Genomic DNA, 65,593 nt, shown 5'->3' with positions numbered 1-65,593 from the left:
GTACTCAGACTTATCCTGCCAAATCAAAGCGAAGAGGACTAGCCCTGGCTAACCGACTACTTCCTCTCTCACCTGCAGATAGGCTTTGGATCCCCTAAGTCTACCTGTTTGCTGCTGAGAAGTTTAGGGAAGCGTTACGCCAGAATTTTTACAGGAACAAGTCAGGGGGAATCCCGGCTTACTGTAGCGGGGACCTAGAAAGGTACACATGAGGGGAGCTCCCTGAGCATAGAGAATCCTGAGTTCTGAAAGCGGTGATTAAAATCTTAAGATGGTTTGGATATTTTTTCATTGGATTTAGTGATTGAGCCTACACTTACTCAGTATATGGTCAATTAAAGATCAGGGAACTTGTGCAGCCTTATGTATAGCCAGCCAGCTTGTGATTTGGGCATGTGCAAAGTAACTGTATATGTAAATTGCAAGATCAGTTACAGCATCGCACTCTGTGATGAATACACACGCGGCTTTCAAAGGCAAATGGCAAAATTTTTTCCAGAAATTAAAAGTAATATGGCGGCATTTTCTGGCGCAATCCGAAGGAAATGTTAGCCACTGTTTCCTCATACCGGCTGTCATTTTTATTCACGTTAATTTTTGTTATTATTGAGAGGAAATAGCGCCTTTATGCAAATATTCATCCTGGCGATGGCTCTCCAGCAATGTTGGATGGCATCTGGATGTTAAACTTGCAAAGGTATTTCCAATTTTTAATAGTTCCTAAGGAAAACGAAAAGAAAAAGGAATTTACATCGTGACCAGGTATGACTGCACATCCTGCAGAAAGAAGTGAAGCTGCGGGCTCTTTGGGAAAGGTGTCGTAGCCCCCCCTGGTGTCAAATGCAGTACAGATCATAAACCCGCCCTCTCTCCATGCAAGCAGATGGGACTTGAGTCAAAACCATAAAAAATATACTTTACACTTTCAATACAATTTTTTGAGAAAGGTGGTTTGGTGTTGAAAAGATGCAGTCGCCATATGTCCAGTTATGAAATTATATTACAATGGTGCGTTTTTTTAACTATAGGGCCACTGGATCCGCGTTCAATCTCTTGTATGTCGCGTGTGCACTGAGTCTTGCGAAACGCGAGCAAATAAGTTGTTGGCTGCAGTTCCGCCGCGGCCACCAGCGAGTACCGCTAATATATTACCAAAGGTTTTCGAATTGTACGCCAAGCCTTTAATTACACCGAGCTCAGGGTTTGAAAAAATACCCAAAACTACATAGAGTTGCTTTAAAGTGAAAGAGCTGTGGAAATTTCCTACAAGTGACTGTTAAATATCAGTCAGTTGCGAGCACGTGGGCCGAGGACTAAAAACTGCATCAAGGCTCAAGAAGGCCTAAACTGTGTATAAGACTGTGTTGCCTTTTAAAAATTAATGTTGTGTTTTTATTAGCATATTACACATTTTGCTAATGACGTGCTTTTGATATATATTTTGCAAGCACTTCCTTCTTCATGAAATCAATTAATAAAACTAATGGTTTCATACTTGGGTAATAAAACTGCATATAATCATGTTTTATATGGTCCCCAGGGGAGTTTTCTGGTTATAACTGCATAAGCTGTGGTAAGAATGTGTGAGTTAACAAACCAGTGAGTGATGAAATGAATACTACTTTCTTTTTACATTCCTTGATGGCTTTTTAATAATATTTGTTAATTAAGACTATTTAGATGCATGTGTACTTAACACTATATAGTCAATTAATATCATTAATTATACCTCTTATAGTTTAAGGTATACAAGTAAAGATTTTTAGTGGCATATAATACTGGTTTAGTTTTCACTTGTTGTAATGAAGTTGTATCATTATTTATATTGTTAATTTTAATTACTGTAACCAAATGGTATAAATATATTTTTTAAGTGTTATCATGCTTATTTAATTATTTTTTTTCTGTATTTCCTCAACTAAAATCCATCTATGGAGTCAATTTGTAAATGCATTTAAATCAGTGACTAAAGTGTTTAACTCAACGTTTCTTAATTATTTATTTTTTAATAAAGTATGTAATGCTTAGGGACATCAGATGCATTTTGGTAGTTTGCACTTGCAAATCTCCCCCAATTCTCCTAATACCCAACGTGACAAAGAAACTTTGTCAAATCTCCTCAGATTCCATTGTATTCATAACACTTGACTTGGAGTACATCTTATGGATATCTGCTAGTGACAATATGCAGATCTTGTGAAAAATCTTCAGATGCATCACCGCACTCTGTCCAACCACACTGTGGCCTCACGACGAGCTCTTACGACAGTAGAACATAACCGCTTTCTTTATGGCGGTGCATGCCACCCCCAGAACGCAAAGCACGCGACACCCCCAGATGAGGAAAACCACCAGGCGAACGATGTGGCACTATTCAGGTTCTTTCACATCATGTGACTCCAAAAAACTGTGAGGTGTCAGCAGATTATGTTTCTCTCTCTCTCTCTCGGGACTCACCCCCCTCTCTCCGTCTTTGCTTCTTCTTTCCTCATATATTTGTGCAAGGCTTCATGTCCATTAACATAACAGGGCATCTTCACTGAGAGTGAGGGGGAGGGACTGTAATGTGTGTTGCATTTACTTAAGAGTACTTGGCATTACTAAATCACAAAAGAAAAACAAAAACATTAGAATAGATGAAAACATCTGATTTGAGTTTGAAATGATGACGGCGCCACTACCTTGAACCTTCTTTTTTGTTTTTTTCAAAACAAAGTGTAGAAAGCAAGTTTTAATACCTTAAAAGGTAATCTCAAAAATGAAACAAGACTAACATTAAGCACTTCATTTCAGTATTTTCTTTCAAAACAAGCTAGTCAGAAGTTTACACTGGCCTATTTACAGCGCAATGTGACAGTGGATGAAAACCAGGGGTTATCAAGCTCCAAAAATGACAAAATATACCAGAAAAAGTAGGACATATGAAAGTGGGGTCTTCTGAGGCTAGTATGCCAATAAATTTGCAAGAGCCAAAACCCAAAAATTAAGATGCGATTCACTGATAATATTTTCCCCTTACGCAATTCTCAAACCTCATGCATGTTTATGTACTGTACTATATTCAAAACGATGGCACATCAAACGGTTTAAGTTATACTATGAGTGGTGGTACATCTGTTAACTATTTTGTATTTGACTAAGATGGATGATAGAATTTTCATTCGAGGAAAATGTTCATTTAAATATATTAGAATTACTGTACAAGGTCAGAAAAAAATTATTGATTCTGGGGACAGCTAATGTACAAAGTATAACTTTATACCTTAACTACCCTTAAAAGGTGCAAATAAGTACCTTAGAGTAGTAATATGTACCCTAAAGGGACTACTGTTAAGGCCTGTCCACACCAGGGATGATAACTATAAAGATAATGATATAGTTCTAAAAATAATTTTTATTATTAAAGAATAGCAAAGTCCACACCACAGCTATAACACTAAAGGCACAGAGACACGATACTGTTGGAATCACTACAGACCGATTTTTTTTCCAGCTGATGAATGATAAAAACATTGACACCCAATCAGAATCAATCCTGCTATCATGACCTTGAGAATTTAAAGTTGAAGTAAAGTGTATGCTTAGAATAAACAGACAATATCATCCGCTGGTGTGGACGCTGTTATAGTTATCTTTATAGTTATCATTCTTGGTGTGAACGGGCCTTTAACCTTTCAGGGTACTGCCTAAATGACAAGCTGTTTTACCCCTAAAGGTAAGGTTTTCTGAGAAATTATTACTGTTTTCATTGTACATCTGCAATAAAAGGGAACTTGCTCCATCACGTTATGTTTAATGAACTTTCATATTCTTGTACCATCAATGTACATCTAATATACACCCAAATGCTGACACATAACTGAAGAAGAAGTGTGCTCCACAAGTCACTTTCCTTTCAGGATCAGTGGTTTGGTCAAAAAGATAAATTCATAATCTACCTCTCAATAGAGCCTTTCACACTGTAAATGTTTATCTACATTTCTTTGCATATAGTTGACACTTGCATCCATTGTCCTCTTCATAGTTTTGGTTAGCGGGGTTAATCATTGATGTTATATGAAAGAATGCACTGAAAACTCCTACAATACCTCATACACCTTTTTCATCTCTTTTGTGGTAAAAAATAAGAGGTGTTGGAGCCGTGTGAACAAGCCTGCTGTTCGGCCTCCTCTCTTGCTCACACTCTCTGAATTTTTAATGTGCACAGAATGAGGAAGTTCACTCTTGTGCTTGTGGCAGCTTCCTTTTTGCAGCTTTCGCCCCTATACAGGAAGAGCGAGAAACAGCGAGCATAGGCAGAGAGAGCAGGAGCGGCTATTCAGTTCTAACAACGCCATGAAACAAAACATAAGATTTTAAAGGTGGCCTCTGTTGATCTGCTCTTGAAAAACTTGCGGGGCCAAAATAACCTGGGTTGTCTTCAGACTGAAGAGGAAAAATTGTTTGGAAAATTATGCTTTCTAACCCAGCCATGTACCCTGGCAACATCACTCGTTCTACAGCAGGGACCTCTCTCCAAAGAGGCAAGGATGGGAGCTTCTCCGCGGGACGCGAATCCATACAGGGGCTTATGCCCTAGTGTTCGTGAGTATTGTTGCTGTTCATCTCAGGTGAAGGGGGCACATATATGCTGGCACTAATATTAAAGATTAAAGATTTTTGATCTTTAAGTGTGTTCGAGTAGGTATGACAGTTTAAATTCTGCAAGTGTGTTTGGATGCTTGCTGAGATGACAATTGAGTCAGCCCTGGCACGCATCATATAAAACATGCTTGGTTTTGTAGCGTTGGGCTATATATAATCTTATTTTTGGATCAAATATATATAAAAACATGATGGCATTTGAAACTCAATGTATTTAGAAATGGCTTCCTTCTTCCTACTTTGGGTGCATGTTGTCAAAATGACTTACCAGGTAAAATGTCACTACACAAACTCTTTCAAAACTCTATTATTGTTGTTGGGCATGAAATAAACAAAAACAGGGTCGGTTTGTTTGCAAACTGACCTCAGTTTCTTGTACGTGAGTTCAGGTGAAGTTTGCAACTGGTTCTTTTAAATTATGCAAAAATAATATATATATATATATATATAAAAACATTGCATTTATGTCCAATGTGATTCCTCCTGTGAAAATAGTGAAATATTAACAAACCGTGTTGACTGAGACTGAGAGGAAGTTGGTAAGGGTTTCCCTATAATTGCTGCTTTCTGCAAAAATGGCTCTGTTTCACTGTTTATATCAACTTTGCGATATATATATGATATGTTATTCTTGTGTACTCTATGTTGCAGTTATGCACAACTTAATGTTTTGACCTTATCTATTCCCTTTGCAGCTACAAAAAACTGTGTGTATACCTACAGAATATTACCAAACGAGGATAAAAAAACTATCAGTCCAGGTAAGAAATTCTCCATTTTGTACCTGGTAGAAGTTGCTGAACATCTTGTGTTTTATTGGTTTGGAAACTTCCTGCAAGTTGCTCTTGCTTTCATACTCGTGCAGAAAGGTGTTTTGCGTGCGCTGGAAGACTATTCTGAGTTGTCACTGAGGAATTTGCTTGTTTTTTGACGTTCAAGTGTTCGAAAGTTGCCAGAATTATGTGCTCTGTTGTTGTAGTGAATATAGAGCTTTTATGGGGCTTAAAGTATTGGGACTTCTGGAAGGCATAATACACAGTTTAAAATGAGTAATTTCATTCATAGGTACAAAATATCATATCATTAAGCAATTAGAGATTTTATCAATTCTAACTTCACTTTTAATCCAGCGTTCCACTAAATTTTTACAAGTAAACCACAGGTGTGATTCATAACCTCTATGTTCTTCTAATTCGACAACTGAAAAATGAACGAGAATGATATTAATAGTAATATTAATTAGTAATGAAAACTTCTTTGTGAAATGTTACGCTGGCTTTTTTTGGTTTCAAAAGTGCATTACGTTATTTACAATGAATATATTAAACACTTTTTGTGACACAGTGTTCAGTATTTTTTTTTTTGGTCTCAATATTATTTATTAGGTATTTTAATTATTGCAGCTTCTACAACAGCATTCATTTCCTGGTTGCACTAAAATAGTGTACAAATCATACAATAAAATCTCAATGCGACAAAAAGTCAAGGCAAATATAATAAACCCTTTCATAATGATGTAAGTTATTATTATAGTCTGTTGGTAACTTGACAAAACACGTCCATATTGTGACTAGCTGAAGAACAATCTGGGCATCCTACAAGCCATTACTATTTGTGCTGGGTAAGAATGAGTGACCTTGTGACAGTTGGATCTTCAGCTGTCGAAGAATACCTGAGAACGTGGTAGTGCGTCTTGTCTGGTCAGGCTAGGTATATATTATGTCCAATGCATTAAAGCAAGCATTGGAGACAGTGCAACTACAGAACCAATTGGTGACTTTATTCGAACTGTGCTCTACTTGTGTCCAAATGGAAATAATGAAAGCAAAATGGGGTGACCTTTGACTATAATAATTTTGCATTGTTTCTCTCTCAGCGTTACATTTCAAAGTAAACCTTGCACACTCAAAGGGACAGGGCTAAACCAAATCTGTAGAGTTGTACAATGCCCTTCCCCCCCGCCCCCCCCATGTCTTTCCCTCTACCACAGTTCTTCCTCTTTCAAGCCTGCATTGCAGCAAGCCTCAGTTTTAAATTATCCATCAGCGTGGGTGGTAAGCAAGCCACAGGGTTCCTCTTGCACTCTGCCTTGAATGGAAAGTTTCAAAAAAGGTTTATATTATTGAATTAGATTTGATCAATTCAATTTTAATACACCATTGTCTGACTTTAAACCAAAGTAGGAGAATGGGAAGTTTTATGTAAGATTGCGCTTTGTCGCCTTTGTCAGTCGGACATATTGTGATGGCCGTGCTAAGAGGAAGTCGTGGTTTAAATATTTTGTGGCAATGCTAAAACCGCTGCCATTTGTCATTTGTATTTTGCAGCCAAATGTATGAAGAGACTTTCATATTACAATTAGGGACTATAAGTTTTATATAATGTCAGGGCAATTTCGGTTGGGTATGGACGGTTGGTATAAATTTTATTGCAAATTTGATAATCATCTCAAAGCTAAATAAATAAGCTTTTCCATTGTAGGATATGACAATATTTGGCCAAGATAAAACTATTTGAAAATCTGGAATCTGAGGGTGCAAAAAAAATCTAAATATTGAGGAAATCGCATTTAAAGTTGTCCAAATGAATTTCTTAGCAATGCATAGTACTTATACTACATTTTGATATATTTACAGTAGGAAATTTACAAAATATATTCAAGGAACATGATCTTTACTTAATATCTTAATGTTTTTTGCATAAAAGAAAAATCGATAATTTTGACCCATACAATGTATTGTTGGATATTGCTACAAATATACAAAGACTGGTTTTGTGGTCCAGGGTCACATATATATCCTGAATTTTGATACTGTGTGATTTTCCACATCAAATACCAGTAATTAGATCACTGTTTTTGGTAGTTGTTGTTACTTCGTATTAGTTTGCATATAATTGGGTCAAAATATTTGCTGAGCATCAAGACGTACTGTAAGTCAAATCAGGTGACTAAGAGCTTACACTCCAAAGTCCTTTGAAAACAGTGGCTTATAAAACCTACTCGGCTCCAACTGAGCCCAGAGAAACCATGCAAAATGAAGAAATGCAATGTACTGCTATTTCTTTTTAACAATGGAAGAGAGGAAGAAAGTCACTGGAAGTATTACTGGGGGTGTTGTGCATGTTTAAGCAATTGAGGATTTTGTATATCATAAAAGCGCCATAAATCTGCTCGACAGCGCCTCTTCAAAATAGCAGATAGCGCCTCTTCTTGTGCTCTTTAGTCTTGTAGCAGGCAGCAAGAGGTCGGTGCCATTCGGCTTTTCCTCTCTGCTGTCCGAGACCTAGTGTAGGCATATTATCAAGGAGAACAGGGCCCTCTGGTCCTACCACCCCTTCAGGTTGCTGTGCAGAAGATGAGGAGCCTTTGACGGGGAACCGACATGTACGTGAATCATTTCAATATAAGCTATTCAGCACTATGCTTAAAGAGGTGTCATTCCGTGTTTTGAATTTATTTTTATTTTCATTGTAATTATTTCATTATATTTTAGTTGAAATTAGTATTACAGACATATATTAGCAATCAACAATTTGAATGAAAAAGTTTATTAAATAATTATTTTATTTTTTATTATTATTTATCAGAACATATTTTTTATAATAATATTAATTTTTTTTGACCCCATTGGGTGTTAAGTTTACTATTTCCCAGTTATGTAAGCTTTGATTGAACCTGAGTATAATCACTATGGTTCAATGTCGATTTCCACAGAGCCATTTAGTTTGCCGCCTCAGTTGCCACCCAGAAGATCACATGTAATGAATGTAAAGACGGCCATAGTGACTCATCCAGAGGAACCGATAGGGGAACAGAGCTTTCCCGCCCCTCCATCTCAGACACCTATATCCAGCGTTTGCAGCAAATCGACATATCAAAGTACAATGAGATTTATCTTTATTCAGTACAATCCCTTGTTAAATACAATATGATTAAATGATTTTTGGCTGATTCAGACTGTCAATTTAGAGTCACTGTAGTGAGTAACATTGTTCTGGCGTGCTAATGATTTTGATGTTTGATATCCAGTTTACCTGAGGACCATCAGAAGTCCATCCAGGAATATTTCCGCTCATCTGTTTGTCTAGATGCAGAGCATGTGCAGAATGGGAACCCGACTCTTCCCCACTTGAAAAAGCTCACACAAAGTATCTGCAAAAACCTAAACAGTTACAAATAGTCTATAAAATGTACCGTGTGAATCCTGGATGCCTTCATGAGTTGTATCCAATGTGCATTTGATTGATATTCCTACTTTTCTATAGTGAAATTGCCCGCACGCTTCCGAGTCTTGAGGTACTGCAGAAAGTTTTGGATCAACCGTTGTCTCCTGGAGTGGGGAGACTAAGGAGCCAGGTGAGTAAGAATGAATCAAAACAGGAAATTTTATTCCTGATTTCAAATGTCCACCTTCCTGAGGTGGCAATATGCTTGTAAGTCTCTGTGTAAAAATATAAAGAATTTACAGGACAAAAAAAAAATGATTGGAGGTAAGAAAATAACATTTATTTGATATAAAACAAGTAGATCTGTGATTTAATGAACAACTTTGTGTGTGTGTGTGTGTGTGTGTGTGTGTGTGTGTGTGTGTGTGTGTGTGTGTGTGTGTGTGTCAAAACTCTCTTTAGTAGTGGGATAGCTTGTAAATACTATTTGTAATTGACCTTTTGGAGATTTACACAATTTAGGGGTAAATAGTAGATTTCAAAATATGTTTTATTTGTAGGTGATAAATATTTGAACCCTAAAACACTGTCATTACCCCTAAATAAAATAAGTAATTGTAATACCCCCCAAAAAACTTCCTAAAATATATCTGTTGGTTTTACGTCTTTTTCAGCTTTCTGCAGATGCATCTCTGTCTGTGGCTTTCAGACTGGAACAAGTGACTAAGCTTATATATTCAATAGAAGACAAGGTGTCGTTGTTCTTTGTTTATGGATCACAACATGACAAAATATATATAAATGAATTTCCTTTTATTGTAGACTAACACCACCTCTTATTTACAGACCAAGAATGCTGTGTTTGATTCTGTGGGATATGATGGAGGACACAGAAAGTCACTTATTCCTCCTGTGACATTCGAAGTAGGAAAGTCAATTCAACAATATATAAAAAAAAAATGATTGGAGAATAAGAAAATAACATTTATTTGATGATATAAAACAAGTAGATCTGTGATTTAAGTATTGGTGTGGTGTGTGTGTGTGTGTGTGTGTGTGTGTGTGTGTGTGTGTGTGTGTGTCAAAACTCTCTTTAGTAGTGGGATAGCTTGTAAATACTATTTATGATGACCTTTTGAATTTACACACAATTTAAGGAATTAAATGTTAGATTTCAAAATATGTTTTTGTTGTAGGTGATAAATGTTTGAACCCTAAAAAAACACTGTCATTACCTAAATAAAATAAATTAATTATAATACCCCCAAAAACTTCCTAAAATATATCTGTTGGTTTTCACGTCTTTTTCAGCTTTCTGCAGATGCATCTCTGTGTGGCTTTCAGACTGGAACAAGTGACTAAGCTTATATATTCAATAGAAGACAAAGATTAATGGTTGTTCTTTGTTTGCAGGATCACAACATGACAAAATATATATATAAATGAATTTCCTTTTGGCCCAGCATAGACTAACACCTCCTCTGACCCCACAGACCAAGAATGCTGTGTTTGATTCTGTGGGATATGATGGAGGGACACCTGAAAGTCCACTTATTCCTCCTGTGACATTGATAGGAAAGTCAATTCTAACCCAATATATATATAAAATATAAAGGATTTAATTACTTGAAGTAGATTAATACAAGTATATAAGTATATGCGAGAGTATATATATATATATATATATATATATATATATATATATATATATATATATATATATATATATATATATATATATATATATATAGTATGTGGTTGTAGTTTGATCACTGTTCATATTCAAAGTGAAAGTCATAATGGTTGCACCTCCTTCCTGCTCCTCGTAATGATGTCATAATAGCTTGAAAGCATGGACGTTTTTCACTGCTACTGCTTTGCTCTTCAAAACCACATGCAAATTGGAAAGAGTTCAGTTTGCCTATGTACTAGATAAACTGCGATGACATTTGGCTTGGACTTTGCCTTTGCACAGTCATCATAGAGAACCTTTGTGAAAACTATTTTGGAGGCACAGTACAACAAAAAAATGCTGCACTTCATTTTACTGATGTGTGTTTTATTGTCCTTTTTTCTGTGCTAACAAGGTAAATCAGGACTCCTTGGTATTTCAAACAAAAAATGTACCTCAAAGTAGATGTGGAAGGGAGGGAAGGTTTTCTTCAAAGAAGTCCAAAGATGGACCTGAGGATAAATATTTTGTGCACAATAAAGTATGAGACTGAACCATTTCATCACTAATATAACCACACACAAATGAAATTACTGACAGTGTTTTTAATATTAATAAGTCGAGCCAGGCCTTTATTGAAAAATTAAGGGGAAACTATGGCTTCAAGAGACATTGGTTGTCAGAGCACAGTGGTCAAATATAAAGTTTGAGTGATGATGCGTTATACATATTATTTAAAAGAGGTCGTGGCGTTGCTAAAAAGAACATTATTTTGTGTATTTGGTGTAATCCAATCGTTTATGTGGTTTAAGGTTCAAAAAACACATTATTTTCCCAAGTACTGGCGCATTATTGTTTCTCCTCTATGCCCGCCTTCTGAAGCGATGTCGATTTTACAAAGCTCATCGTTGCTGGCTGAAGTGTGCTCTGATTGGCCAGCTATCCAGTGTGTTGTGATTGGCCAAATGCCTCAAAGCGTGTGATGGAAATATTACATGCCTTAAAACTGTGATGCCGTGTGTCCTGGTGCTATGAGACAAAACCAATAAAACCCATTATAAACAAGGCATTTGTTGCATACAGTGGGGGGCATAATTACTGGTATAATGACTTTTATTGTCTTTTTACCCTTTGCGTTGTGTATCGCGCTGCGTAAAACTTAAAACCATGTCTGCATTTGTGATCGGAGAAACTACAAACAATAAGCTCTACTCTACACTACTCAAAACTCACGTTTGAATCATCAGTGGCAAATTCTTTACATATAAAAACATACTTACAGGCTGTGAGTCAGAAGCACCAGACTGTCCTTGCAAAGTTGGAACTACCCAACTTTATAGAAACGAACACCGGCATTTGTAAAATCTACTCTCTCTCAGGAAAAAAGTCTAGCGTCCTCCGCCAAAATCACTTTGCATCCTATCTGTATATTTGTTATCGAACTGTTCTGGAACAGTGTTGTAAATAGAGATATAATGATTCACTGAACTCACGATTCGATTTGATTCACAATTTTGATTTCCACGATTAGATTTGATTTTAGATTTAATTTATTTATTTAACAAAATTATATTTAAGACAAATTATGAATTAAATGTGTCCTTTATAAATGCTGTGCATTTATTTTTTGAAATAGAATACAAGTAAAATAATATTCTAATATAGCACTTGCATATTATTGCTCTTTTTGTTGGTTTTGATTGCTTCTATTGTCCTTATTTGTAAGTAGGCTTTGGATAAAAGTGTCATAGCTAAATGACAAAATTTAAATAGAATGTAAAACATAAATAACAAAACTAAATTGAAAATTTTAAAAGCAAGCCCCAAATCAAATAAATAACACAAAATAAATGTTTCGCTTGGTTTATGCTGCTGTAAGCAGAACTTCAGCACTGCACTTATGAACTTTAATATGCATTATACAGAGGCAAGATGAAAAAGAAAAAAATACCATCTAAACTTTTCTAAAGACAGTAATTTCCCCCTCAGACATGCATTCATATATAACTGCACAGCTCAATGAATCGTGACGTGTTTAGCATCTCATGGTGGAGAAGTAATCCTGTACTGGTGAATGAATTTTTCAGCCCGACTCACGGGTTAATGCGTTTACATCCCTGGTTGTAAATACAACTTAACCATTGATTTCTAGTTGTGTCTATCTTTTGGAAAGGCCAAACAAAGGCCAGCGCAGCTTCCACAGCAAGGAAACATAGCATCTCCACAACATGGTGGCGACAACAACAATACTACGGTGAAAGTTACACCTTCTTTTCTTGCCTGCTGAACATTTAGGCGGCGTTATGCCAAAAAAGATCTTACCACACAGTGGCGTAGAGAGATGTGGGGGCGTGGACAGAATATTAACTTTTTTATAAAGAGAATATCACTTTGGATTTGAGACTTTAGTCTTTGCAACTTTGCGGATCTTTGCTTTATGCACCAAAGAGCTTTACAACACTCCAAAGAAGAGAAAAAAAGCAAATCGCATTGTATGCATTGCTTTTAACACAGAGTTCTGTGATGGACCAATCAGTATTATTCCCCTGCCCGAGCTGTGTAACCAAATGTGTGGGAAATCACCCATTAAGCAATAAATAATGGGAACATACGAATTCTTAATTTTCAGTCTTGCGGTGGTGAGAAGTCACAGAAGATGCACAACGAACTAGTACTGATGGTAGAGACAGAGACGGGAAAAAACTTCAGGCATAAAAGACATCTTTGATAACACAAAATTAAATTCCACACTGATAATGTGTCTAATATTATTTACAGTGAGAGAAGAAAGTTTTTCGCGTGGAAGTTTTGGGGAAACCATAACTATACCAGTTCATATGTTTTGCATGTGTTTTTAATTTGTCCTTGTGTGTAACTGTGTATCTCCAAATGCATTTTTTAGAAAGAGAGAGAGAGCTTCTGTCAGCTTCTGCAGACGATGAAAAAGCAAGCACTCAGAAAAAGCCTGGGCGGATATGATCACCATCTTTGTTGGCACTTGGAACATGGGTAAGATCACGTTTAGCCTATCTTTACAAATTTAGTCAAATTCCGTGGCCATCTCCGCGTTCTCCTGAATTCAGACCTTTATTTTTGGAGCTACAAACACATTTTTTTTAGTAAAAATGCTGTACCACTTTTTTTTATCTCACTAGCTATCCTTGTGAAAAAGAAGAACACTTCAATATTTTTAAAAAGAGTGCTACTGAAATATTCTTAAATAATATATCTTTAAATTTCAGCTAAAATTTAATAAATTTTAGACATAACTGTATTTTATTAAAAGCAAAATGTGTTATAGTTAAAATTTATATTAAATGCAATGAAGCAATAAGCACTTTGCATTTTGCATAAATAAAACTTTCTCTTCCGATTCGCTTTACATGTCTTTAAAACATAGTTTTAAATTATTGCGATTGAATGCTACTGAAACGCATGTATGGTAAAGCTAAAATACGCTTAATTGCTATTTATTTCTATGTTATGTCATGTATTTATATCTGATAGTTGGTAATTATATAGTTGTGCCAATGTTAGTTTGACATTTTAAAAATATATGACACTATAATATGATAATATCAAATAAAACTCTACAGTTAAATTTACAATCCTGTGGCTGTACATGGTAGGCTTTGTCAACCCTTCAAATAATTTAAACTACTTGTGTAAAGCATAGACAAAAGAGATATCAATTATTATTATGACAGTGATGATTGAGATGACAGTTAACTTACCAACTTTTAAGTTTTACGCAATGACACTTAAAGTAGACTTTTTAAAAGATAACACACAAAATTGTGTCCGCACAACAGTGCATTAATGAGGAGTGTGTCCCTCTCACTTGGAATTTGTAATCTCGTAAGCAACTAGTGGCCTTTTATTTCATAAGTCCTAGTATAGTATCTGCATTTTATTTTTTATATATATATATATATATATATATATATAATACAGATATATCTATATATATATATACACACTAAAGAGTTTGAAACTCACTTACTAATAAAAATTTTTATGCCTTGCATCTTCACCATTATTTTCAAGTGCCTGATCTTTGTGTAAGCGTAGAAAATATGAAGTTTACCGCTACTTCAAAGTAGAAGTGAAGTAGAGTAGACTGAAGTAGAAGTGAACTGTCCACCCCCCCCCCCCCCGCCCCCCCCCCCCCCCTCCTCCTTTCAGAGGAAATGCGAATCCACGCACCGAACATCACTTCTGCTGGTTCCAGTCAAAAGGGTCAGGGAAAAACCCACGATGACACACGCCAGTCAAATCCCACACGATATCTATGTTATTGGGACACAGGAGGAGGACCCACTGGGAGAGAAGGAGTGGATAGAAACAGTTAGGGGGGCGAGCCTTAGAGATATAACCAAATTAGTTTCAAACAAGTAAGTGGCACAAAATCCCACAGGAAGGACTTCAAGTGCCTTATGTTGTTTGCATACTACTGTCCTTTACAGATCATTCTTTATTCTCTTGGGAGTAATGACACTTGTTATGACACTTGACAAAATGTTTGATCTGTGTTGAATGACCTAGCATAAAAGCGATGTGTGGTTTTTGACAGATAGCCACTTGTAGACCAATGTGGAGTATAAGGATTGTGGTTATAGCCCAACCGCCGGAATCACGCAGAAACCGCTTCTCTCAGGCGTCTTCTGTGACAGTGTTTAAGACTGGCATAGTAATGCTTTGGGTTTGTTTAAAGCCTTTTTTTTTTTTCCATTACAAAAATCATTAGCAATTGCTAAAGCAAGCCGTTTACCGCTCTTCCTTGTAAGCATAGAAAGCTGATTGTGTGTGTATGTGTGTGTTTTAAGGGAATAAAGGAGCAGTGGGAGGTGTCTTTTATGTTTAATAGAACCTCCTTGGGGAGTTGTCAACAGTCACCTGACCTCAGGAAGCGAAAAGAAACTGAGGTAAGACCAAGCAACCCAAAAAACTTGTTATTGTGACAAATGAGACATTTGCATATAGGCTAGATACACATGAATAATAAGTAATCAAAAACGTATTATTGTGCCTTTTTTTGTGACGAAACCAGAAACTATGTTAGTATTCCTCGTTTTTCTGAATTTGGGAGATAAGAAACTTAATCCTTTTGACATCACACATCGCTTCACACACACCCTCTTCTGGCTGGGGGATCTGAATTGATAGGGGTTGACTTACCAGCACTAGGTAGGTTCAAATCAAAGTCCATCAGCATATACTCAAGAAGGTTTTTTTTTTTTTTTTTATAGCAATATACTAATTTTTCCAAATATATAAACATTTGCATGTTTTTAAAAAAAATGTTGCATGTTTTTTTTCTCTTTGTATAAATCAAATAGATATCAAAAAAAAAATTTTTTTAACTAATTTATTTTAATGCCTGTCAAATACAAAACAAGACAAAATAATCTGTTCATAAAAAGAAAATACTTTTCTGTTTCCTTTTGTATCAGATACTAAAAAATACGCCAATCGCAGAGGTAATTTTTACAACGTTTACTATCACAAAAGTAATTCATGCCTATTAAAACAGATGACTACATATAAAAGCTGAACATGTCCTGCAGTGTTTACCAGTTCTTTATAATTTTCATGTTTATTTATGTATGAATTGACAGACTATGTGGAATACTTGTACTTTTACTAATTCATTTGTCAAGCATTGCAGGACTATTTATAATAGCCAAATCAATTTTATATTTTAATACAATGATTCTAAATGTTATGCCATCAGTTACCCACACTGATTACTTTATGGCGTAAACTGCCTTTGTGGTTTGAGAAAAGAATAGTATGATATTCTAGAGCCAGGCCACGTTCCTCTATTAAGACCATAGCTGTCATGGACAGCAAGATCCTGACATGTCAACGTGACAGCGAAAAAAGACAGAACTTTTGCCCCCCATAGCTGTTTGCTTTTTGCCAGGAAGCTGAGAACATTGTAATGACCGACAAAACGCTAGCCCAGCTATCAGGACCCTGGCCGAGATCAGCTGCGAACATGGAGAAGGAAGATGGAGAGTGGTCTTCTTAGACTACGGTGAGAGCCACATGCTGCATAATGGACCGTCATTTTCATTTCCACATGTAAATTGTGACAGATGTCAAATTCTCAGCTACAAAGTTGACCGAATGTCCATCCCTAGGTTGTATAGCCAAAACGTACACCTAGGGACTCATTATTGCTATGTCCTGACCAGTCAGACAAAACCAGAGACAATGTTTGAAATCGCCCAGAGACCAACAGTGTATTACACTTCCACCTATGAATGGCTAACTGTTTAGTGTTCTCTTCAAAGATGGGATAGACTAGGAGAGTATTCTTACGTATTTCAAAGTACTGGGAAAACAAAATCTCAATATATCAACTTTAGGACCTTATGCGTTAAATGAGGTTTAAGTAATAAATCGTTGATTTTTTTGATAGTTTGTATTGTATCTTAAACCACACTCTACATAAGCTCAAAACTATCTTATATTAGGTCACTAATCACAACAATTGCCGAAGGAGCATAACACTAGTGTGGAGTGTGGCGTAATATTTTTTTTTTAATTTTTTTTATGTTTTTGAAAGAAGAAGTCTCTTATCGCACATAAAAGATGCTATTTAATGTTAATCAAAAATACAGGAAAACAGGTAATATTGAGAGATACTATTACCATATAAAATAGAACTTTTTCTGTTAATCAAATGCAATTTAACTCCTATGATCGCAAATACTGAATGTTCAGCAGCCATGGCTCCTATCTTTCAGTTTCTTCAAGTAAATATAGGTATATGCCACCAAGGTCAAAACTGAGTATTAGAGGCCCTTGCTTAGTATATCAGATTGCTTTGAGTGCACAATAAATCTAAAGACTATCATCTTTGTGCCACCCATTCATGCAGCAAACAGTTGTGTGCCCACTGCACTGCTTGTAAATGTTTTTTCTAGTTTCTTGTGTAGCACCCTCACCTCTTTTAAGGATCTTGCAGCCATCTTTGTTTTAATGTCTGACTACCTCCACATTTTTCTAATTTCTCATTTTTTATACTCCAGACTCATCTTACCATCATCTTGAATCCTTGCTTCATATGTTTTATTTTACAGAGGAGGAGGAGATAACATTTGGCCCCACTTATCCTTTCGAGAGGGACACACGGGAGAAATATGACTACAATAAAAAGCTCAAAAGCCACAGGGGTACAGTGTGAAAGCCATCATCCATTTCCAACAACCATCTCCCCATGGAGCTGATATAGTAAAAAACATTTGTATTTGTGTTTTTCTTGTTTAATGATGAAAATTCTCTTTACAATAAATATTTTATCTCCCAAACAGACAAAATACAACTGCTGCCTCTCGGTGGTGTGACAGTGGTGCTTCGCAAGCTCCTACCCTATGGGCGCATGTGGTGTTGTCAACGCATATGCCGTTAGTTCATTTAATATAAAATGCCAAGTTCCAGTGAAACAAATTCAATGCAGTTAACACATCATTACATTTACCAACAATACTCTTTTCCCTCATTTCAGGATGACACCAATGGGACATGTCATGACAAGATGTGACCATTTCCCCTGATATTTGCCACATGTGACGTTGGTGTCGACGTCTCAGTTTGTCTCAAAAAATGGATATGATCTTGTGAATATTTCACTATGACCAGCAATCCTCCCTTGAGATCGAGAACTGCTTACACCTTCCAGCTGTCTTATGTCAGTTTTTGCCTCTTTACAGATCTCTCAAAGGATTGCACAGGGTGCCTATCAAAATCATGAATTGCGTGGCTGTTCTGCTGACTAAATCAAAGACCAAGTTCTTCATTGAGTAGCACGCAAGCTGCCCTTGGAGAGTGAGGAGCAATAGCCATATTCATTATACTTTTCAATTATTATAGCATAAATGATCACAAATCATTTGTTTCCTCTACTTTTTTGTTTTTTGTATGATATGATGTGCTTTCATTTGAGAAGAGATGAGTTTAGTTAATTACTATTCATTTTCTTTTTTTTGTATTGTGTAATGAGTGATGAAACCAAGAGAACACTGAGGGCCTCGATAAAAGTACGATTTAGCGGACCAACGTGAAGGTAAATATAAAAAAAAAAAAACCTTATACATGTAAAGCTCAGCCACCATGTTTACATTGTTCTTTGCTGAAATCGCTTTGCAGCTCACCACCCATCATTGCAGACCCAGAATACCTCCTTGATCAGACATTCTCATTGTCCATTAATCTCCAGATTGTGATGAGTCATATGGTATGTTTACTTAAAACGGTGTGAACCACATTTAAAAGGGCTTGGCAGCTTCTCCATTATTGCTCAGTGGACCACTTGCAAGACCGGCATAATTTTCTGAATATGGCCTTCATATTGCTGCTTTAAAAATATTGATGGGTAGTCGAGGTTCACACAGAAATCAACCATTGTTTTTGGACTGGGGTCTAAAATCGCTTCCTTGTTCACCCATTCCTCCAATAGTGCATGGCAATTGGTGCGCTAGGGCTGCTATCACTAGGAATGAACAAAATGAAGCAAAGGCTATTTTTACACTGACATATTACATCCGGAGCTGTCACCACAACATCATTCTGCCATAGATTCTCCTAACATTAGCTGTCCTTATAGAAAACAAAAAAAAAAAAAAACAAGAAGTCATAGTGTAACTTAACATTGTAATTGCCCACCTCCTGAGTCATGCGTTTTCCATGGTTAACCTAATTTGTGTTCATAATCATTTAAACTTTTTCCATGGTTAACCTAATTATCATATATATATATATATATATATTATATATATAGATATATATATATATATATCTATCATACCAAGAATAAACACATCAGTAAGTGTTACATTATTGTATGTACTTTTTGTATGTTATAATCTTAAACTATCCTGTCCATGAAGCAGTTTTTTGCACCTAAAGCAAGAGAAAAGAAGAAATATGAATATTTTGTAACCTTTGTAAAATGATTAGATATTGGCAACAAACCAGTGGCAAAGCGTGCAGGTAGTAGCATTTGTTAGCTGTATAATAATGACTGCATTTTTTGAATTATATTTCTGACTCTGTTTTGATGCAAAATAAATGGAGTTGAGGCGCCCGATTGAATCAACTCCTATGATGGAATAACGAATTGGAGATCGACTTTGAAAACCAGGAATTGAACACCCTTAGTTTTAGACAAGGAAGTATTAGGCAAAAAACTATATTTTTATGGCCCCAACTACAGGAATATTCCTTTAAACGTGTCATCCTAAGATATTCCAAATAAGCAACTGAATAATGTTGAATGTTCGAGTCAAGGCAAAGACTGATCGCGTCCGGTGAGTATTCCGACATAAATTGTTCACTTGACTCAAAAATTCTGCATGAATACTACAGTTTTACGTCATTTGTCATATTCGGATACTCAAGAAACGCGGAATATTTTGACTTAATCTGGGTTATAGCATGTGTGTACATGATGCTTACATAATTTGCAATAAGACAATGTTCTGATTAGTATTTGGAAATATCTTATGCCTGTGCACAATTACGCTGTGCACCTGCCTGTAGGTGTAGGGTTGTGTGGCTCTGCGTTCTGCTGAAAAGCTCTTTAACACTGAGGTTCTGTATCAAAACACTCATACATCATGGTGAGCGCAACAGGCTCTGCCTAACAGGTGGCATACAACTCCCCCCAATCAGATGGAAAACAGACAGAGAAGCTGTATGGTGAGTGCCAGTTTGTTTCTGGACAGCAGGTCCAGTTCAGAATTGTGCTGTAAAGCTTTCCTCCCTGAGTGTCCAGGCTGTTTTCCTTTCTCAAAATTGTTTTCTTATTCCAGATTTCATTAAAGTTGGAGATGACCCAGGCGCTGGTAAAGGCAAATCAGGAGATAATACCAAAATGTAAAATATTTCATCTTCCCTCTTTGCTGTTTACATTTCTTCATTTATCAGATGCTTGTATCCAAAATGTTATGTTATTTTATTACTTTTTAAATCAGTTACAATATTTTCTTATTTACTTTGACATTCTTCACAAAAATTAGATTTGCTTATGTTTGTACAAATAAATAACTTTTCTGACATTCTTTGACAGATCTTCTTCTGTCCTCGCCACTGACATTAGTAACCCCAGTTATATGGGAGTAGGCTACAAGAGCAATAACCAGGCAGACAGGGGCCCCAGCAACATTATGTCCCCAAGAACAGGGCCATCATCTGGGCATTCATCAAAGGACATGACGCATGGCAATATGTCCCCAAAAAAAGACTATTACGACCATGCTACATCCAGCCCAAACTACAAAGACATCAAACCCTATGTAAGTATCCCACATTATGTTTTAATGTAAGAGCAGCTGCAGACTTTTTGTCACTTGAATGTGTCTGAGGGGCCTTTGGTGTTCTTCACTTTCAGTTTTATTTTATTTTTTTATTTTTTTGTGATACAAAACAGCTTGTTATGCTGCTTAATTTTGCAAACTAGTATTTCAGATTATATTATTTTAATGTATCATCGTAATTGTAAACACACTGGTTTGTAGCACAAATAGTTTTACAGTTTACTGCACTTTGTTATTCTGTTATTAACCTATAGCAGCTAATGGATTGGAAATCTGGCATTGGAAGAAAATAGCTTAATTTACAAAATAAGGTGGATATATAGACATATTTTTATCTCCTTTACCTCATCAATATATCCTTTGTCATCTGACAAACATTTTTTATTTAGTCAAATATAACTAAGTTTATCTGCCAATTTTAGAGATTTTTAAATTGATCAGTATCAGTTGATATTGGATATTTCGTGCTCATTTCCCCTTTTTTTTTTTTTGCATTTAGATTATCTTTGCCATTATGTAACACTAACTTAGTCAATAATAACACTATAAAATGCAATCTTTGGCAAATCTCAAAATTAATTATTTTTCATATTGTACATTATAATGTTGTGATGCCTAAATTTGCTTGTAGCATTTAAAACAATTTATTTTAGTTTTTAGTGTTTAATTTTAAATTTCTTTGTACAAAATAGTATAGAATTTTAATATCTACCTTTGACTGGTTGTCAGCCTTTACAAAAAAAAAAAAAAAAATTGGTATAAGCCACAATATTAATAATGCATCCTTAATATTTTTGATACATTTAAAATGAATGTTTAAAAAAAATTTTCTGTTTGTTGGAATTTTGCTTTGTTAAAATATTCTTTCTGATGACACAAAAAAAAAAAAAAAAAAGTGTAGGCCTACAAATGACCACTGCTTGTTATAAGAACAACTGACAGTTTGCATCTGTTAAAGTGATTCTATACTAATCTACTAAATTAAATTTTGCGTGGTTATTTTTGGTTATTTTTGGTTTAGATCTGAGGATGGGCAGACTCCAGAGATGTTTGACAATCCACTTTATGGCTCAATGAGTGCATCACGAGGAAATAAAGACCATCTTCCTCCTCCAGATGCTCACTTCGGCTTTTTGTCCAAACAGACCTTGATGCTGACCGTCAGCCCCCTGTTCCGACCCCTCGCATCCGCTCTTTCACCTGTTCAGAAACCAAACCCCAGTCATCATCAGCCACAAACACCATGAGCAGTGGTCTACAATCCCTGAACATCACCAAGAAGCCAGTGGTGCCTTCTCGCTCTGAAGGGGGCACGACTGGGCTTAATAGACCTCCAGTGCCTATGAAGTCCCGCCCTGGTCAGCCACAAGAGCTTCAACCAAAGCCCAGAGACTACAGGGAGAGTTCAGAGCTCCCATCTAAGTTTCGGCTACAAATAAGACCGGGCCAACCAAAAGATGGTATGATAACTATTGTATATTCTATATAAACACTAGATTAGGGGTCTTGAAACTCATCTCTCAACTGACACAAGTTGAAAGGGCTGTGTGTAAACAGCTCTATTGGTTTTAATGGGATATCCCCCTCAATTATCACATTTAACTATTAAAACTATTGGTTTAACAATCAGTATTTGATACTACAAAGCATTTATTCATTGTTTATATAACTGTAATTTATATGATCACCCAGTGATATATTAAAAGTTGTAGTAGGCCTACAACCTACTTTAGTACGCTAACACTAACTTAACATCATGCTTTTCTGCAAAGCTGCTTTGATACAATATGAATAGCGCTATGTAAATTTTTCTTAATATTTACCATTAATTTAAATATCTTTCCCTTCTCTTTCAATTGCAATGTCTGTCCTCAGGGCATAATGAGACGTCACAAATGAAGATGGGTCGACCTTTAAAATGATTTCCTATCAGCTATCAACGTTGGTATGAGCTTCACATCTGATACTTGAGACTCTGTAGTACTAGGCATAGGAATAAGTGTATAAACAATAGCAATAAAAAGAACATGGATATTGATTTTTAAATGATGAATGTTTCACAGTTTGAATGTCACTGCATATAGTCACACATAGAGCAATCATTTCTATCAACCTCTGTTTAAACATTTAATTTTGCTTGAAATATGTTATTAAAGGGAGAAGAGTGAAAAGTTGTAATCTTATAATAAAACCAAGTGTTGTACAGTCACTGAATTGTTTTTATTTTTCTTCTCCCTGGAAAAATGCTTTTTTATCAGTCAGCTTGACCATAGGCCACAAATATTCATTCTTAGAAATCCAAACAGTGTAGCACTTTCCAAAATTACACATGCTTCCATTGTCCATGTTAGTTTTTTTATTTATTTTGTATTACAGTGTATGGCATTGCAGAGCCCACACTGTAAATAGCAGTGCGGTGCACTTGGATGGGTTACTGTTTTTTTTTTTTTTTTCTATCACTAGCAAGCATTGTTCAATACTGAAACCACATTTTCAAAACTGTTCACACATTCAGTGATACAAAAGTCTATGCGGACCAAACTGTGAATCATTTTTCATTGCTTTCACACAAAAATGCATTCACTGACCACATTTTCCAAAATTCATGAATGCCTTTGTCATGGATACTCCGCAACTTGCAAAACACTAAATATGTTCAGCAATTTTTTCAGTTGCTAATACACTGCTTTCAAAACTGATAAAAGCACATTCAAATCAGACAATGACAAACTCTGACCATTTCTGCAGGAATTATATGGAAATATAAAATCTTAGAAGATTATATCACTCACTGATTCTTGAGAAGTGGTACAAAACAGGAAGCAAAACTGAAAAAAATAAAACCTTGTACACAGTCAAATGAAACTACATTTATGTATCTTTTATATACTAAGCTACATATCCATGCTTTGATTTAACCTCCCAATTTTTCTCTTTTTTTTTTTTTATATTTTTTTTTTTTTTTTTGTATTTTTTTTTTTATTTAAGATTTGTATTTAACAGCAATCAAGATGTTTTTAATATAAAAACACATTCTCATGTTAGCAGACAGATTATACTTTCACATGTGGACCAAACAATTCAACAACAAATATAAAATAATGAAAATATTATTAAAATATTCAACTGACAGAGGTGACAGAACTGACGGTGGCAAAGAAAAACTGAATTGGTATTCATTTTAACTATCAAATACATTGCATCAGTCAATAACTGTATTAAAAAAAACACAACAAACAGTGAGTATGTTATATTGTTTATAAAGCTTTTATTCAAAAATCATGTTTAAGTATTTTGATATATCATTGGAACACAAAATCTTATGGTGGTGACATCTGACAGTGTTGACCAACTATGGCATTTCTTTCACAAAGCATATGATTGATGCTAGATGCTAATGCAACCTGATTCAGGAGAATAAAATTATTTAAATATTTCAAATAATTTCCTCAGAAATTGGAAGATGGTGTTGACATATCATGGTTGTGACACAGGAAATATTAACATTAGGATTTAAAATATTCTAAAACTATAAAACTGACCAGAGCCTGTCTGACAGTGATGTACTCTGCAGAGGTGATTGTGGCAAGGTGGTCCTTTAGAGCGACAGCTGCCCCTGATATTCCCTGACTTTATTACATCTTAATAAATGTCTGATGGTGTTGACAAAAGATGGTGATACAACTTTGAAACCTTATGAACAAACACGTATGTGACACTGAAAAAAAATCTTCCTTTGATATGAGATATTTATTAAGTGTTGCTTTTGATAAAATAAGCTCTTTTTCATCATTATTAAAAAAAAAAAAAAAAAAAAAAAACATCCATTTTATAGCATATGAATGATTGAACCCTTCTCTTTGGACACACTGTTTTAGATGTAGTGAGAAGACAATAAGTGTCAGATTTCACATAATAATGATAAATTAAATTGAAGGGGATAATTGTGTTTAAATACATTCTTATTAATCCCCCATAACATTTACAATTGATAATATTTTTATAATTTTTAAACCAAATAGCAGTTACAATTGCTGGACATGTTTTGTCCCAAAATTACTGTACTATAAAATTTAATAATAATTACAGTATTCCATACACAACTTATTGTAATTTTAGCTGAAAGCCAACCCAGGTGTCCTATTTTTTCTTTTTTTATTTTCGTTTATCTTTTGATAAATCAGGACAGCTTTAGTTGCTTATCTTTTGGCTGGCTTATGTTGCTTATCTTTTGGCTGGCTTATGAAATGATTTTGTTTGGAAACATGGATCAAGGCACTCACACTACATCATTCTATTCCATAGGCTATATATTCCTAGCACTTGTCCTTTGTAGGGCAGTGGTTCCCAACCACGTTCCTGGAGGCCCCCCAACACTGCATGTTTTCTATGTCTCCTCAATCAAACACACCTGATTCAGATCATCAGCTCATTATTAGAGACTCCAAGACCTGAAATGGGTGTGTCAGACAAAGGAGAGATGCAACAAAAAGGGTCATGGGGAGGCTGGAGCCTTTCCTGGGTCATAGGCAGGAAAACCCCCTGGACAGATGGCCAGTCCATCACAGGGATGACACACACACACACACATGAGCCTTTCCTGGCCTTTACAGTCTCCAGTTCACCTGTCCTGAATGTGTTTGGATTGTGGAAGAAACCCAAAGGAAACCAACATCAACACGGACAGGACATACAAACTTCTCACAGAAAGGCCTCCTGGAGAAGCTGGGATTGCAATACTGCACATACCTCATTATACTATATATGTATATGTGTGTGTGTGTGTGTGTGTGTGTGTGTGTGTGTGTGTGTGTGTGTGTGTGTGTGTGTGTGTGTGTGTGTGTGTGTGTGTGTGTGTTTGAAAATTGCTTCAGGAATTTATTAATTTTTCATTTATTAATTATTTTTTTTTTTTTTTTTATTTTATTAATTTTTTTTTTTGAATTTTTTATTTTATTTTCACAAGTAAGTTTTGTAAAGTTTTGATGGGGTTTTTGTTTTTTGTAATGATTGCCTCGGTAATCTCAGCCTTTTTCATTATATCATTTGGTATGTAACATACTGCTTTTCTCATTCATTCTTTGTGCTGTAATACAGTTATAGCAATACAGTAAAATCCTGTAATGAAATACTTATGTGAAAAATCATTCAAACTTCAAAGTTCATTTATATAATGCTCCATGTTGTCTGTAATTTTTAAGGTCAGTGTGTTAATGAAATGTTCGTTTTCTGAATGAGAATCGTGGCCAGTGTTATGGTGAAACACGCTTATTTTGAGACATATCTGAAGTGTTTTGTTGGTCTGAATGAGTTTTGTAAGTAAGATGAATTGTTTAGCCGAATTTCATGCTGGTAATGCAGACTGTATGAACAGTTTAGAAAATATGGCTTGAGTATTGAACAATGCTTGTTAGGAATTGAAAAAAAAAAAAAAACTGTAAATGCAGAGCTCAAATTTCTGATTATGCGACACCATACTTGGCTACACGTCACTTTCACTTTCACATATGCGACTGGTTACTACCCGTGCTTTTTTATTATTTGCCCCCATCTGCTGGCGAAAGAGGTGTATTACTAGAGATTGTCCTATTCAAGGAGGGCCTGTACGACAACGGGATGTGAGTTTGCTACCGTGTGGACACAGTGAAAATTCATTCTCTGGCATTAATTTTATTATTTTTAAATAATAACGTAAATAGACCTTTTTTCGAGTTTTATTATGCCTTCCCTTTTTTATTTTTTTATTTTTATTCCTTCCCCTTTTTTTTTTATGACATCACAGTAATTCAAATTACAAACATACAGGCATCACAGTTCGTAAACAAATATTAAACATAAAAAAACAGACTTACAGACTTCATTTTTTAATAAAAATAAATAAAAGGAATTTCTATTTTCAATTGAAAAGTTTTGAGTATATATCAATTACTGACATAGCTTTCTTTTTTTTACAAATTTAAGAGACTATATATCAGTTTCAATTTGGAAAAATTTAAAACATGGTCTTGATTTGGAAAATTTAGCTTTATGAATATGGAATTTATAACGTAAATAGACCATTTTTCCGAGATGCGTACAGATGACGCAAACATTCCTCCGCCAATCGGAGCGCTACGTCTTCATTCCTCTAGCCAATAGAAGCACGAAGAGAAGAACCCGGCAGCTCTTTGATGACGTGTGTGATCTGAAGCACAAAACCGCGTGAAAATGGTAAGCGTTGTTATTTAGTAATAACAAACATTGTTTTCCGTTTAAAAAAAAAAGTCAATTCTGCATAGACCAAATGAATCTGTTTGCAATATTTACAATGTATTATTGATAACTGCTCACCACGGTTAGTGAGATATTGATAATGGAAGCATCCTGCTAACGGCTAGCCAACCTGTCCAATCTCTAACTAATTTGTATTGTTATTTTTTTTATTTAATTCCAAACAGAAACAATTCCTTTTGACACCGGATATTTTTTATTGCTTTGGTATTTTTTATCGAATAGAGTAATTTAGAGCTAGTGTAAACTGCTTTTGGTGTATACAATATTAGATGGATTCTCTCATTGTGTATGACGTTGTAGTGTACGTCACACCTTTAATCACATTTTCATTCGTCTGATGAACTTTTGTACTTATATCAGGCCTTAACTTGAATGTAACACGCAGACATTTAATTCCTCAGCTCTTCTACTCGTTCTTCAAGTCCTTGGTCGGCAAAGATGTTGTGGTGGAGCTCAAGAATGACTTGAGGTAAGCGCTTTGCTTTTAATATGTCATGTACTTTTAAAATAGTTCTATGTGCACGGTGTAATTTGTGTGGTATCTCATTACATTTTGAATGTCAACTTTGCAGCATTTGTGGAACATTACACTCAGTTGATCAGGTATGGCTGCACATTCCGCTTTATTGAAAATATTGAGTGAATTTCATTTCAAAATTAAACAACTTCTCCCTTCACAGTATCTGAACATCAAAATGACTGATATCAGTGTGACTGATCCAGAGAAATATCCACACATGGTGAGAACCAGTCAAGAGTGTTCCTTGTTAAAGATTAGTTAGTGTTCAGACTATTTAAACCTTGATCACTCAGTAGATTGATAAAGAGAAGTAATACTTAAATAGCAGTAAAGAACACTTGTCTGGTCTGTGCCTAGAACCTCAGCCACTTGAGTCTGTCATGTATCAAATGTCATGAGTTTGAGCAGGTGCTCAACAGATAAACACCTTCAGGAGAACTGTGTCTTTATATGACTTTGAATTGTTTCGTTTTAGTTGTCGGTGAAAAACTGCTTTTATCCGTGGATCAGTAGTGCGATACGTTCAAGCTTCCTGCGGATGAGGTGGACACACAGCTACTACAGGATGCTGCACGTAAAGAAGGCTATGCAACAGAAGCAATAATGTTTACATCTGAGAATAGCTTTTTGTTGGACTGTTCAGAAGCATCATCTGTGGAGCTTTGTAGATTAAATTTTTTTTTTTTTCCCTACCTGAAGCTTTTTATGTAAGTGTGTAATTTTTTTTTCTTCTTAATTTCCATTTTTACCTCGGTTGTCATGAGGCCCGTTACTGAGAGGGAATGACTTTTCAGTTAGAAGTGGTTGTGTGTTTTTAATAATGGTTGGAAGGTTCTGTATTGCATCCAGATGACTTTTGTTTTACTTAGGTTCTTCAGACCTACTAATGCAGGATTAAAGTAATTTCTTCCACTGTCTGCTTTTTGTTATTTTAGTTCAACCACTGACAAAATTAACACGCTGGCTGTGTTCAAAATCGCATTCTGTCTGAGTGAATACATCTTTTGAATAAGTAATTATTTTATGACTTAAAAGGTATTTTTTATGTCATGGGTCTCCATCCCTGCTCCTGTGCTGCAGAGTTCGGCTTCAACCCGACTCAAACGCACCTGAACCAGCTATGCAAGGTGTTCAGGGTTATTTGATCATTGCAGGCAGGGTTGGAAATGAAGTCTGCAGGAAGGTAGCTCTCCAGGCACAGGTTGTAGACCCTTAATATAAAACACAATTTTTTTTAACAATGTTGTTTTAAATCATATGAATGTATTCCAGACATACAATGTCTGTCGTGTTGTCATTGTCTTGTGACCAGCTAGCGTCAAGTTGGGTGTCCTGAAGTGTCATTCACCAATCAAATCCTTTCCTGTGCCCTCATGGGATAGTTAAGTGTCCATTGTATGTGCACTTCAGAATCTCACTGTAGATTACTCTTTGACTACTGCTTTATAAATATTCTGAATTTACATCTCACATACTGTTTTTTTCACATTCTACAGGTGCTGGTCATATAATTAGAATATCATCAAAAAGTTGATTTATTTCATTCAAAAAGTGAAACTTGTATATTATATTCATTCATTACACACAGACTGATATATTTCAAATGTTTATTTCTTTTAATTTTGATGATTATAGCTGACAACTAAGGAAAATCCCAAATTCAGTATCTCAGAAAATTAGAATATACTAAGTTAGACCAATTAGTTAGAAATTAGACCAATATTAAGAAATGATTTTTATAAATCTTGGCCAACTAAAAAGTATAAAAATGAAAAGTATGAGCTTGTACAGCACTCAGTACTTAGTTGGGGGCTCCTTTTGCCTGAATTACTGCAGCAATGCGGCGTGGCATGGAGTCGATCAGTCTGTAGCACTGCTCAGGTGTTATGAGATCCCAGGTTGCTCTGATAGTGGCCTTCAGCTCTTCTGCATTGTTGGGTCTGGCATATCGCATCTTCTTCACAATACCCCATAGATTTTCTGTGGGGTTAAGGTCAGGCGAGTTTGCTGGCCAATTAAGAACAGGGATACCATGGTCCTTAAACCAGGTACTGGTAGCTTTGGCACTGTGTGTGCAGGTGCCAAGTCCTGTTGGAAAATGGAAATCTGCATCTCCATAAAGTTGGTCAGCAGCAGGAAGCATCAAGTGCTCTAAAACTTACTGGTATACGGCCGTGTTGACCTTGGACCTCAGCAAAAAACACAGTGGACCAACACCAGCAGATGACATGGCACACCAAAAACCATCACTGACTGTGGAAACTTTACACTGGACCTCAAGAAATGTGGATTGTGTGCCTCTCCTCTCTTCCTCCAGACTCTGGGACCCTGATATCCAAAGGTAATGCAAAATTTACTTTCATCAGAGCACATAACTTTGGACTACTCAGCAGCAGTCCAGTCCTTTTTGAAGTGAGACGCTTCTGACGCTGTCTGTTGTTCAAGAGTGGCTTGACACAAGGAGCTGAAACCCATGTCTTGCATATGTCTTTGTGTAGTGGTTCTTGAAGCACTGACTCCAGCTGCAGTCCACTCTTTGTGAATCTCCCCCACATTTTTGAATGGGTATTATTTCACAATCCTCTCCAGGGTGCGGTTATCCCTATTGCTTGTAAAAAAATTTCTATCACATCTTTTCCTTCCCTTCGCCTCTCTATTAATGTATGGACACAGAGCTCTGTGAACAGCCAGCCTCTTTTGCAATGACCTTTTGCGTCTTGCCCTCCTTGTGCAAGGTGTCAATGGTCGTCTTTTGGACAACTGTCAAGTCAGCAGTCTTCCCCATGATTGTGTAGCCTACAGAACTAGACTGAGAGACCATTTAAAGGCTTTGCAGGTGTTTTTGGTTAATTAGCTGATTAGAGTGTGGCACCAGGTGTCTTCAATATTGAACCTTTTCACAATATTCTAAATTTTCTGAGATACTGAATTTGGGATTTTCCTTAGTTGTCAGTTATAAACATCAAATTTAAAAGAAATAAACATTTGAAATATATCAGTCTGTGTGTAATGAATAAATATAATATACAAGTTTCACTTTTTGAATGGAATTAGTGAAATAATTCAACTTTTTGATGATATTCTAATTATATGACCAGGACCTGTATATAGTAGGGAACTCTGATTTCAGATGCAGCTAAAGTGTATGTTGCACAGCTTAAAATGTTTTTATACCGGTTAAGGTGTAGGAACAGTGTGTATGACTAGTTAAATATGGGTGGGACACTTAAGTGTTTATTTAATTTTTATTTTTGTTATGTATAGTGTAGTGGAGTTAGCTATTTTAAATGGTGAGGAGCTAAGTCATGTTGCATTGTGTTTAAAAAAAAATTAAACATGATATGAGATCTTATTTTTAAATAATTTATTCATTCATCTTTATCATTGTGCACTACTTATTACGGTGTTTTAAAAAGAGTCCCTAAAAGTACTCCTGGGGGTCAGTGGATAAGATAAAAAAAAAAATCTAAAATTTGCTACTTGCTACTAAATAATTTCTAAGTAAAACTAAAGCATGTTGTACTGTATCTGACAAGCTAAAACTAATATATTACAACATTTCGCTGTAGCAGAGCATTGTTTCATTTTAAAGTTTGCTAAAATGTTTATTGTATGTAGAAATAATAATCCCTAATTTTGACCAGTCTCAAATTTAGACGATTTTCGCGTGTTAATGTACAGAGTACCGAAGGATTTGCTAAGCTCACCAATTAACTTGAAATCTGTTCATTTGCTTGAACCGGATGAAACACTAAATTAAGACATTGCTATCAGCTGCTTGTTCCGTTTCCATTCGAAGTTTTACTGAAACTCTCGCCGGCTACGCTTAAATTAAACAGATACAGGGTTTAATGAGAATGGTAGGTGTTGTTTTTTTTTCCCCTTATAACAGAGTTGGTTCTTTCAAAACTCGATGATAGCTCGTTTGAACCGTCATGTGGCGTTCCAAGTCATTTCGAGCTCAGAACGTGCTCACAATGTCCGCAAAAGTACATTTTGTAGTGTATGTGTGTGTGTGTGTGTGTGTGTGTGTGTGTGTATATATATATATCTCATTACGATCAGTTTTCTCGGGTTTGTCTTCTCGTGTTTAGCACAAACGTTTTTCAATTATCCTGTGGCATCTGAAAAACACTATGGGTGACTTTACTTAAGTCATGAATTGGGGATTGATTCGTATACACTGAAACGGGGCTGTCCTTAGCTGATGTGGGGCCGGTGCCAGGTAGGGGGCAGCCCCCTCTTCCATGGGACCCCTCAAGCACAGGCCGCACCAGTTGCACCAACTGAGGATGGCGCTGCGAGAACACCAGACAGGTTCCAGTGGTGCTAGTCTGTGTTATCAGGAGAAATGCATGAATGAGCGCTTTGACATGGAGGAGGAGTGTTGCTCTGAGCTGCACCACAGTAAAGTAAGTTTAGAGATGGACCTTAGGAAGTCTGTCAATTTAATGATTGGAGGAATGTGAGCTTTAGGTAGCTTGTCTTGATGGCCTGTTGTCTTGTCATTTAGATGGATGATCGCATTGCTAAGGGTTTTGCTCTAAACTCCTTACTCAACGAGCTGTTAGAAGAAAAGGTAGTGTTTTTCTAAATAATGGCTTTGTTACTTTTTTGTTTCTTCAGTGATCCATGTTTTTCTCTTGCTATTTTAGAGTTCTACTCGGAGGAAAAATCATTGGATACTTGGCCCTGAGGATCTCAATGATACTCTTGTTTGTGATTTTGAGATCGAAGAAACAGCCTGAGCTTTTGTGTTAATGCCTACAGGGTTGTGCTTTCACCTGTGAATAAACATTGCAGGTGAAATTGTGGCTTTTAAAAACTTTGTCAGCTAATAGTAACTTGTAAGTTTATATAAATAAACGGGTTTTCACTTTTCAGTAAGGATAATTTTGAATGGTGAGGACCTCACAAGTAGTCAAACTTCATACTTTTGCCTCCCTTCTGAGTGTAAAAATGTGTATAAGTTTGACTACTTGTGAGGTCCTCAACATTCAAAATTATCCTTACTGAAAAAGTGAAACCTGTTGAACACTGAGTGCGTCAGATTTTATTATTTAAAAACCCAGATTAACATAGTGAAACAATATTTTGGTGACACATTTATACCTAGATGTGACAAACTGGAAAAAAGAAGAAAAAAAAATGGGTGTGTCCTCATTTGTAAAAACAGCATAAAATTGAAACAATGTAAAGAAGGTTTCAGTTAGGATTACACTATAGCCACAGTATATATGAAAACAATAGAAGTTTATTGAATGGACCATTTTATAATCGCTAAGTAAATGTGTGAATCAGGTTTTGCCTGTACTGTCAGGAGCACACTACTGTCCCCACAAAAAAAACTCACAATAAAAAAAAAAAAATTAAAATGTGGAGAGGTTTGGTTGAGCAGATAGACAATGCTGGCTCAGTATAAAACCAATAGAAGTCAATGGAAATTCCCCACCACAGTAGAAAAAAATGTATGTCTGTTGCATTGTGAGCTATATTGTTGCATTTGTGTTATATTGGTTTTGAAGAAGGAAGCAAAAGAATCTCGGGCCTGTTCCAGAGTAACGCAACAGGATCTGATACTTTTATGGTTTGTAATACAGTTTTCTGATTCCCCCCTAAGAATGGCTTTTATTTAGCAGGCTTGCACTATATGGCCTTGTTGAACTGATTAAAACATTTTAGATGGATGATGTCTGTATAATACTATAGAGTATGTACAGTATAGTGCTTTAATGTGCGCACCATATGTCTGAGCATTAATTGTGCAGTCAATATCATTTTGGCCAATGGTTTATAGATCAGCATGTTTCAGTGGTATAAATCTGGTTGTTGTTGTTGTTTTAGATGGTGCAGTTTGTTATCTGTTGACTGTGAATTAGTAGTACCTGTATAAAACAAAGCAAGTCTCAAATGAAAACACTATAGCTGAGCAGTTCCTAACTCCTACTGTGGTTCATTCATTCTTCATGTTACTCTAATCCTGTTTAATGAATTGATACAACAAAAGTATGGCGCTTCCAGCGTTGCTTTTCACTACCCCAAGTTTGTGGTGATTTGGTTCTCTGCTTTTTATCTAGACTCTCTAACAATTCTGCTATTGTTGTAACATGCAAGCCTTCCCATAATGCTAAGCTTAATGTGTTCACCTGTGTGAACATGCGATAGTCCTGCTGCAGGGAGGCATGAGGACTGCAGATGTGGCCAGAACAATGTCCATAATGAAAGATGCCTAAGACAGTGCTGCAGGGAGACAAGAAAGGACATTCGATTGTCCTTGCAGTGCCAAACTAGGTGTGACCATGTGTCTCCCCACACACGTCCCAGAACTTGCAAGTGTGGTGTTGGTCCATGAGGATGAGATGCACTGTGTACTGAAAGAGGCTGGTGGCCACACATGGGTACTTACTGCGACCTTTGTTCAGGAATGCATTATTCCATTTCTGTTCATCAAATGCTTATGAAATATGTTCCGTTTGTGTCAGTTGTTTAAAAACATTTGCTGGAAATAAAAGCAGTTCAGTGCGAGAGGATGTTTCTTTTTTTTTTTGTTTAGTTTAGAATAAAGAGGCTTTACACAAATGTTAGACATAGAAATCCAATACTTTTATTATACATTCATACATCTATATTTTACAGTAAGCTTAATGCATTTTTTTATTATTATTTTAAAAAAGCCCAATCCCAAAACAAGTCCTGAAGATGTATAGCTCACGCAATGAGCTGCATTTTTTTTTCTTGAGGTGTGTGAAAAGCATTTATAAAGCACACATGCACACACACTCACACCGTTCTTCTGTCACAAAAACATTCTCACAAGTTTTCTCGCTCGAAAGGGAAAAAAGGACATGTCGCCCTTCAGTTGTACCTTAGTAGAGCTGGACTGAATGAAAAGAAATTCAGACACCATTGAGAAAGGCACCTTGAGTACACAGTGTATACACAGACGAAAAGAAAAAGAAAGAAAGACAATAGTATAACCTTTTTACGTAGCTTCTAGAACAATGCACAAAACTGTAAACCTTCACTTTGCCAAAAGAAATAAAACGTCACGTTTCTATACAAATACATCTTAAGCAAAATATCTCCTTGGTCATAACATAGCAGTACCTTTTCTTTTATTATTATTATTATCATCATTATTACTTTTGAATGCATATGTTACCATGTAATTACAGATCGGCTCTGCCAGCAGAGAGCAATCTTGATGTAAAGTAATTACACTTTGTCACAATATTTATGCAGTTGCCTACATGGTGAAAGTTTATCAGTGGCAACCCACCTCATGCATGTTTTCCATTTGAGGAGAGCAGCCATTAATCTCAAAAGTACACGTCAAAAACCAAGAAAGATATTCAATGCTATAGTCAACAGTTAGGAGTTTCCTCTTAAATGAGGTTATTCCAACATAGTGTAGCCTGTACATTTACATATAAAAATCTATAGAGACACAATTCTTTGCTTTGCGAGAAATGTGTTTCGACTTAAAATATTGCAACCTCAATCAACATCCCCAATTCCTTCAGAAAAGTTTTTTTTTTTTGTTAGAAAATACTGTATTTTCAAAAACTGGATTTAAACCGTTTTACATTGCATCCTTCTTCCAACAAAATAAAGCTTTCATATATAATATATATATATATATATATATATACACACATGTATATATAACTCAAAAACAAAACATAACATCCTAACATTAATATATATATATATATATATATATATATATATATATGTATGTATGTAAATATAAACAATAAAGTGACTACTAGAGCCCATATTGTGGTTCTATTTTCACATGTAGAGGGAAACCCGTTTTAGACTGGCATTTCTTGCCAGTTTTTTAAATGTTATTTTAATTAAAAAAAATTAGTCCGAAATAACACAGTGTGGCACTAAAATTTTTGAAAATGATTGTACAAGTCAGGTTATATAATGCCATGGTCTGGTCTGCCACTAAGTGCCAGTGCTCAGGCATGCCTTCATCAATTCGTACGGCAGGTACTGTCGAGGACATGCGATGATTGGAATCTTGGTGTTGGTGATTTCGCCATGGCTTATAACCGCCGCATGTGTAACCGCAGCTGAACTCTTGTGTGGCGAAAATGCAAGTTTGCATTTCTCACACTGAAAAGCAAATGCAAGAACAGTGTTAAGTTGAGAGGTGAGAATTTACCGCTTTTGCACTTTATTGAATATAGTGCTATCGCTCTATATATGCTTACATGATAGGGCTTTTTCCCTCCCGTGTGTATTTCGCCAGGTGACTTTCAGTGTTTCTTGCAAATGGCGGGAAAACGAGTGCCACAGATCTCGCATGGATATGGCTTTTCTCCGGTATGAATCAGAAAACGTGAGCCCGAAAGGTGAGCAAACGCTGTGCAAAGAGATCATGTTGGCCTTGCAAAAATCTTTCTTTTTTTATATATCTGCACAATTGACGTGAAAACTCAAAGCACTCACCTGGCACAAATCTAGCGCCGCAGGTCTCACACTTGTTAGGCTTTTCTGCTGAGTGAATTCGGTGTGTGGGTTTTGAGGTTAGTGGGTCTGGTTGAACTGAGCCCCGCAGATATATGCATCTATACGGTTTCTCTCCTGCAGCACAAATGAAAGGAGGTTAAGCAAAACATTGCAAGTTGCAGCCAAAATGACATTTGTAGCAGCGGCTGTTTATTTTTTACCGGTGTGAACTGTTTTGTGACTGGCAAGGTTTCCCTTGTAGCGGAATGCTGCTTGGCAACGGTCACACATTGTATGGCTTGTCGCTGTGGACCTGAAGCGGTTTTGTGGCGTTTCAAGGCCTTCTCCTCTGCAAACTTGGAGTCGCATGTCAGTTACAAAAGTATGTCCCACAGGAAACTTTTCTGTGAGGCAAAGGAGAAATGGGTTTTTAGGTTGGTTTTGGAAGACACAAACAGGTTTTTAGGAAACTATTTAGAAGTGTATCTCACCACAGCTGGAATCAGAGTACTCGGAGTGCATCTCAGACATTTCCTCGGCCAGACGTGAGGTGGACGTGTTGGGACAGACTTCGGAGTGCTGTGGAGAACTGTGAGCCACAGGCACGAGCATTTTAATGGCTCATATAGAGCGAAGAGTGGCTCTGCCGGCCTGTTTCCTCTGTGTATCCCTCTAGAGTTTCTGCTGAGGGAAAACAGCACGTTTTAGGTCTGCAGAGGAATTCACTCAAATTTTTATAGGATTATTGAATGAATTTCACACATTTAAATCCTCTGTGTGCTTTAAGAGGATTGGAATGGATGAAGAAAAATTCAATCTGGCTTTGTGGAGGTGGTGGGTGGAGACACAAAATGCTCACAAACCTGCATTTCTGAACTATATTTGCATTGGTAAACAAGAATCTTCTAATAGGTTTCTGTACACACGAGGACGACACCTTTTTTTTGGCTGTTTAAGAGAGTTCAGATTTCCTTTGGAAAAAAAAAACTCACCTGTTGATGATGTTGTTGAGGCGACTGGCCTGAGGGCACAGTGAAGTCCTCGCCTTGCTCGCTGATCTTTGTGTTGTCGCCTTCGAGTCGGAAGATGTTCAGAAAAATAAAAATCAACGTGGTGAAGAAAAGCAGACAAAGCTCGGCCTCTGCGGGGAGTGCATTCCAGGGTCATGAGGAACTGGTCTCCTCCGCCTCCTTGGAGCTCTGATTGAGAACAATGAATTTGTATTTCTTCCAGTTTTACGAGCTTTAGGGTCTTGAGTACCTTGACGATGTTGGACGGGGTTGCGAAAGGCCTGCGTGAGGGCAGCGTTTTTGCTGCTGCTCGATTCCGTTGGGGAATTAGGCTGGCAGTCTGACTTGAGGGGCTCTGAGGGACTGCTCATCAAGGTTTTGCGTCCATTAGAGGATATGCCCATGGAGTAGTGTTGGTGGCTCAAATGTTCCTCTGCCAGGGAACTCTGCTCTTTCCCAGTCTCCCTCTGCTGCTCCTGGGCCACGCTGGTGAAGCTTGTGCTTTCTGGAGCTCATCCCAATCGAATGGACCCCCCTCCCTCCAAGGTCTCCCGCTTCATTTCCTCATCTCTTCCCAGCTCTCTCGAGGGTAGTATGAGCTGCCATGGCAAGCGGTTGAGCTCCCGCCGGTGGCGCTGCGGGTGAGTCGGCCAGGATGGGGCTGTTGCCATCAGCCGGCGAGCAGTGTTTGTGATGTATGATGCCTCCCTTTGAGAAGTCTGAGAAAGTGTTTTTGGTGTCTGTCAGCTTGCAAAGAGGGAAAGGGAAAACCTTGCATTGGAAAACTGGCTGCTAAAGGTACGAGCTGTTAGGAGCGTTGACCCCGTTAAAACATGCAGACACCATAGGGTTCTCCCATCTCTGAAAAAGCAGCTGACCGTCCAGGAACATTTTCCAGCACCTCATGGGGTCTGTAGCTGTGAACATCTTGAGGTAAAAGCAGGGGGGCTGACAAGAAAGTCCTCCCTGGGAAGTTTTATGGAGGTGTCACTGCATGGAAATATGGAGCAAATTAAAGAACATCTGCTTTCTGTCATTCAAGTATAGCATATTTATTTCATGTTGTATAATTAAGAACTAAGGTGTCATTTATGAACAAAGGACAAAAAAATACCTGGACTTTATGAATCTGAAAACTTTATCTGGTGGCAGGTGTCAAACAACGTGGTCCATCTGTAAATAGATGGCTGTGTTCATGATGGCCATGATGAGGCTCTCCTTCAGTGCGAGACGTGAAGTGTACATGAACTCCAGGAGGATTGCGAAACCCTCTGGGTCGACCTTCGGGTCCAGACTGATGGCGTTCAGGTTACATTTGTGTGAATCAGTAAAGATTGAGTAGAAGAGCCCACTGTGGAGAAATTATGATTTTAGTAAGCTTTTGGGGTCTCAAATGAACATATTTCCACTACAAGAAAGCATGTAAACAAATCCAAATAGTCTTTCAATTGCACCTGCATGCCATAAGGACCGTTTTGTGTGCTCGAAAACTGTTGTCTGTTGACCAGAATCGTGACATCTGTAAGGATATCTCTGCTACGCATTCGGTTCAGGTTGAGCAGAACATCACTTGCATGACGCGTGAATTGGATGCAGCTGTCGGCTGAAAAGCCATTTTTCCGAGATCTGTTAGGAAACAAAAAGTGAAACCATGAATTATGTAATTGGTGCTCACTAAACAATATGCGCTAAAATCAGAAAAGTTGGGTGGTTATTCTTACATCACAGAAATCTTTGAAACTCATATTAGCTGTTTAAAAACTTCAGAAAACAAAGGCAATGCTGTTATTCTTTGCTTTTTTAAGGAGGCATGTCCAAAACATCTATTAAGAATATAGTTTAACCCTGTTATGCATCAAAAATTTGTCAATGTGTACCTCCTCTGCTTTATTTTTTTTTTTTTTTTTTTTTTTTTTTTTTTTCTTTTACAAAGGAGCACAAAAGGAGACGTTATGGAGAATGACAGCCTCAGTCGCCATTCACTTTCATTGCAACTTTTTTTTTTTTGCATGCAATATAAGTGAATGGTGATTGAGGCTGTCATTCTGCCTGACATCTCCTTTTATGTTCCACTGAAGAAAGAAAATCATTAGGGTTTGGAACAACACGAGAGTGAGTAAATGATGACAGACTTATCATTTATGGGTGAACTATCCCTTTAATCTGAAAATCAATAACATGTTTCAGTTCTCCGAGATGCCGCCAAATGTCCCCTCTCTCTCCGGTAGGTGGCGACAAACGATGCAAATATTTAGTTAGAGAACTGACGTCCATCACGTGTATTTCCTGTCAGGTCTGAGAATCATTTTTGCTTCCTACTTAAAATTATCTTTACTGACAGCATTATCCTTCAAGTTCACAGTTATAAACGAACTTTTAGGCACTTGGCGAGGTTAGTCACAGAAAAAGGTATTATTTATCTTAATATATTATGTACCAGGTTCACTGAAATGTGCATACACAGGTCTTGCCTTCTGAAGAAATTGCTTCTTTCCCTGCGATTTAAAGTCTTTATTTGGGGAGAATGAAATAGAATGAGTCATGGGAAAAAGGTCGTTAGGCTGTTTATTGCAGTGTACTGTGGACCGAGTACACTTCACTATTGAGGAATGAGTGTAATAACAGACAAAGTGGAATAGTCAACAAAACACAACCCAAGAATTGTTAATACGGTTAGAAGCGTTTATTTATTTATTTATAGATTCATTTTGTGAAAACACATTTTCTGCTTTCCTAAGTTCAGATAGCCTACTGAATGATTCACCTCAGACGGTTTTCCCAGTCACATCTGGCGCCCCTGACACAAATACAGTTTCACTGGACGCCTTTAAATAGTTAGGCGAACATTTCTCACATGTTGAACATTCAGTATTCGAGATTCTGTTTCCATTCGAGCCTACATAACATTAATATCCCCGAACCGGGAGCTGTCATGGTGCCAAAGCAGCTTAATCAGCCCATGACTTTTGTAATGCTCTTGTGTGAGGAGGCAAAACACGTAAATGACCGGGAAAGGGATCGGGGTTTTAACCACTGGACAAACAAATAAAAATCTCTCTCTAACAAACACACACACACCACACACACACACACACACACAGAGAGAGGAAGTGAGAGAAACCACCATAACACCTAAATACCCCAGCTCTTCTTAAAATGTTTTTCCACTGACCCAAAGAACTTTTGTAGCCACGTTTCATGTTTCTGAACCACCAGATTTATTTCGGGCTGTTCTTTAGGAAATCTGAAGTTTTGCGTCCACGAGATGTCACCCAGAGACCGTTTTGACCTTCAGTAACACTAAGCGACACCGACAACACCTGCAACTCGCATATTAAGTCATATTTGACAACTTCCCCGGCGGTTTAGCATCTTAAATCACTATGACCGTAGAAACAACGTCAACTTCTCACGAACACAGAAAAGTGTCATATGGCAGAGCACACGCTCTCTCTGTTGAGCTCTTATTTTGTCTCGCATTCTTGCTCTCGGTTTCCATCTTATTAAGCGTTAAATCGTATTTAATACTTTTACCCTATGTAAACTGAACGCCATTAACTGTGCTCACTCCAGGACTAGAGCCCGATCCACAACACGCAAACAGCGGACGGAGAATTATGAGCCACTCGCTCAATGCCAAGCAGCCAGGACTAGAGCCCGATCCACAACACGCAAACAGCGGACGGAGAATTAACGCATATAGGCATCTTTCTAATATGACGCACTTCTGACGAGAGCACGTTAAAACTTATTTTAAAATGAAAACGGCCAACACATTGGCGACAAATAAACAAACAACATACATTTAAAAGATAATGCAAGACTACAGAGAAACTTGGTGCAGGTCTGCTGCGCGCGCGCCGTTACAAATTGACAGCAACGATACAAACTAAACTTTCTGTTGCATCTCTACTGCCAAACACTGGCAGATTTTAGCTGAAATGCTATAAAATCTAACACTTCATGCACTGACAAAATAAATAATGACTATATCAATGATGACAAAAATGGGTTTAGGATGCGTTACAGAAAAATAAATCAATAAATAAAACAACAAATGGCAAACACACGCTCAACAACTGTACAACCAAACTAGAAACCATATCTAAGCATAGGATGTGATTTATACCTGCACATACACACTGAAAACACAATGTACAACAGCTGCTGGCACAGGACAACAAAACCAAAACGTCAAGAGAAACTGCGAGGGAGAGTGCAAACACCGATTTCTGAGCGAACTCTGGGGTTTAAAACAATGCACTGAAAGAAAAAAGAGTGAAATCGTCAGATGCCTCGGTTAACGCCTTCTGTTTTTGTATTTGAGCATACACTGCACAACCCCTAGTTTACTTAATCCTATTCCCCATGTGCTATTTAGTCAACTTTGAAAGCTGTCTTGTTCGTGGGGGAAAAAAGCGTACCGTCAATATTTTGTTATCCCTCTGCTACCTGCACATACTATTTACAACACCCATGATCCCGCAGCGAGGACTGACAGAGCAGTGTGGATCTGCAGGACGACCTAAACTCTCAAAAGTATTTTTTTACTAGAATAAGAAACCAGTATTTTCACTAGACAGACCCCTTACATCAACACTCTGCTCTAAAAACTGTCCGCAATAACACCTAAAAATCAACCGAGATAAAACCTTAACCATAAAAACCAATAAAACAGCCTTAATGAACGTGTGAGTAATGGCAACAGCGCGCCAGAGCAGAAGAATGTAAAAAAAATCACCTGGTAGTGCTTTCCTAGAAACTTCTTGCATCACCACTTCTAAGAAAACCCCAGTTCTAAGAATCAGAAGCGCTCAATTCTCGGAATTTTAGCTGGCGACCATACCATTTATAGAGGACAGGGGAGTGTGATATTTTGCCCTTAACCTTTGTATTTCTTCACTTATTGTCAAAATTTTAATTCCACCACTATTGTATTTTAATAATTAAGTACTGTGTTTTTGAATTCGATGTTTAAGGTGTTAATTAAAGTATCAAATTAGCGTTATGATCGAGAAAAGTAGTTGCATTCAGTGTTTAATTCCTCCTTTCACATGGACGCGTCCAGCCCGAGACGGTCACGTGGCCAGAGAAAGTGGCTTACGTACGTTGTCTCTTTAGCCCAGCCTCAAAATACTCAGAACTAATTTTGCTATTCCATGACATAAAGCTAAATGTGTCCATTCGTTGCCTTTCCCTGTTTTAAAACCACGGCCATAACCTAGTCTATACAGAAAACATATCTGGAGCGCTTATTCACACGGACACAGTTTTGTCTATTTATTGTTTTTGTTTTTTTTCTTTTTCTTTTTTTTTCCAGTGAAATCTTTTTCCTAATGTTACTCTCTTCAGTGGCTTGGACCTGCTGGCCAGTGTGCATATGGGTTTGTTTGACCGGGATTATATATACATACATATATCTATATATACACGAATATATTGTGCTTGACTACTGGCTTTATTTCACATCTGGAATGTGTTAATTTATTCGATTATTTTTACTTTGATTCTAACTGCTTTGTTGTCGTCGTGGTTTGTCTGTCACATGTGTACATAGCCGGTAGTAGGCAACTGACGAACTGCCATTAGTAACGGTTATCTGGCAAATAACATGTCGACAAATGTATTTAGAAATCGATTTATTTGTTTGTACTTGAGAGAGGAGTATTGGTGAATATTAATTGACTTGTTAAGGCACTGTTAAAATCCACTTCGTTTCGGAATTGTGCAGTATTAATGTTTAATTGTCAGGAGGCAGCTGAGTTGAAAGTAGAACCTAACAGCGTCGGTGCGCTTGATCTTGTTAAAGATGCAGTGACGAATAATCTCATTCTTACGCGCGTTCTGTACGTATTAACTGATGTCACGTTCTCTGCTGCTGAAGTATCCGTATCCGTTAAAGACAGCAGCACACAAAACAGCAGTTCGTACAAAACACTTGTTGTTTAGGCCCACAAATATGGTGTTTATTATTGTGTTATTATTGCTTAAAGAGACGTGGGTGCGTCTAATTTATTTATCATGAGTTCAAACTTTATTGCGTTACGTTCTGAGCAAAGGCTGAATATATATATATATATATATTTTATAAATTGTTCTTTAAAAGTGTCGAAACTTCTATAAACTGGTCACTTGAACGTCAACTGAAATTAACCTGCAGCTCCCCTTCACAGGTTAAACCTCAGGCCTCCGTTTAGTAGCCTGTAGATCACACACATTATTATGAATTCATTTTAGTAGATATTTTATTGGCCAGACAATGCTTCAAATAATTAAAAAAAAAAAAACGAAACGCAATATTTAAAAGTAACAGATTCTGCATATTCTGGCATAGTCTTCAAAGTTTCACTCGTCTTAAGTTAGTTATTTTTATCGATGGCTAAAAGACATCTATTGTCGTTTATTCTAACATCTGGTAAGGCTGTGTTTTTGAGAAGCATCTGTCAGAAAGCAAAAGGAGGAGAAGACATGTCTCTGTTCATATTCTCTTCCTCTTCCAAGCGAACATGCTTCTCACTTTTCCCCGCATCTCTAATTTACTAAACACGTACATTCTGGTCCAAACTCACGCCAAGCGTCGTGTTTTGAATCTAACTGCAGAAAAAAACTCGCAAAAACTCGCTATAGCTTGTTTAAAAGTTTAGGACGGAGTCTGAGTTTTCACATTCAGAGACAGCAGTAGTTCCTGCGGCGTCCCCTGAGACACAATATCACCTCATTAGAATCCCTGATAAAAAAGTAAGCTAGTTAAACTGACCCATCGGATGTAATGGATAAACAGCGGTCAACATGAATTATGTAATAATTCATGTCAGTTTTTTTTAAGTTGTGTTAACACTGTATATAGCTAGACTTATGTTTTAAGCACACATTTTACCATTATAGCCTATATTTTAGCTGAAATATCGTCTCTGATGATTAATCACACGTTCTTGCTTTCTGGTGATTTATTTTTTTTTTTTTATGGTAAAAGTGATGAGTAATTCTGTCGAACAAACATTAACTTAATGTGAATATTCCCTGGGGCAGTTAAAATCTCACATTGTTATTTCTACAGCAATTCATTCTATTAGTATGCACAGGTTATACATGTAACATGGACTCTGGAATGCAAGGAACTTCTCCGCTGGGTTGTAAATTTTTGGTTGGCTTGTAGTTTTGGAATTTGTTTTGCTCGGGACATTTTTCCATCTCAGGCCTGTTTGCAGCAGCACAGGCGTAGATTTTAAGATGTTCTTTCATGCTGTTGTGTCAGCATGAGTTTACATTAGAGTCATGATGAAGATTGCTTGTAAAATTGGTACTGTGGGAAAAAACTATTAAACCTTCATAGAAGTTGTTTTTATACTATTTGAAGCTTTTTCCTGCAACACACTGATTTTGCTTTTGTACAAAAGATGTTTATAATAACAACATGGTATTGTTATTTGTTCTTTTGTATTGTTGCCTAAAGCATTTTCAATTTTTTTTTTTTTTTTTTTTTTTAAATGTGCTTCATGGAGTTCCTGTAGATCCATATTGACCAACAAGAATAAAATAGTTTTTACTGAATATTGATGTCAAGTCTTTGATTTGCTTACTCTGAAACTAAGCTCTTATGTGCTGTATACATACATAGGCCTACATATGGGCATCTATCTATTAAGACGTGAATACATAATCAGAAAATATCAGCTGAATATTTATAGTAGAGGGAGTAAGAACTCACTTTTTTATTTTTAATGTGTTATAATCACTTTTACTTCTGTTCTGTAAAGCTAACTGTAACTGGACAGCTCTGACCTACATATACTACATTTTACACAACTATCACCTGTTTTAAGCTTGAGCAGTCAAGAGATAATTGGTTTCAGGGATATTTGTATGTTTTTATTTATTTATTTATTTCTGCCTAATAGTAGTTTCTTTTTAGTTGTTCGAGGAAAACATTAGAGGAGGAAATCCAACAAGTAGATATTAATATTTGTGGGAAATGCAACAAGTAGCAATTTTGTAGTGCATGACAAAATAGTGTTGTGTAAAGGATGATTGGTAGTTAAAATCAAGCCACTCTGCAAAATCACTAACTGGAACTTTTTAATCTTCATGACTTTATTCACTTCAGATTTACTCAGCTGGGTTTGAAACGTCGACTGCTGAGTGATTCGCTTTCTGACTTGCTCACCTGGGTAACTTCGTTTGTGGCTCCAGCTGGGGGAGCTGGTCCGTCCTCCCTTGAGCCGTTTATACCCTGACAAAGAACAAGCATCTGTTGGGCTGGAAAAAAAGAAGAATTTTAGTGCACATGTTTTCCATTCCTAACAGATCCAGTGCTTTTTGTCTGGATTTAGTTAGTGCCTCTGTACATTTTGCAGCCTTGATATTCTGCTGATTAATTTGTCGTCATAAATGACAGATTTAGGCTTAATTATTCTGATACCATGAAGACCAAAAGACACATTATTCATCAAGTACCGGACCTTAACTTGTTATTAGTTTTACTGATACACTTTATCTGTTTATGACCTAATTTCTGTGATTGTTATTTACATCTTTTTTTTTTTTATGCCCACATCCACATGTGCCATTTATCTTTAAACAAAAAAATTACACTATACTTAAAAAATCTCATGCATCAGTGCATAAAATATAAGTATATTTAATAAAAATGTCTTAGCAGAAAAATTATATTTGACAACTCTACTTACTTAAAGGGGTTTTCTTTTTCTGCTTGTGTGAAGAGGGTTTGCTATTTTTATGAACTAATCAGTATGTAAATAACCTGAAGTGAAGAAGATAAGGTTTGTATTATACCGTTTTTTCCTACTGTTCGTCTCTGACTCAGTCTTTTTGGGTTTCATTAGTGTCTTGTTTCTGCTTTGCATAGTGCTAATGCAGACATTTGATGTAATTATATGTATGGGGATTTTTTGTAAATCTGTTGGATAGCATCAGTGTCAACATTACACTGTTTGGGCACATGAAATGGTGGAACATCAAGAGGTAGGAAAAAAAAAATATAAAAAAACTGCTGAACTCTTGTGACACCATAGAGTGACTCAAAAGAAAAAAATCTCACAGTAATGAGATGGAGATCAAATCAAGAAAGTGAAAAAGTGACAGAAACTGACATATAATTGGAATGATTTCTTGACCTTTTTTCTTAGCCGTCATGGTTCCAGTTGGTACACAACTGATTCTTATTTTTTTCTGTTATTCTTCAACTCACCTGTGTTTATTCTCATAAAAACTCATCCTAAATGTTACACCTCAAAATAAAGTTGAAATTTGTTCACATATTTAATGTGCTTTTACTTTGCAGCATGTAAATGTTGTCTTTGATATATCCAGTGATATTTAAGGCATCTTGCAAGAATCTGTAATCTTTACTAAAAGCAAATCTTTACCTCATAATTACCCTGAAAGAAATGTGCTGTTGTTGAAGTGTATAAAACAGGAAAACATGTTCCAAAAATAGTTTGCCTCTGTGCTACCTTGGCTAGTTGTACCCCGGATTGTGTGGGCTGATATTTTAGATCAGAGGTGGAACATACCTACAAGATGAAACGCCTCTATACTTTTTCGTGAAGATCGTGCCTAGGTAGTCATAATAGAAGCATGAAGCGACAACAAGAACATTTTTGACCTTCTCATGACAGCCCACAATGTAAAATTAAATTTTAACAACAACCCACATAAAATGCATTTAGTGTTGTGAAGACGTGGAAGTCATTTAATTTCCTCAGTTTAACACTGATTGACCTACTTTGTTATTTTGGCCTGAGGAGAAAATTGAATCAACGTAATGAATTGATTTTTCTGACCCACTAATATATTTTGCCAGCTTTGATTTAAGTGTATTAGTTTAGAGAACATCTACTTGTTGTAGATGGAACAGGACAGCTTAAGGTAAACTTGTCTTGATGGATTTCTGAAGCTGTTCTCACAATGGGTCAAATTTAGCAGAGGTTAATTTTCTAATGCATTAAAAACATTTAACGCAGGGGCGGAGCTTTGGTTGGCAACCTCACTCAAAACTGTTGCTTCTTTTTTTTTTATTTAATTTTATTTTGTTTTTTTAGAATAAGAATGTCTTTACGACCACATCAAATGGGAGAGTTTCAGACACGCACTCCAACTTCACCTAAGCTCCAGGCGCTAGTCAAACGAGCGCGGAAACGGTACAAGTAACCAGGTGGTGAAGTGGGAGCTTCAGTATAGCAAAAGTTAACTGCGGTCAGATGAGATGTTGTCAGGCCATATGTCAGTAAATATGAATTTTCCTGTCCTGTCAGCTGTTATACTGTGCTCGTAGCGTGTGCTCTTCAGTTGAACGCACAAATGGATTTGCGCGCTGTAGCCTGGATCATTTCATTTTAAAGCGCAAAAAAAAAAAAAACGATGAGCATGCAATGACGTGGTTATGTCGTCAAGTTAAGTCATGAAGTTACCAAAAAGGTGATTACAGCTTTAAAACTGTTTGCACTTATAAGGAGAGTTCTAACAGTTCGGACATTGCGTGAATCAGAGGTAAAACAAACAATATAAATACTGTTTAGTTTCTTGCACAGGGCGATTGTTTTGTGTCTTTACACATCAATGTATCATCGCGAGCCGCAGGGTTTTAATTTGATTTGCTTTGTGTATGTTTATTTTTTTTTTTTTTTTTTTTTTTTGTGTTTTATTGTGTGTTTTAGCAGTGATTCCCATCCACTTCCATTATAAGACTGACTGCAACGTCTTTGTGTTAAAAATCTTTGTTTGTGTTCTACTGAAGAAACAAAGTCACCTACATCTTGGATGCCCTGGGGGATAAGCAGATAAACATCAAATTTTGATTTTGGAGTGAACTATCCCTTTAAAGCAGCCCAAATAACCTAATAACCCAGCTGCTGTCTGTTAAACAAAAAAAAAAAAAAAAAAAAAAAAAAGAGGAAATCAATAACTTGTGCAACACTATGGATTCATATATATTTATTTTAGAATTTAGCATTAAACAAGATTAATAAATACTATAAATGATGATCAATCATTTTGTTCATTTGTTGTTTTTTAATTTATTATAATGGGTTTATGTAAAGATTGTTTTAAGTTCACTGAAATTAGAAGTAGTTATTTTTTAAAGTCTAATAACTGTCTAATTCAGTCATAAAAAAGATGGCTTTAAAACAAATGTTAAAAATATACCATCTTTGTTGTTTCTACATAAATTTGAAGATTGAATGTGAGGAGACAACATAAAAGTATATTTAAAAACTTTAGGATTACTTTGCGATTAAAAAAAAAGTGTGGATTAATTATTTTGAATGATTAACAGCAAATATTTAAAACATATTTAAAATCTTATATAATATACTCTGAATTGATGCTGATTTCATATAGTTTTATATACCAGTTATATACGATTTTTATATATATTTTAAAGATTTAAGATTTTCATATATTAATTAGCATTGAAGCAGTTTTGTAAAAAATCTTATTTTTAAGACTTTATTTATTTTTCAATACTTTTATTTTTTATTATTAGGCAAAACTACTCAAGTTTTTCTTTTCAAGAATTTATTTTTTCTTCATAGTTGTAATACACTGACTTTATGCACCCCAAAAGGTACATATAAAAATGAATTTTAAAACTTAAATATTTTAATATTGTATGTATAAAATGCATTTTTAATGTATTCATGAATAAATTAACAGATAGCATAAAAACATGCCATTGGCCCCTTACTTTAATATATAGTTATGGAAAACAGATTCACCCTGAACTGAGGAAGGTGATTTGAGGTTTTTTCTGCAAAATTATTTGTTGGTAATTATTTACAGCATCACTTGGATACTTTTTCCCCCAACCTTCTCTCCCTTTTCTTAATGGAATCATACGGATATCCACCCATCTGGATCTGCTGCCCCCAATAAAGACACCCCAGGTGTTTGCTAACCAACAGGGGAAATTCTCTTAAATAGTTAATGCCCTTCTTCACAACAATGTTGAGCTTCAAAACAAAGAGCAGCGTCAACTTTATTTCAATCCACTGGAGGGTTGTTTAAGGCCCTCCGATGTGGTTTTGCATAATACAGGCCGTAAAAGCATCCAGGAGTTAGGAGAAAAATGTGTAATTTACCATGGCCCCCTGCAGTGCCCAACCACATGTGCATGAGATAATTACTGCAAAAACCTTGGCAAACTTTTAACCAACAAATTCCCCACACAAAAATAAACAACCCACTTAGAAAAGCAGGGTGGAGAAGGGGAGCCTTGATTAAATACTCTGTTACATAAACTACTGAGCAACAGGCGTGAATGACACAATGTCACGGTAGGATGACATCACTGGGGTGTCCCTGGGCCACTTTGTGAAGGATTTCTGTTTGTGTTAGAAAGGGAAACGAGCTAATGATGACAAGAGTTTACAAATACTTATTCTTCAGTATGAGTCTGAGACTTTTAACAAGCTGCATTGGTAGTGACTGTCTGTTCTGTTTCAACTTTTACTTACAAGTTGTAAAACAACTGTCTGATGATGCTGAATGAGCACAATGTGCTGGCCATTAACATTAGCCTGAGTGCCGGAAACCACCCCACATTCTTTTCTACATGCGCGGCAACAAAATTTTTTACCCCCATCTGATAGCACTTTTTTTTTTTTTTTGCCAGCTTCAACCTATATTGTCAGCGAAGTCTTGAGCCCAACCGTGTTCATCAGAGGAATGATGCAACGAAGCTGTAACATGGTGCGGATCTGCTGTTAGCAAGTGCACTGAGGTCCTTTTAGTTCTTTAATATAAAAAGACTGCTTTTGGCTTGTGAATAAAAATTCTAAAGGAAGCCTTTTCTTTTCTAAATTTCCATAGAGAATAAAAGACGTCACATGGATAACCAGTTTTTAAGATCAGCAACTTAATTCTTAGTTTATACTTGTATCACACTTTACTTTAACTCTTTACTTTTTTGTATTTATTTTATATAAAAACGATACATCATGCATATGTGTGTGAAAAATCTAAATATCTTCTCTGCAATACCACATCAAAATAGTTTTACTTGCATATAAAATGTGACCTCACAATGTCAGAGAGACATTTAAAGCACTGTTGCATCATATAACATTGAAATATGAGCAAAATTGTAAATGTAGTATCGTGGCACTGATGTAAAGTGTGATTAGAATATAGTTTCTCTGTATATGAATATGCTGTTATACAAACATTGAAATCCCTCTGTGCTATGCTCAACGATGCAGGAAATTATTTAGGTATTTTTTCACTGTTATTCAAATTATGCTACAAGTACACTAATAATCTGCCCTTATTTTAATATAGGTATTATTATAATCCTCATTGTAGGAAATTATATCATCTGTAAACTGAACTCTTAGTCGACTCTGTGTACTGAAAGAAGTCTGGCAGATTCCTGTCAGTACTGTTATCACTCACTTTTGTATCTGTTTGACTTCATGTATTGCTCACAAAGCCATGAGAATCACATTGGTCTTCATAAACTGTAAATTTGGCCTATTTACAGTTACTTGATAACATTTCTCCACATCAACACAAGCCACTAGTGCAATGCACCATTTACAAAAGTTCATAAACATCTCCTATAAACATGATTTACCAAATGTTTAAAAATGAATACGCCATAGAATTTGTATTCTAAATATCCCAGTCTATTATTTAAGTACACTTTCAGTCTGTATTGACTCCATCTCTGTTAGCTGCCCTTGAGAATGCTGTATACCAGTTATGAAGAACCTAGCATCTTCACATGATGAATATTTGGATGTTGCAGACTGACAACACAGAGTCGTTTGCTGTTCTTTAACATTTAACAGACACAACCAGAAGAGACAAAGCCGGTATGTATTTAACGCCTACAGTGCTTCATACTCAACTCCTCAACTGTGGTGAGAAAACCAGCCTCTCTGTGGTCTGATCTGATGTTTCAACTTTCTTACATCCCACGTCAAATTTACCATTCACGTTCTCATAGTTTATGAGAAGCTGGTATAAGATTTTTGTGTTAAATTCAAAGACATTTATAGACATATTTAGTAGGTTAGTTTCAGGCAGCAGATGCATAAATGCTGACATATATGAGGTAGATCAGATTTAGACTGAAGCGTGGGCCACGTCGTCTCAAGATTTTGCATGTGAGCTGATCAACACAGGATGTCACAGCCCAAACAGCAATGGTGGGGTGGGGTGGGGGGATGTAGAGTGGTGGAAGTACTGCTGCTTTGCCTACCTCAGTGACATGTGTGTATGCTGTCTGTAAGCAGGGCCTAGCATAGGGGGTTGGGTGAAGGCACACAGCTGCCACATTGATGCCATAAGCATCCTCATACAACCTGCTGAAGATGCATATGTCATGCTATAAACTTTTGGGATATTGATTCGTCATTATAATGGTCCTTTATGTGACATTAGGTTTACACGGTAAAAGATGTCATTTGCAATGGTCACATATTTAATTTATTCATTTGTATTTTGGTGTAATCTATTATATTTAGGCTAAATCAATGATGTTAAATGATTATTTTATTTGAATAAAATGCATTAATTTAGATTTTACCACATTAAGCACATTTTTGGGTTAACATTTTTTTTCAAGAAACAATTTTCGGACCCACTTACATTTAAGTGTCTTTAATAAAATGTATTAATTACTTTGAGTGTAATATGCAAAAAGTAAAAAATAAATAAGAGAGCATCAGAATAAGTGGTCTAACAATAAAGCTTTTTTAATATTACACAGTGTTTTGAAAGAGTTACATTCTTCCTGATATGTAAGAGTGTGACGGTGGGATTTGATTACTTGAACAGCACCTGCCATCTTTTTCAGCAGATCTGAAAATTGACCATTTCTGCTCTTGTAGAAATGTATCTAAAAGAGCAGCTGAAAGCAGCAGCAGTCCTCATGGAAATGAGTACAGTCACTTGAGGAAAGATCTTTAGTGACTCAGAGACAGTGGCAGGAAACTGGTTGCATCACACCTTGGAGTGCTAATAGAGTTTTCGAGTTTTAGTTTATGAGATAAGTCTGCCAAAACTCGAGTGGAAATTTTTCACATTAGTTTAGAGTAGGTTTTAGCTTATGCGATCGGTCTGTGATGAATATAACCTTACAGTACAGAACGTTAGTGTGTGTTAATGCAAGAGTAAAAAAAAAAAAATTAACACTGTTTACACATATTCTTCTTCAGGAAAAAGAGTTAAGTCACCTGCATCACCCTATATGTTGCTGTGATGCCATCAAATGATTCAGCATCTATGAATACTCTCTTGCTCGTTCACACTTTAGCACTTAATAGTTATTTTTACCTTGCCTTCACTGGCTCTATTGGTTTCTTTAGGAAAACCACATGCAAAAACAACAACAACAACAACAAAAACTCTAAATGAGGCCATTGCACAAATAGTTTGGGCAATTAAGAGATATATGGCAGGCTAAAAGCTAGATGTGCTTAGGGAAGGAGGAGCTGCTGAGGAGCTAAAAAGAAAAAAAAGAAGGGGGAAAGCACAAGAATGAGAGAGAGAATTCGGTGTTTTGGGAATTTTTCTGTTTTTTTCCCCCTTTAGTACAGATTTTTTTTTTTTTTTTTTAGTCCTGCGCCACCTGGTGGATTGCAAAAAAAAAAAAAAAAAAGAGTGAAAACAGTCCTCTGACATAGTTACGCATTTGGTCTGTAGCTATTTGTACAACTACAAAAATCACATATATCACGTTTTAACCTTTGAAGCGTCCGTTTGAACCAATAATAATGACTCGTACTTTTCTCATTTCTTATGGTGTTTCAGAGAAAACACAGAGCGGACTGGAAGGCAGGACACCAAAATGTGAAAATATGAGTTCTTTATTTTATAATCCCAGCCCTTTAGCACCCTAAACCTATCATGAACTAGTTTTAGATACAGCACATGTTTTGTTGTCATTGTCTTTAAGTGTCAAGGGAGCTGGTTGATCATTATTAAGCGTTCAGATCCGCAAACCATATGCAACAGACGCACGTGCTTGAAGATGCGCCTTTTGGTTTTTTGTTACCCTTGCCTTTGTTGCCTAAAGATATATTATGCATTTCTGAAGGCTTGCATGTTGTGTGGTATTAAGGTTATGTACTCTCACTCCTCCAGATGTAATTAGGCGTTAATCTCAGGAAGAAGATGTCTCGAAAACATTCATTTAAGCGCCTGCTATTTCCTCCTCTCCACACCTTGCCTTAAATTGTAGCGCAAGACTAATTTCTCGAACGGCCTAATCCCTTTAAGTATCGCGCTTGCGAGATCATGCTCTCTTGTGGAATCGGGATTTTGAGAAATATGTTGGACTGAATGTTCGTGCCAAAAAGAGTCTTTCTTATCATTTTGGTGTAAATGGGACTGGCTACACAACTGGGAATAAATGCTGCTACATGAATTTTTGAGCTCATCCGGAGGAGTTATTTGAGCTCTCAATTATGCGCCATTTAGTATTAACTTTGTCTGAGATGTTTCTCCTAAAATACACAAGAGAGAGAAACAAGACATACGGCATGTGCTAATACAATTTTTATAGATAAGTCATTATGTCTTAGGAAAATCTGATAAGAAATTATTGCTTTCATTCTGAAATCTCTGACTTTAGATGAGCTTGAACTGAGATATTAAAGGGCTCATTTTCGTGATTTTTCTTTCCGAAGGTACATGATCAAAGTATTGATGATTTTTGGAGGATTGATGAAGTATTTCTAACCATTTAGATTGTCATGATACAGAGGCTACATACATAAACTGCATATAATACAATATATAAAAACATGTGTTGTGTGTTGAGATACACATATAGGCAACTGTATATGTGTGTGTGTGTGTGTGTGTGTGTGTGTGTGTGTGTGTGTGTGTGTGTGTGTGTGTATAGATAGTGTGTTTGTGTGTGTGTTTGTTTGTTTGTTTGTTTGTTTGTTTGTTTGTTTGTTGGTTTTGGGGTGGGTGGATAGATAATGTTTTTAGATAGATAGAAGTATTTATTAACTATGTATTTTCTCAATGGAATAACATGATTATCAGATTTTGCATAGGTACCTTAATTCATTTCAGCAAAAATAATAAGTGGAAATGTACACATTTCTGAGTCCCAACAATAGGTTTTAAAAATTAAGATATTGTACACAGGTCTAGAAGGAGCTTAAAATTTATTCATTGGTTTATCAATAAGAGTTTGCATTTTTCAAAGTGAGAAACATCCATCAGTATATGGTAAGACAAAGTAGGCCTAATTCTAAAGCAAGTTGGATACCTTATTAAAACTGCATGTATGAGCAAACGCAGTGCAAGAGTTTTTTTTTCTTTTTTCTTTTTTTTCTCAAAGCTTTTAAACATGCTTTCATCCATCATCCAGTTCAAATCTCCTGCCAGTGCATGCCAAATCTCTTTATTTTTCATCACTGTTTAAGGCAGCTTTTTTTCATAGCTTACTGCTGGTTAAAGTGAAGAGTTTGGTTTGCCCCAAACATTTCTTAAATCACAGAAGTCAGGATATCATGAAATCCAATCTGGACGAAATGCCTCAGTGGAATATCCATTAGAGCTGTGGAGGGGGTGTGGTTCTGTGTTGCCTATTTTTGGCTCTCTCCCTCCATCCATCAGAGGGAGCAAATGGAGTGTAATCCATGATAACATGGATGCAGGGGCTTTTGGCCTGGATGAAAGCAATTCCACCCAGTCCCAGAAATCAGCTCCTCTAAAACCTGATTTTACTTGGATGGTCTCCAACTTTGACCAATTCTAAAAACCCAAGAAGTAGATAAACATGTATTTCCAGAAATTTTTAATAACGTATCAATTTACATGGGATTTTGGGAGAGGATTTTCAGCAGTATATTTTGTTGGGTGGGTTACAAAAAATCCCTGTGAAAATGCATATTTTTAAATGTATTCCTTAAATCTATGGTGGATCATTTTCTGTGCGTTTAAGACAGTCTGAACTGCAAAATCCTTATCAGTCCAATGTTGATGCAGATTATTGTTGTTATTGTATAAGGGTATCACTTTCGTAAGACACATGATCAGAGTTTAGATGTAAAACACAGGGCATGCATTCTCTGTTGCCAGGTAACTCACATATCTCTGTTGGAACAAGTTGTAATACCAGCTCTCTGGTAATACAGTACTGTAGCTTATTTAATTTCCAACCTTATGAAGAACTTTTATTAGACTTGTTGACTGAGAAGTTTCAAAGCATTTATCTTGTTTATGACCATGTTATAGAAGATCATGAAAAGTTTTGTTTTTTTCAGTTTAGTTTTTCTGTAAGTGGAATAAAAATTAGTGCACTACCCTGAAATAGTGTAAACAATAGTTTAGTGTAAATAACATTATCTATAAATATGAGGCAATTTGTTAAACTTTAGTGATGCTAGTGATCTACTAAACTTTGTGAATGGGTTAAAATGAATGTATTGTTCTTCCGCATAAGTGGAGCAAGTGGAGGTCCAAATGGCATCAGCATATGGATTTTGCTCTGCCAGAATTCAGATTGCATATGGAACCAGCCAGCCATCAACACTTACTTCCGCTGGATTTGACTCTGACGCCCTTAAACTGCTCTGCTAATGTTTACAGCAAACAGATCAGACAGAGTGTCACTTCTGTGAAACTGTACTCTTTTGGCATGTTTGCTGCTATGGCGAGAATCCATGATCATTATTGGGAGAGTGGTGTTGATCATCAACTATGAGGGTTATCAGTGCAAATAAGCCACAATTAGCCCAACTGAAGACTCGTTAAGTGTAACACTAATAGAGATGCCCACAGGGACCCATATATGTATTTATACAGAGTTCAGGGACTTTAGCTGCAGGTTTTACAGTTACACCACTAGAGAATCTGCGTGATTGGGAGTTTCGCATGAAGGTGCATGTCCACTGGCATGGAGTGAACTGGTCAGAGTGAGCGTTTTCAGTCCATTTCTATGGGAGTTGAGCTTCACGCTCACACGATGGATTGTGGGATTGACAGTGTGTGTCCACTGGTGTGGAGTAGAGTGAGTGTTTTCAATTCATTCCAATGTTAATTGAGCTTCATGCTTATGCAATGAATTGTGGTTTGAATTGAATATGCTCATTCTGTCATTCTGAAACAGGTTTGAATATCTTGAAAATATGATTTTTGCATGAAAAGTGTATAGCTAAAATTAAATACATGTCACTTTGGTCTCTGGCCTGCCTCTGACCTCAAAAGAGATGTGAATTGTTTATCATGCAGAAACAGAAATAATTTCATGTACATAAACCAAAGCTAAAGTGAGTCAGAAAAAGTAACCTAGTCTTTATATTACCAGCAAATAGTGGTCAAGCCAAGGAGAGACAAAATCGTGATTATCCAAAATAGAAAACTCAAATCAATGTCAGATCTGTGCTATGTTTGATAAGCAGCTGCTTGTACATTTGTTCTGTACAGCTGATGATATGCCACCTTGTCTGCTTAAGCATTCAATTATTTTATTAGTCCCTGCTGAGAAATTTGCCTTGGCAAAAACAAGGTTTCTGTTACAAAATAACTTTAAAATAAAATTAAAAAATTAAAAAATAATATTTCTTTTTTTAACAGTCAACAGTATATAAGGTAAAATAAGCCATGTGGACCTCATACACTTATTATATGCTGTTTGGAAAACAGAACTTTGACTAGTCATAAATGTAAGCATTCAGAGGGGTTATATCCACCATCTAAACTCAGCAGACCTTAATTCATCAGAGTGCACAGGGGTAGTCTTGAGCAAGAAAGGTCCTTCAGGAAGTCTTTGTGTAAGTTGTGTATGTTGGAGCAGCATTTCCGATGTGAGCACATGAGTGGAAAATGAGCTTTAACTAAGCTTGTAAACATGACCATCTCCTCCATGGCTTTTTAATCAGCTTCATGACTGTCCCACTCCAGAGAGTTAGACGAGAGATCTTTGTAGCTTATGTAGTGCTCGCATACAGATGTACTGTACATCAGTAAGTGCATCGGCAGTGCTGTTTTGCATTCATATCTGTCTACAACATAAATTGTGTTTTACACACAACATAGAGTGAGAGCTGATTGTTTTATGGCTATTATATCATTATGTCCATTACAAATGTGTGCATAAAAAGGAAACATCCAGTGCATCGTATCCACATTGTCTTAAATTTGTGATTCAAATCATTTGCATAATAACAGATTCCCGGTGCAAACTATGCTTATGGAACACTATGGTTATGTTGTTACTGTATGTCACTGTAGTAATGCATGCACATGTCTCCTATCTCTCTGTGATTTATTTGATTAGTTCTGCTAGAACATTCAGCTTTCACATCATTTGCAAATTAACTAAGCTTGTGCATGTACAGAATATCTGTATTCAGAGCTTAAATATTTGTTTTTAACAGCTAAAATAGAATAATTTTTTCCCCTCCCACACTTACCTGCGACTTTCACTGTCATGTTGCTGGAACTTGAGATATTTCCACTCTTTATTCATGAGCTGTTATCATTGCACATACCAAATCATGTTGATTTCATTTCTCCAACAGTTATTCCATTATCTTTTCTCTATGTGAGTTCATGGACCCAGCTCTAATGCTTTTTGATTTGTTAATTTATCACAGTAAGCAATGTTTAGAAATTTCCCTAAGCCCACTTGTAATAAAGTATATTTGGCAGAAAAATATGAAAGGGGAGGGAGCCCCTTTTGAAAATGATGTCAAATACTTGTGAATTACATCAGAATGAATAAATAAGAGGGTCAAGCATTTTCTCTTAAGACTGTGTGAGCGATTGCCAAGAAGAGAAAACACTCAATCTAAGATTAAGAGAGTGCAGAGTCCAAACAGCTTCAGGCACTTTCTTTCTATTCTCCGCTTCTCTCTCCTCTCTGGTGCCTACTTATTTTGCACACACATTTTACATTCATATCATATTAAAAATTCATTTTATCTTGAGTAATGGGGCAAGCTCTGGCTTTTTCTTATGAATTTTCCCAAGCACTCATTTCAGGTAGTTTCTCTTGAAAAGGGATAGTTCACCCAAAAATAAAAATGAAAACTCTCATGTTGTTCCAAAGCTGGGTGACTCAGTTTCTTCTGTGGAACACAAAAGATGAAGTTATGAAAAGAGACTCTTTTTTTTCCCCATACAGTGAAATTCAGTGGGGTTCACTGTTGTTTTGAACCCCATTGACTTTCAATGTATTGGCAAAACAGTTCTTCAGAATGTCATCTTTTGTGTCAGAAGTTTTGTGTCAGATCAATATAAGTGCACTACTAATAATGTAAAAACAGTTATGAAATGACATTCTAAGACAAAAAAAAGAAGAAGAAGAAGAAGAAGAAGCAAGCTTTGACCTGTAAAAAGTTAAGATTTGGAACCCTGATCTCTCCCAGTGTTTCAGTGTTGGTTTACTGAGCGTGTTAAGGAAATTGCTCTGCTTGCATCTCTTTCGTTTTCTTCCCAATTAATGCGTTTGCTTTTTATTAATTTCCTTTGGACTATTTTACTGCAACCTCAGCAGAAAAAAAAAGAAACACAGTGCTGCTGGGAGTGTGAGGTCACAGAGGAGAGTAAGAAAGAAGGTAGTTAAAGAGAAAATTCTCACCGTGTTTCTGCTGCATGGAATGGGGCATGCTGGGAGATGAGGGATTCTCAGTAGTTGCGAGGAACCCCCTGCTTCACCACCTCTCAAACTCTGGAGCAGGAAGTGGGACACCCCTGGACAGTACAAAAGTTGACAAAGCGAGGCAGAAGTCTCTTTTTTTAACAGTCACAGAATGTTGGTGATGCCTTGGGGAAAGCGGAGGACATCCGGAGTTCAACGAGAAGGAAGAAAGCGGAGCAGATTGTGACAGCTCTACAGCGAAACCCAAGGATCAGTGGCAGTGGAGCTCAGAATGGCAGGAAAGCTGGCACGCAGCAGAGGGGCTCAGAGCTGAGCGTACATGTTGGCAGATGTTGAAGATGCCTGGCTGGATTGGGGAAGGCTAAGTAGGTGCTGATTCCTGCCGCCTCTTCCTTCTTCTGTCTTACAGGCAGTTGGCGGCCCCCAGAATATCCCGGCGAGCCGGAGCTTTCCCTGGTTGGATGAGTTTGCGAGTGAGTGTGTGGAGGAGGATCGGCATAGCAGAGATCTGAAAGCGAGTTTGACTGAGCGTGCTCAGCGCTACAGAAGAGGTCCACAGGGCATCAGTGGCACTCTAAGCTGATAGGCCAACAGTGATCTAGCGTACATTGTTTGGTGTGCGCTTGCTTGGTACATTTTCCTTGAATGCTAAAATTAAGGGGCGTGCTTTATTTATTTTTTTAGTGTGGAGGGGGGAACCCTACAGATTAAGTTATCCTAGTAATCCCAGTCTCTCCTTTTCTTTCGCTCTCTCTCTCTCTCCGAGGTAAAGTCTGAAATCTCATTGAGTTGCATGAACGCTAGACCTTGCGATATTCCCATTAATATGGAGCAGCTCTTCTAGATCTGCTAGATTACAGTCTTTCATATACAGCTGTAACACATTGTTGTATAAACTGAGCTTTTATACAACAAACATTTCAGTGTCCTCTAGCATTAATCCACCTAAGCTCATCTCAATCCACAGAGCTGGATATTGCTCTTTATAACTCTTCTAGCAATGGAAGCTGATATTACATCACTCCAGATGTCACATTTCTTCACCCCTGCTATTCACAACAAGCATCTTGACTGCATTGGATTGAAAATTGGACAATAACTGTACAACACTTTAAAGTGGTTCACTCAAAAAAGAAATTGTGCCATCATTTTCTCACCCTCAAGCCTCAAGCAGTGTGGTTTTTCTCTCTCTTCTGTGGAACACAAAAATAGTTATTGAAAGCAAAGTTCATGCTGCTCTTTTCCATTAAATGAATGTGAGAGGTGACCAAAGCTCTTTGAATAATGACTAATATCCAATTGTATGCCTTAAGAAGATTTGGAATATAGAGAATATATGGACCATATTTATGGTACTTTTTTGGTCCTTTATGGAGCTTGACATTCACTGGTCCCAACCCATTTTCATTAATTTTAATGGAAGAGAGCATCTCTAAATATCTTCTTCTGTATTCCATGAAAGAAAGAAAAAAGTAATGTGGGTTTGGAATGACATGAAGGCGAGTAAATAATGACAAGAGTTTCATTTTTAGGTGAAAAATCACTTTAGTGTCACCTTTCCAACATCTTAAAGACACTGACTTTAAGTACTGCAAAACAAAAGGCCATTATTCTAAGCCGGGGGTCTGTAACCTGCAGGGTTCCCTGAAGGTACGCTAGGGCAGAGGTCTATAAATAGATAAATATAAAATATTTTATGTTTACATTTATTAGTTAGTTAATTTTGCAGCTTTATGATTTATACTTGGTTAGGCATTGCATAATTTAGCAATATAAGGTTCTTAATAAAAGTTATAATTAAAAGTAAATTATACCATTTATGTATTTAGCAGATGCTTTTGTCCAACTTACTGTACATTGTATTCAAGGTATTTGTTTGATCAGTTCATACATAAGAATTGAACCCATGATCTTGGTGTTGCCAGTGCCATGCTTTACTGTTTGAGCTTCAGGAACATGTCTAAAAAGACAAAAAATATCTTCTATACCACTTTCCTTTATGTGTGATTGATATTGAGATGAAAATAAATCGGATGGTGCTTGCATGTGACGTCACACATTTACACTATGAGCTTACCAAAAATGCCAAGACATTGTGTCCAAACACTTTTAAAGCCTTACAGAAAGTGCTCTCATGCTTTCAGTGAGAAAGTCTGTATGACTGCGTGCTAGCAGAGACACACATACATTTAACATTTGAGGTTGAAAGTTCAGAGATGTTTCCAGAAGTGCTTAAGGTATCAAAAAACAAGGCTCGCGTCAAAATGTGTTCTGACAGCTGCCTGTATCTCTTACGCATCTGATGTTCTGGATATTATTGATGTCCTGATGTTCTACCATATTTTTGTATTTTGTATAAATGTGTGCCTTTTTTTTAATCATTTTGAGATTAATGCATTTTTCTCTAGACGCCACTTTTTGGATGAATGCGTGTGTATTTATGCCTTGTGTTAATAATTCTTGAATATCTGACCCATTTCTTTAGATTTACTCTTGTGACTGAATGTTACATCAAATAATTATACATGTATAATGAACATGGTGTGTATGTGGGTGTTCTGGATTCTGTATGTTAGGCGTAAAAAATATGTCAGTCAGTGAGCCTTTGATGTTAGTATTTAAAAGACAAAATGACATGAATAGATTTTCTTTTTCTTTTTGAAGAAATTGCCACAGATACTTGCAATAGATTTTCAGAGAGTTCTAAATTCCTTTGTTGCTTTCTAGAGCGAAAAAAAAATCCTATTGCTTTTATACCTATTGACTTTTATTGATGACATATAAACATTTCGAGACAGACCTACCATGATCTTTGAGGTTGTTAAGTGGTATTATATGCTTTTAAATGTTTGTTTATTTGAAAAGATTTCACTGTGAAATACTACATTTTCCACAATCCTGCTGCAGCTCCACTAATCCGAAAACTTGCCGCTACAGTTGCGGCAGTTAAGCTCCAATAACCCCCATAAAATGTATTACAAATTGTTATTATTCCTACATTCTCATAGATCAGATTTTTGTATTTTGTGACACTAATACCTACTTCAGATGTGGTATTTCATAATTATAAGCAATTATTTATAGCCAATAGTTTTATATTGTATCATCATTTCTAATTAATGTAATTTGCAGTGATTCATTCAGATTTCAAGCACTTTTTATTTGCTTTGAATTGCATGTTGTAATGTTATAATTAAAATCAAGTCTTGAATGCCTTGTGGAAATGGGAAAATGAACGGGCAAAGTACTTCCAGAACAAAGGTTACTGGAAAAGTGCAGAGTCACAATTGCGCTATATTAAAAGTCATTTGGTGATTTGTGCCATGCCATCCAGTGTGCAGAAAACTATTTTCTTCAGCACAGTTGTAATGAGAGAGATGGTGAACCTAGACAACAGCAGTCAATTTGTTCTGCTCCCGATAAAGTTGTTTGCTTTTTATCCCTCTTTTTGTCCAGGCATAGCTGAGAGACTTTTGTGGTTCTTTCAATTCTGAGGTGTCTTATTATAAACACCATCTTTTAAATATTTTAACTCCTTATGTAGATGTTGTGTGTGCGCACTGCAAGTTTAGAGACACTAATTAGTGCTGTCATAAACACTCCCACATGCCTGGGTGTTCACTTCACATCACACAGGGCAAGTGGGTGGCGCTCCTCCCTCTGAGTCTCGGGTCTCAGACAGAAGGTTGGCAGACTGTTACCAATGACCTTTATCAAATCATACAGTGAATAGAGTTTGTCAGCTTATGGTAATGGGACTTTTGCTTCAGCTCATTGTACGTGAACTTTTTTTAGTGACACCATGTAATGTATTTTTATGCCTTTTACTGATCTATTTTCAATTAAAGGGATCATTCACCCAAAATTGAGCTGATGGTAGGGACATCAATAAATGAAGCTCCCAAACATAGGTTAGGGAGGAGCCTAATCATTCAGTCCTTCTACCTCCCTATCTCCTCCTCTATTTCTGTGAATCTCCCTCTATGTAGAACTGCAATGAACTCGGGGTTTGAGCCTCCATTGAGGACAGTAAGCTAAGTTTGTTTATCATTAACTGTTAAGACTGAAGACTGAAACATTGCATAGTGCATAAAAAGATTTCAAAATTTACCAAAGTTGTTACATTGTTATATATTTTTTAGTAAGATTACAGACTAGAAATGCTCAGAAACTTCTCAAAAACACAACAATCCTGCTTGCGGAACCCCATCAATTATTTTTTGTTGTTGAGAAAATTGAATCTGACAGTGAAACAAATGACCTTATCTCATCACCAGAAGGCCATTTGCGACCCCACAGTCTCTATCCTACAAAATTTAAAGGCTTCACTTGGTTTATGCGCTGTCTTGTTTTCCTCGCAATATCCAGGACCAAACTCTTTCATAGATTTGTGTGGTAAAATCACTCAGGTGAGTATAATATAAATGGAGTAATGTGCTGAAGAAGGTAAGGAGAGACAAACTGCCAGACACACTGTCTCATCAGCTCAGTGGTCTCACTCTACCTGCTACATTTGCTGCCTCTTTTTACATGCAGCGAAACCACATTCAGCTTTTCATTGCAACAAGCATGTCAAATGCAGTTATTCAGGGTTTTCCTCAGACTTTTTTTTGGCCATTTTCTCCTTCCAACTCTTTTATAGGCCACACTAACAGAGCCAAACTTACAGTTACACTAGTTTTTCTAAGCAGACTTTCATACATTACTTTCAATTAATTTTGAGTCTACTAGTACTTTTTTTTTTCTGTTATAGACACCTTATTGACTGGCGTATAGTACAGAGCCAACCCTGTGCAGCATTTCAGTATTAAAAGTTGTAGTCAGTATCTGATTTAAGTACTACAGTAAGTCTCATCCTCATGGACTGCACCAGATTAGCCAGTTCTGGCTGTGAGACGTTACTCCACACTTCCACCAAGGCACTTACAAGTTCTTGGACACGTCTGGGGGAACACATGGTTGTATGTGGTCAGCTGTTTTTCTTGTCTCACTGTAGCATGGTCTAAGGCGTCTTACATTATGGACAGTTGCCCTGGCCACAATCTGCAGTCCTCATGCCTCCCTGCAGAAGGACTATGGTATGTTTACATAGGTGATCAGGGGGACCCTGGGCATCTTTCTTCTGCTGTTTTATTAGAAAGGTCTCTTTACTGTCCTAAGTTGTAATTGTAATTGCTTAATTGCTAACATGGTGTGCAATCTATGAATATATATATACATATATAAGCAAGCTATATATAATATATATAAAGTGAAATTATTTATTTTTCTTATATTATGAACTACTTTATGTTAGATGACTCATAAGTCTAATGAATTGAAATGCACTAATATATTACTGAAATAGACTGGATTGTGCTGTAGTTTTAAAGTCTTGAAAGTCATATTTAGACATTGATCTGTTTTATTGCCAGAGAACTCTATGCAGTTTATCTGTTATTCTAATTTGCCTTCTGTCAGAATGAGGCAAACAAATAAAAGCATTCTGCAACTTTCATGCCCAGAAATTGATTTGATAAAGGTCTGACTTTGCACGGTAAATGCAACTTTCTTTGCCATGCTTGAAAAAATATAATTCTCTTAGTGTCTCCAAAGCAAACACACAGTTCTTCTGTTCTGTGTGCTTAGAATCAAAAAGCCACGGCCGCAGGCTTGTATCTGCTTCTGCTATCCTGATGAATGATTGAAATATTTACATGCTTAAACACTCAAATTAGAGTTTCATTATCTTGTGTAATCTTGGGTTTAGATCAACAGTACATGTGCAGTTGTTTGATTAGTTGCTTGAGGATATGGGTTTTGTGCTTGGTTTTGTGGGCCTTCTACCTTTTCTTAACACTTGCCTTTTGATGCTAATGTCTGGCCAAACGATAGGCCTGTTGTGTTCGACTTAGCATCTCTATTTGAATTGAAAGGAAGGTTGTTTTTTTTAGTTGTGTGTTCCAGCCCTCTTAATCCCACCTTAGCAGGCAGTGAAATATGTTGGGTGAAAATATGCACATCGTCTTGGGTAACATGCTTTCGTACCGGACATATTATGATAAATAATTTAAGAACAACACTGGATTTTAGTTGAATGAGCACCTTGCACATTAACCGGTTTAGCTTCACCATAGCTGTGGGATTTTTACATTAAAATACAGAGAAAATACAGCCACGGTTGCCTTTTGTCATTCTTGACATTTCCTGAAACCATCTTTGCTATTTGACAGCATTAATAGAGGTGTTATGAGAGGCCTACGAATCCACTCTAAGAATTTCCCTTTTTCGCTCGAGGACTGAAATCTTGTGTGCGGCTAGCTTGGAGTTTGTGAGCTTTAAAAGGTAAAGTAGGTTTATTCTGTTTTCTGTCACGGTCAGCAGCCTGCTGCGAAGCAGGTCACTGTCACGCTGACATTCTAAAACATGTTCTCTCTTTCCTCCACAGCTGCTTGAGGTTTATCTCATGCAACAGAGGAAGTGGTGCGGGAGACAAGAGTGCGTCGGCCCTAACGTTTTGTGTGTGTACAACAGGATATCCGACGCTGGGAGCGTTAGCCTCATGTCAAGAGGTGATATAAAAGATAGATTGTCGCTTGTATTCTTAACAAGTACTGAAACTGTTTTTGTATTTGTGTTTTTTTTTTTTCTTTGTCTTTTTGTCTTTCAGCACATCTGCTCTCTTGCTGTACTCGCTGTAGTCCTCTTTTTTGCGTGCAGACGTCTCATTTCAGCTTGTTGCATGTAGTAATATGGCTCAAAAAAGCAAAACAATTGCTTTTCTGGAACTCGTCCCTTCTCATACTTGTGAGAAATTCTGTTTACTTAAAGTGTTGGGGATTTACATATTTATCGGCAAACAACATATAAATTGCCAGTTGACTGACATCTGGAAAAACACAGGGATTTCATGCTGGGGCAATGGTAATTGTTTTTTTTTTCAGATTT

The 65,593-nt window shown here is 36.6% G+C and overlaps 3 pseudogenes; 2 read left to right on the top strand and 1 right to left on the bottom strand.

Annotated features, from left to right (window-relative positions):
- Positions 1–7,716: 7,716 nt before the first annotated feature.
- LOC122145400 lies at positions 7,717–23,017 on the top strand (annotated as a pseudogene).
- Positions 23,018–26,898: 3,881 nt separating this feature from the next.
- Positions 26,899–28,518, top strand: LOC122145247 (annotated as a pseudogene).
- A 7,039-nt stretch (positions 28,519–35,557) lies between these two features.
- Positions 35,558–45,349, bottom strand: LOC122145399 (annotated as a pseudogene).
- Between the last annotated feature and the right edge of the window lie 20,244 nt (positions 45,350–65,593).

The sequence above is a fragment of the Cyprinus carpio genome, chromosome A6, assembly GCF_018340385.1.
Source record: "Cyprinus carpio isolate SPL01 chromosome A6, ASM1834038v1, whole genome shotgun sequence".
NCBI classification, from domain to species: Eukaryota; Metazoa; Chordata; class Actinopteri; order Cypriniformes; family Cyprinidae; genus Cyprinus; species Cyprinus carpio.
This window is presented reverse-complemented; position numbering and strand designations above follow the sequence as displayed.